The sequence below is a fragment of the Nicotiana sylvestris genome, chromosome 5, assembly GCF_000393655.2.
Source record: "Nicotiana sylvestris chromosome 5, ASM39365v2, whole genome shotgun sequence".
Lineage (NCBI taxonomy): Eukaryota > Viridiplantae > Streptophyta > Magnoliopsida > Solanales > Solanaceae > Nicotiana > Nicotiana sylvestris.
Genome location: NC_091061.1, coordinates 117474090 through 117546178, shown reverse-complemented (window position 1 = coordinate 117546178; position 72089 = coordinate 117474090). Strand labels below are relative to the sequence as shown.

General features: G+C 39.0%; 1 protein-coding gene across 3 annotated transcripts; it reads left to right on the top strand.

Annotated features, from left to right (window-relative positions):
- Window positions 1-50558: 50558 nt before the first annotated feature.
- On the top strand, window positions 50559-62144 carry LOC104229912 (PHD finger-containing protein 1-like). 3 transcript variants are annotated; one of them, XR_711765.2, is made up of 7 exons: window positions 50559-50885; window positions 54890-54975; window positions 59538-60299; window positions 60397-60615; window positions 60698-60822; window positions 61562-61933; window positions 62074-62144. XR_711765.2 is itself a non-coding variant. In XM_009782640.2 (6 exons), exons 1-6 carry the CDS (start codon window positions 50883-50885, stop codon window positions 61783-61785), a joined length of 1419 nt encoding a protein of 472 aa, XP_009780942.1. In that variant the 5' UTR covers window positions 50559-50882; the 3' UTR covers window positions 61786-62144. The 3 variants fall into 3 exon arrangements, 2 of the variants coding, with proteins under 2 accessions (XP_009780942.1, XP_070030709.1); XM_009782640.2 differs by having other exon boundaries at window positions 61562-62144; XM_070174608.1 differs by lacking the exon at window positions 50559-50885 and adding an exon at window positions 53216-53308 and having other exon boundaries at window positions 61562-62144.
- The last annotated feature ends 9945 nt before the right edge of the window (window positions 62145-72089 follow it).

The window sequence follows — 72089 nt, the reverse complement described above, 5'->3', positions numbered from 1 at the left end:
CACGGCTCATAGACAACCCCTAGGACAGACTTGCTCTGATACCAAGTTTGTCACGACCCAAACTGAAGGGCCATGACTAGCACCCGACCACACTTGCCGAGCACCAACGTACATTTCATCTAACCTTCATTATTATCTTTTAAGGCTGACGAGATCAATATAAATGGTAGACCTAGATCATGGACAACCAGCAATAAAATATGACGGCATGAACATACATAGCAGGGGATGACCAGACAATCAAGAAACTACGTATAAGGTATGAGCTACCACGCTACTATGAAAGACTATACAACAAAAACTAGCCGACAAGGCATACCAAACTATACATGAGCCGACACCTGTCTATGAGCCTCTAAAAGAACATAAGTGTTGCAACATAGCCGGAACAGGGCCCCGACATACCCATAATGTCTATAACAAAAATTGCATACCAAGACCAAGGCAAGTCCGGAGAAGGGATCTCGCCAATCACCGCTGAACTGGACAGTCTACTGTGGTGGGGGAGCTGCACCTGCCTGTCTATCAGGACCTGCAGCACGACATGCAGCATCCACAAATAAAAGGACGTCAGTACGAATAAAGTACTGAGTATGTAAGGCAAGGAACCATAAATACGATCAGTAATGTAAGCAAGGATAGAGAATATACAACCTGTAACATCTTAGTACCTCTGAGGGCTACTTACATGAAATGCATGATACATATGTATAAATACATAAACCTTTAAAGCATTCGCCTCTGTGGGCATCATCATCATCATATCGTACCCGGCCATAATAGGCTCGGTAGAATCGTACCCGGCCACGTGGAGCTCGGTAAAACCCAACTGATCAGTGGTTGCACAATAGGTGTCGTACCCGGCCAACTATAGCGTGGCTCGGTAGAGTAAAATAGATACATATATATAATGCATGCTCGACTCATGGAATCACATTCTAAACCTTTCGGAGTGACGTAAGGTCGGTATCCTCTGTACACGTTATTAGGACTAACTCTTCACTATGAACCTTATAAGAATCAGGAAGTACCAATAACATTGATAACATAAGAATAAGAGAAGCAACATTAACATCAATCGTTCCATAAGAGGGAAAACAATGTAAGTACTGCTAGCTTCTAAGAGTAGAGTATCTTGGAAGATCGTTCATTACATTATGTACAATCGGAGTCGTGCAAAAGAAGGAAAGGGATAGCCTCACATACCTTGTATATACTGCCCCAATCTCAAGCTATGCAATTGTCAAAACTCCTTAGTCTACAATAAGAGAAACGATACTATCGTTATCATTTAAGCGTCATAACTATTATGTATCGACCACAACCTATTTTACGATGAAACAGACAGCACCTCCCCTATATATATGACCTCACACCATTCAAAACAGTCACCAAACAGCCCAAACAACATCAATAATAAACGTATTGAGCCTCCCAAAATAGTCCACACACAGCCTAATCACTCCATACATACGACGACCACCGTAGTCGTGTCAAACAACCTGGAAATGTTACGAATAACTATCAGCCCATAACCCTACATATATATGGTGTTTCTCCACACCCTTCCTCATCCAAAACTCCACAAGATAGTAGTAAAATACGCAGCCCAACAACAACGCAAAACAGTCCACAAAACAATAACATTACTACCAAACCTTTCGATATATATCTCACAAGTTCTAGCTTCAATGGCTTAGCCGCAACTTGGATAATCTTAAATACATATAGAGTAAGAGGTTCCTTACCTTTATACAGAAAGAACAACTCCAATTTGACCTTAAATTTCCATGAAATATCCCTCCAATGCTGCCACAACAACAAAAAAGCGAAACTAGCGATCAATTAGTGTTTTTCGGCACTAGAATCACTTTAGAAGGCTTGAAATCACCTAGGATTGATATTAAGAACATGAGGGAGTATTTACAGAACATAAACCCTTTAAAACAACCTCCCACACGAGCTTGAAACGACACAAAAATGAGCAACAACAAGAAGAACAAGAGACTTACTAGCGCCACGGAATTCCCGACACTTGATTTGTGTTGTTTGCCCTTTTTTGGGTCTTGAATCTTGAGAGAACCTTGAGAGGATGTTCCTAGGGTTCTAAGGTCTGAAAATAGTGAAAAGAAATGACTTAAAACGGGTTGGAGGCATCCTATATAGGTCCAAATATCTTAAACCGACTTAGTGGGCCCCATAGAGAGGTGCTTGGCGCAGTCTCGCGAAAACGCGAATATCTCTCTACTCCGAGATCGTATCGATGAACGGTTTAATGCGTTGGAAACTAGACTCATAGATCTTTAATTTGGTGGGTAGATCACCCCGTAATTCCTTGTAAATTATGATAAAAGATTAGAAACATTTGACCTAATGTTTAAGTAAAATTATGAACCTAAGTTGCGACAACTTTTGTCGACTTTTGTTTCATAACTCGTTTGACTTCAAGACTTATGATACGGATATTATATGATTAAAATACCTTCATAAATGACCTCTTGAGTGTATTAAGCACCGCTAGATTACCTGAAAATTCGAGTTACAACATCCTTGATTCGTTTAACTTCTAATACTGGTTAATCACCCTTATACACTCTTGTATCACTTAAGACCAATAGGATAGACTTCTTATCATCTCAAAGATAATTCCTTCTTGGATTTATGTTAACTAATATATGGCATGAACTAACACATGTGGATATGGGTTGTAACAGTTCCGAGGGAACGCCCCTCATTGTTCAAAAGGTTGTTTGCCAAAGGAGTCTTGAGTATATGCAGAGTTTTCCTTAGGTGGCTTGCATATTTTGCCTCGTTAAAAACCTTGCCGATAAAACCCTTCTTTTGGGACAAAAAACTCGGTCGAAGGAAAAGAGTGCAACGGGTGTATTTTTAGAGCCTTGAGGTCTTCAGGCAGTGCCAGCGCTATGACAGCTCCGGTCGGGTGCTTGTGCAAGAGTCAGTTCTGAATTCGAAACAAAAAAGGAGATGGTCATACCTTGAAGTGAGATATGCTGGCAATGCCTCGGGATTGACTTGTTGTAATTTCCTGAGATGAAGACGCGATACGAACTTTCGCTTTGTTTGTCAAGTTCGATCGAGGGTGAGACCTGGTTCACCCTTTGGCTTATTTGGGGGTGGAGGTAGGAACGTTGGTATCACGTCGTGTATTGCGAACATTTCCCTTGCCGCGTGTTGTTCTCCGTAGATGATTTTGATCCCATCCTCTGTCGGGAATTTTATCATCTGGTAAAGGGTGGATGGCATTGCTCTCATGTAGTGTATCCATGTCCACCCGAATAAGGCGTTGTACCTCATGTCTCCTTCGATGACATGGAATTTGGTGTCTTGAGTCGTGCCTGCCACGGTGACCAGGAGGATGATTTCTCCCTTCGTCGTTTTGCTTGCCATGTTGAATCCATTGAGGACTCGCGTGGCGGGCATGATTTGGTCGAGCAGTCCGAGCTGTTCTATTACCCTCGACCTGACAATATTAGCCGAGCTACCTGGATCCACGAGTACACGTTTTATCTGAAAAGAATTTACAAAAAAGGAAATTACCAGGGCATTGTTGTGGGGTTAAGACAGGGTCTCGGTGTCTTCTTTACTGAATGTGAGGGCGTCTTCAGGGATATATCCCCGTGTCCGCTTTTCTCGAGTGATGGATATTTTTGTTCTTCTCATTACAGGTTCTTTCGGGGCATCGGGCCCCCCCATGATCATGTGGATGATGTGTTGCGGCTCGTTTACCTCGTTCTTCTTGGTTGCCTCCCTTTGTCGGAACTGATTTTTGGCTCAATCGCTGAGAAATTCTCGGAGATGTCCTTTTTTAAGTAGCTGGGCTACCTCCTCTCGTAGTTGATGACAATCCTCGGTCATGTGGCCGTGCGTGTTGTGGAACTCGCATACTAAGTTGTAATTCCTTTGCGAAGGATCTGACTGTATCGGTTTGGGCCATTTGGCGTCTCTGATCTTACTAATAGCGAACACGATGTCAGACACATCGGCGTTGAAGTTGTATTCCGACAGGTGAGGTACACCTGTTGGTACTATGTTTTGTTTAATCCGGGATCTATTGATGAGCCCTCGAGTGTCCTGTCCTCGATCCACCCTCTGATCGTTGCGGGGTAGGTTGCACCTCAGGGCATTCCTCCTATCCTCGAGGTATGGTTGATACCTTTCTTTGTTTGGCTTTAGTTCCTTTGCCAGGAGCCTGTTTAGGTACACCAAGCCCGAAGGGGCTCCCAATTGGTCATCCTTGGCTTTGATCTTCGACTGGTATCGGTTGTGGACGTCCGACCAGATCACGGCCGGATACTCGATCAGGTTCTGTTTCAGTTGTTTTAGAGCTATCGAGCTTCATTCGTTCAGGCCTTGAGTGAAGGCCTGTACTGCCCAGTCGTCGGAGACCGGTGGTAGCTCCATTCGTTCCATCTTAAAACGGGACACGAATTCCTGCAGCATCTCGTTCTCTCTTTGCTTGATTTTGAAGATGTCAGATTTCCTTGTTACTACTTTGATGGCTCCGGCATGCGCCTTTACAAAGGAATCTGCTAGCATGGCGATTGAATCTATGGAATTAGGAGCCAAGTTGTGATACCACATCATGGCTCCGAGAGTGTTTCCCTAAATTTTTTCAGCAATACGGACTCGATCTCATCGTTCTTTATATCGTTGCCTTTTACTGCGCAGGTTTAGGCAGTAACGTGTTCATTAGGGTCAATGGTACCGTTGTACTTAAGGGGTTTCGGCATTCTGAACTTCTTTGGGATGGGCTTTCGGGCCGCTTCCTCGGGGAATGGCCTTTGTATGAACTTCTTTGAGTCCAAGCCTTTGAGGACCGGGGGTGCTCCCGGGATCTGATTGACCCTAGAGTTGTAGGTCTCGACTTTTTTATCGTTGGCCTCTATCATTTTCTCACCCGATTCGATCCTTCTTCTGAGGTCCTCAAGCATCTTTTTATGGCAGGGTTGGCTACCGACCCGTTATTGCTTGATCTCTCGGGTACTTGTTCGGCGGGGGGAGATGTTTCCGGCACTGCTGTGCTGGGAGTCTTTGGATGGCTTTGTAACTGAGCGATGTCCAACTATTGTGCCTGTAACATTTCAAAAAGAACAAGAAGACTAACTTCCTGTTCTTCCCGGGCTGGGGTTCTATGGGCTTCCTATCGGTCGTTATGCCGTACGCTTCTGTCGGTGTGCAAGGTTTCGTCAACCTGCTGTGCGTCCTATGAATCCACGTCTGCTGGAATTGGTCCGTGCGCGTCATTTGGATTTTGCGGTTGTGTTCCGACAGCCGAAACAGCCACGCCATTTTCCCCGTGATTTTCAAGGTTGTCATTCTCGATTCCGTTCACCAAGCCAGACATTTTGACCTGAAATCAAGAGATCTTGGGCAATAAAAAGTGTGAAAGATAACTTGCATTTTTGGGGTGGAACTAGCAAGGAAATAATCACTATTATTTTTAGCCTCACGGTGGGCGCCAAACTGTTTACCGTGAAAATGGTAACAATAATAAAATTTGTAAATGAGATTCTAAAAATATGTGATTTATTTTTATGCTAGTTGTATGAGCAGATGGTGCTAAGAATATGAAGTTAAACGATGAAATGCAAGCTAAAACGAGACAGTGATCAGACCGAGGGGCTTACAGCCCTGGTTTCGGACTGGTCGATGGGGGACCTCGGGGTCTATACCTGGGCTTGATCTCGAGCTATCGGGGGCAATCAGGAATGGGATAACAATTAAGATATGATGAAACAAGGCTCTTTGTGGCCAATACCAAGCAATAAATGAAGAACAAACGGGAGAGCAGTAAGTGCTAATGTGGCCTCGAGCTAATAAGAACGAGCAAGTTAGAGAGAAGAAAGAGAGAGAGATATTATTGATATTGTGTAGAATCATTGGAGATTGCCTTACAGGGTGTTAACGACTCCCCTTTTTATAAGAGGGGGAGCACAAACTTAGTACAAGATACGTTGCATGATAAAAGAAATGGGATGTGACAACCAACTAGCTTTATGATGTATGCGGGGGCCGATGTTGAGCAGCTCAAATAAACTTAATTGACCCTGGATGCATTCTTCGGTGGCTTCCCGCGTTCGTCGGGATTTCGGTTGATGTTATCCTTGGCTAAGTGTCGACAGGCTTTGAGGGAAGTGACCGGCTCGAGGTTTCGGGCCTCCGAGGTGACCCTTTGAAGCATTTTGCCACTAAAAAAATTGCCCCCCCCCCCAATTTCACCGTGCACAGTTAGAGAGAAGAAAGAGAGATATTATTGATATTGTGTAGAATTGTTGGAGCTCTGCCTTATAGGGTGTTAACGACTTCCCTTTTTATAAGAGGGGGGAGCCCAAACTTAGTATAAGATACGTTGCGTGATAAAGAAATAGGATGGGACAACCAGCTAGCTTTATGACGTATGCGGGGGCCGATGTTGAGCTGCTCAAATAAACTTAATCGACCCTGGATGCATTCTTTGGGGGCTTCCCGCATTTATCTAGATTTTGGTTGATGTTATCCTTAGCTAAGTGTCGACAGGCTTTGGGGGAAATGACCGGCTCGATGTTCCGGGCATTCGAGGTGACCCTTTAAAGCATTTTGCCACTGAGAAATCGGCCCCCCGATTTCACCGTGCACAGATGACTTAAGTGGTATTCGAAAGGAGAATACGGAGAATGCGGATACTTCAGACGGTCGGAGTACTCCGGCACCAAATGATTTGGTTTTACAGTTGGAACAAAAGATACTGGAGTTACAAGGAGAGCTTGAGCAGGTCCGCAACTTAGCAAACATATCCCTCACCCTGAACGTCCCTGATATTAACCAACAAAACACCAAAAACCTAGCACCTCCCCAAAATACACCAAACCAACATCCACAAAACCTGCCCGCACCGCATCAATATGCAACTCCGGCTCAAAATCTCAATCTTTACCGATACCAACTCCACCACAACACCATCATCAAACAATCCAATACCCGCAAACCGCTACCTATCACACTTCACAGAACACCCCACAACCCATTCCTGATCCTCAAAATTCGACCAACGACCACCACTACACCCAAATCCCTGGCACTCATCAAAACAACCTTATATATGTGGAAACCATACCTCACTCTACTCAACCAATCTCCTATACACCAAAATCTGCTGAGAAGGACCTGCTCATCAAGAACATGGCTGAAGAACTCAAGAAATTGACAAGTCGATTTCAGGGTGTCGAAGGAGGCAAAGGTATAGAAAGTTTGAATTATGAGGACCTATGCATACAACCGGGCGTGGAACTACCGGAGGGTTACAAACCTCCCAAGTTCGAGATGTTTGACGGAACATGCGATCCTAAGGTTCATTTGAGAACTTACTGTGACAAGCTCGTGGGGGTCAGAAAAGATGAAAGGATCCGAATAAAGCTCTTCATGAGAAGTCTTACTGGAGATGTTTTGTCTTGGTATATCAGCCAGGATCCTAAGAAGTGGTCCAATTGGGTGAGTATGACATCAGAATTTATGGACTGGTTCAGGTTCAACACGGAGAATGCACAAGATGTCTTCTACATCCAGAATTTAATGAAGAAGCCAACTGAGACCTTCCGTGAGTATGCTACCCAGTGGAAGTCAGAAGCAGCCAATATCAGACCAGCACTAGAAGAAGAACAAATGAACAAGTTCTTTGTCAGGGCACATGACCCACAATATTATGAAAGGTTAATGGTCATTGAGAATCACAAATTCTCCGATATCATCAAACTTGGATAAAGGATTGAAGAAGGTATCAAAAGAAGAATGGTGACAAATTTCGAGGCATTACAGGCCACGAACAAAGCATTGCAATCAGGTGGCATATCAATGAAGAGAGACGTGGGGGCAGTAATGGTGGCTCAAGGCCCAAAATCTCCACTCACATACCAAACGCCTCCGCTCACATACCAAACACCTCCACCCACATACCAAACACCTTGTTACACCCTGCAATATTATGTCGATATTATGCCCCGCAGTATTATATTACGATGATGTTATGCCTTGCAGTATTACATTACGGTGATGTCACACTTTGCAGTATTAAGTTACAATGATGTTGTACCTTGTAGTATTGTACGTTGAATTTGTCGTAAAGTAATTGACATCAGTCCAAAAAAATATTATCTGGAGATTATAAGGATTATGTTATTTCCCAAATGATGAGTAAATTCGTGAAGATAGAAGGGGAAGCAAGTTAAAGAAAATGATTTTTCACCGAAGTTTGTCGATTTGGGATAAAATACGAGACAAGTAATAATACCCGATAAATATAAACTAGTACCATGCAAGGTACCATATGACCATGGTAATATAATATATAAAGTATATATGAAGTATTTTGAAAATAAATAGAATTTTAAGTAATTTGTGGTAATTTTTAAATTATGCAGGTAATTGATTAATTACCGGGTAACATAACATTACCCAATTAACTAATAAGTGGATAAAAAATTAATAAATTATCCCACCCCCACCCCCACCCCACATGGCAAGAAGCCACAAGATTTGAAATGACTAAAAATTTATTTTGCCAGATGGCTTGTCATAACATAAGTCTTATCCATAGCATTTAGTGGAAATGCCTTGAAAAGGCTTCAAAAACAATAATCTGCCCTTGGCTTTAATGCCAAGAACATTGGAAAGCAGAAACACAATCTCAAACAACTAAAGCTTCATTTCAAGCCATTTTGTCCAAATAAAATTCAACCCCTTAAGAAATTTTGATTAAAATTTCAAAAGCAACAACAATTTACATTTGTATTATGTATTGAAACAAAAATGTGAAAACAAACAATAGCAAGAACATTTTCTTGCTTGGTTCATACACTATAACGCCAAGAGCAGAAGCTTAATTCCGTCCAAATTTTGCAGTTCTAAAAGAGTACGTTGCAATCCTCGCCAAGAATACTATACGGCTTTTTCCCTACTCCAGGTATGTTAAGACCCTCCCTTCTTTCTTTTGGCATGGTCCAAATTATACTGAAGAAACGAGCAAATACACAGTTTTCTATAAATTACTCTATTCATAGAAATAGTAGGGGTGTCTATATTCTTGATTCCCCATGAAGATTATTATTATTTTCTATTCATGGGTCTCAGAATAATACGTAGTTGGAAAAGTTTATCCGGAAGGAATATCGAGATTATTATGTTTTTTTCATGCATTTCACTCATTTATACATGTGCATTGACCCATGACCAGATGACGTTATATACACGTATATATGTAAATATATGTATATGGGATATGAGAAAAGGTTACGATATTATATACGCACCACCACCCGATAAGCTGGTATATGATGATGATGTTGCCCACAGTGGCTGAAATATGGTTCAAACGGCATTATATATGTGTATATATGTATGTATATGTATATGTCATATGAGAAGATGTTATGGCATTATATACGCACCACCACCTGTTCAGCTGGTATACGTTGATGATTTTGCCCATAGTGGCCGAGATGATATGATGGGATGCCCTCAGAGGCTGATGATGTTATGAAACATGTATCTATGCACGACATGACATTTATATGCATATGCATGATACTATAATTGTTTTATGATTTACAAAGTTATTCAGACTTACAGGTGGAGTCATTTACTCTATATTTCCTACATGTCTGTTATGTACTTATTTATGTGCCTTACATACTCAGTACATTATTCGTACTGACGTCCCTTTTTGCCTGGGGATGTTACGTTTCATGCCCGCAGGTCCAGATAGATGGGTCGAGAGCCCTCCAAGTAGGCTATCAGCTCAGCGAAAGATGTGGTGCGCTCCATTTGCTTCAGAGTTGCGTGTTTGGTTAGTATGATTTAGACGTGTATCATTTGGTATGGCGGGACTCTGTCCCGACCTTTATGACATTTATGTACTCTTAGAGGCTTGTAGACATATGTCATGTACGTGAAAGATTGTACGGCCTTGTCGTCCTATGTTTTGTATTTATAAAGGATCATGTTGGCCTATTAGGCCCATATGTCATGTGTATATGATGATGTAATAAGAAATATATGTTACGTTGGTACTCAGTTAAGTGAGATACCGGGTGCCCGTCACAGCCCATCGGTTTGGGTCGTGACAAAAGTGGTATCAGAGCAATTCTGTCCTAGGGAGTCTGCAAGTCGTGTCTAGTAGAGTCTTGTTTATGAGTGTGTTGTGCACCACACTTATAAGCAGGAGGCTACAGGGCATTTAGGACTGCCACTCTTTCTTCCTACTCTAGATCGTGTGGTAGAGCTCACTTATAAGAATTCAAGTCCCAAACTTCTATCCATAATAAGACGATGCCTACATTCAGAAAGACGATCGATAAGAGATATAGATGTAGAATTGTTGATTTAGAGGAACTCGATTTTGCATCTTACTTATGATAAGTAAATGTGAGGTCTTTATATGGGTGTATTGAAAGGTGTAAGATCCCTAATAAGAAGCCTTAAGGAAAGAATGCCTATCCACATTTATGGTGAAAGACAACGAGAGATTAAGAAGATAAATACAAGTTTCACCAAGCAAAAGAAGCAAAATGAAGAAGGGTACTAGGCGCCCAGTTAATAAAGGTTAACACTGTTTGTAATTCAGACAGGGGAACATAAGCTTTTTGATTTATATTCAATAGTAATAGAGATATATACAATTGGTCACACCCATTCCAGATATGCCCTATGGGGGTTAGTAGAAGTAGTATAAGAAGATATGATGGATGAATTGTTTGTGACAGTTGACATTTCCGAAGGATATTGCAAATGTGCTAATAGATCTCCTTGTGAGACACCTAGATGGTACACTTTAAAATAATGCAGCCAGATATGAGTACTACAAAGACATGCACTATAATCCTTGAAGGGATACATATTACCTTAGTGTGGCTCGCGTCCCTAGTAAAGCGAGAACGTTAAGAAACTTGCAGAGCCACGGGAGGGAGCAAAGGGAAGCTAAAAGCAAAAGAATGTCGTGTTGAAGTTTTCACAAGAAAAGGGATATGCAGAAATATTAGCAGAGTAATGAGAAGAAGAAGAAGAAATGACAGTATTACAGAGTCCAGTCAAGTGAATAAAGAGACAAGAGATGACAGACCTTAGGACAACAAAAGAGTATATGCCATAAAGTCATATCCTCATCTCAAGGAATAAGTTTGTGACTCTAACGTGATTACCAGAAGGGAGAATTAAACCCCAGAATAATAGAAATTAGTATGGGATAGTAAACAAGATAAACTAAATATAAATTTGGGACTGAGTGATTTGATAATAGTCAGCATCATGAGAATTTCAGATTGCGTTCCGACAATAATAGGATGGACAACAGAAGAAGATTCATGAGAAATTCAGAGAATGGTCATTTAGGAAGACATTTCCCTAAAGCAAGCAATGTTAGAAAAGTTAAGCTTAAGAGACTATATGTACCAGTTACATTAAGTGTCACCCTCACAAGTAAGGGAATCTGTCATTCTTAGTACAAAAGGATTACCACAAGGCGAGTAAGGATCATTGATGTTGTGAAACAATGCCAAAGATAAAGAGGCAAAATATCTATAGGTAGATCCTCGTGGCTTCAACTCTTAGTACACCCCTAAAGGGGGTAATATGGAGTGATGTGGAATTAAATCAGAATTAAGCGATTCTACTGACTATAGAATGGTAAAGGAAGAATGCGATAAATGAAAGAGGAATGAGATGGCACTTATCCAAATCTTACAGATATGCTACGATTCAAGAATGTTGTGCAAACACGACGTCAAAGAGAGGAAGTAAAGATTCCTGTCCGAGCTATTATTAATAAATAAGGAGCTAGTGTGAGGCGTAAGTTAAGACAAAGGAAATAACCCAAGAAAAATTACGAGGAATATTGATATGAGAATGGGCCAACGAGTAGTTAGTAATTGGTCAAGAAGATCCCAGTTTGGCTAAACAGGAGGTTACAGACGAGTCATCAGATCGTGTGAGATAAACATAGTAGAACCCAACATGGAGAGTTTAGCCTCGAAGAATATCATCATAATACTTGAGATATATTCAAACAAGAGTCGGGGTATCTAAAAATACCGTATGAGTGTTACGGGGATAAAAGAAAGTGTCACTGGGAAGATAGTCAAAATATCAGTTCAGAAGCAACCATACAAGCGCAAGGGCATGGAGGTAAGCAACTACGGATGATTACAGGCAAGTAAGGACATCAAAAAGGTCCGTAATAAGCTCACAGCTTTACAAGAATCAAGGGTTCTCCCTAAGTACTACAACGAAAGACTAGCTAAGGAGATAATAAAGAAGGCTTCAACCTAAGCACAATGACCTAAAGAGGAAATGGTCGTGTAACAATAATCTCGCAACAACATTGTAAGCATTCCAAAGGAAAGTGGCACCTACCGTGGCTAATGAATGGGAAGTAAGAATTAAAAGTAATATTCGAGACCATATGAGTTGTATGAAAACCTTGGCAAGTGTGGGCACTCATATAAGCTAAGTATGGACGCAACAAGGGGCAGAAAGACCAGGAAAAGTAATTGCACATGTTTAAAGAAAGCTGAGATGGAACAAAAGGAATTATTCGATCAATGATCCAAAGTTAGTACGTTATGGATACACTCAAGAATTTGGAGCATTATCCAGGCAACATATTTGTTGATAATCATAAACCATAGAAGACTCTGATATAAGTTAAAAGAAAGAATTAAGCCCAGGGCATAGACAAAGGATTGAATTGTTAGAAGATTGTATCATGGATATTCCATAACGCCCATGAAAGGCTAAGTAATAACTGATACCATGAGCCACAGATCAGAAGATAACTTAAGCATACGTAAAGGCTGATCAGAAGGAAGAGGAAACTAAAGAATTACATCACCCAAGTAAATCAGGAGTCTGATTATTGGACCTAGAAAAATTATAGAAATTGTGCTTGAGAACATGACAGAATCACTCTTAATATTAGATGTTCAAGAGAAATAACACAACAACCATAATCTATAATGGCTTTACAAAAAATCCAGTTAGAAGAAGTACCAGCCTCATAAGAAGTCAGTAAGAAGCTCCTACCGGATTGTGTATGTACCAGAAGTATGAGTATTATAATAGAGATTCAAATTATGGACGTGAATTACACCTAGGTAGAAGGGAGGTTAGGAAAGAGATAGAAGACACGATGCAAGATTTTAAGATAAGTAAGGTAAAGGTGAACAATGTACGAGATACTCAAAGGCAGAAGATCGTGAATAGTCCATACTTTGGATAGAAGGCTATAAGCATGAGGATCTAATAACCGGGAATGATAGCGACATCGTCGACGGCATGTCTTCCAGCCTATGGTTTCTAAGTACTGAGAGATCTAGTTAAGAGAATAGAGAAAAGTTAGAGACGATGTGATGTCTCGCTTGATGTTCCAGAATAACATAAGGAAATCTATGGTGCAAGCAAGTTGAAGGAAAGTTGCGAGTAGTATAAATGGATATGTATAGGTTGCAAGCTAAGGTATGGTAGAGCGACAAAGTTTTATGGAAATATGAGTAAGCATGAGGAAATTCAAGTGAAAAAGGTGACGAGAATAGATAAGTATTTAGGATTTAGCCCATGAAAACAAGAAGAGCAGACAGTTTCTCTATGTTATACAAAGCTCATTATAGCCTTAATGAACTCAAAGGAGTCTAAGATTAATAGCATTTAGAAGGAATGAAATGTTGACCTAGTAATAAAATGAGGGTATAATTGTGATAGATAAAGGATGACGTTTGGGCCTTCGTTTGAATAATGATTTGAAAAAAAAAAGAAGAGAAAGAGAAAAGATTTTGCTGCCGGCACGAAATTAGGATACCCCTATAAGGTGAATCACATTGAGCCACTATGAAATACGATTACGGGAATCACTTCGAATATTCCTTGATGTAACGTAAGCCCTAGCGGTAATGTATTACGTAAGAAGTTTCAAGTCTTCAAGTGGAGGATTGTAGATCAATATTGAGGTGAATCAAAAATGGAAAGATACAAGTTACAAAGTATGACATGAGATTACACCATCCTTCTTAAGATGAACGGTAATGAAGGAGCATTAAAGGACTGAGATTTATACCTAAAGGATAGGCAACAAAGGTAAATGGGAGTTTGGTAAGCATGCTTCAGTAATGATAAATAGAAGTAAAAAGTATGGTATAATATGACCCATGTAGATGTAGTAAAGCCATACGAATGGATAACCAGATCTATGAAATAAGATATGGCCATATCCGCAAGTTCTACAAAGTATCGAGAAAAGAACTTCAGACACCTATAGATACCCAAAGAGGAATCTTATTAAGCCTTGTATATGTTTAAAAAGTAAGGCCTAGAGATTGACTAAATACTAAAAGGTAAAAGGAAAAAGGAATCACATAAGCGCACTTACAAAGCCAGGGTCATACAGGCTGCATGACAGAAGGTAACAGCAGTTGCGAGATTAGAAAGATTTCGACCACAAATCATGATATGAGCAAAAAGACTAAGGGGGAGAATACCCTCGACTTTGGATTTATTCACAAAACAACTGCTTAAATGGTAAGGAGAGTATTAAGGTATTCACAAGAGCTATAAGTTATAAAAATCACAAGAACATCAGTCAACATTCGAGGATGAATGTTCCAAAGAGGGGAATGATGTTACAGCCCGCAATATTACGTCGATATTATGCCCCGCAGTATTATATTACGATGATGTTATGCCTTGCAATATTACATTACGGTGATGTCATGCTTTGCAGTATTAAGTAACGATGATGTTGCACCTTGTAGTATTGTACATTGAATTTGTCGTAAGGTAATTGACATCAGTCCAAGGAAAATATTATTTGGAGATTATAAGGATTGCGTTATTTCCCAAGTGATGAGTAAATTCGTGAAGATGGAAGGGGAAGCAAGTCAAAGAAAATGATTTTTCGTCGAAGTTTTTCGATTTTGGATAAAATACGGGTCAAGTAATCATACATGATAAATATAAACTAGTACCATGCAAGGTACCATATGACCACGGTAGTATAATATATAAAGTATATATGAAGTATTTTGAAAATAAATAGAATTTTAAGTAATTTGTGGTAATTTTTAAATTATGTGGGTAATTGCTTAATTACCGGGTAACATAACATTACCCGATTAATTAATAAGTGGATAAAAAATTAATAAATTATCCCACCCCCACCCCACATGGCAAGAAGCCACAAGATTTGAAATGACTAAGAATTCATTTTGCTAGATGGTTTGTCATAACATAAGTCTTATCCATAGCATTTAGTGGAAATGCCTTGAAAAGGCTTCAAAAACAATAATCTGCCCTTGGCAAATGCCAAGGACGTTGGAAAGCAGAACCACAATCTCAAACAACTAAAGCTTCATTTCAAGCCATTTTGTGAAAATAAAATTCAACCCCTTAGGAAATTTTGATTTAAATTTCAAAAGTAACAACAATTTACATTGTATTATGTATTGAGACAAAAACGTGAAAACAAACAATAGCAAGAACATTTTCTTGCTTGGTTCATACATTGTAATGCCAAGAGCAGAAGCTTAATTCCGTCCAACTTTTGCGATTCTAAAAGAGTACGGTGCAATCCTCGCCAAGAATATTATACGGCTTTTTTCCTACTCCAGGTATGTTAACTCCCTCCCTTCTTTCTTTTGGCATGGTCCAAATTATACTGAAGAAACGAGCAAATACACAGTTTTCTATAAATTACTGTATTCATAGAAATAATAGGGGTGTCTATATTCTTGATTCCCCATGAAAATTATTATTATTTTCTATTCATGGGTCTCAGAATAATACGTAGTTGAAAAAGTTTATCCGGAAGGAATATCGAGATTATTATGTATTTTTCATGCATTTCACTCATTTATACATATGCATTGACCCATGACTAGATGACGTTATATATGCGTATATATGTAAATATATGTATGTGGGATATGGGAAAAGGTTACGACATTATATACGCACCACCACCTGATCAGCTGGTATATGATGATGATGTTACCCACATTGGCTGAAATATGATTCAAATGGCGTTATATACGCGTATATATGTATGTATATGTATATGGGATATGAGAAGAGGTTATGGCATTATATACGCACCACCACCTGATTAGCTGGTATACGTTGATGATTTTGCCCACAGTGGCCGAGATGATATGATGGGATGCCCTCAGAGGCTGATGATGTTATGAAACATGTACCTATGCACGACATGACATTCATACGCATATGCATGATACTATAATTGTTTCATGATTTACAAAGTTATTCAGACTTACAGGTGGGGTCATTTACTCTATATTTCCTCCATGTCTGTTATGTACTTATTTATGTGCCTTACATACTCAGTACATTATTTGTACTGATGTCTCTTTTTGCCTAGGGACGCTGCGTTTCATGCCCGCAGGTCCAGATAGATAGGTCGAGAGCCCTCCAAGTAGGCTATCAGCTCAATAGAAGATGTTGGTGCGCTTCATTTGCTTTGAAGTTGCGTGTTTGGTTAGTATGATTTAGACGTGTATCGTTTGGTATGGCGGGACTCTGTCCCGACCTTTATGACATTTAAGTACTCTTAGAGGCTTGTAGACATATGTCATGTACGTGAAAGATTGTATAGCCTTGTTATCCTATGTTTTGAATTTATAAAGGATCATGTTGGCCTATTAGGACCGTATGTCACGTGTATATGATGATGTAATAAGAAATATATGTTATGTTGGTACTCAGTTGAGTAAGGTACCGGGTGCCCGTTGCGGCCCATCGGTTTGGGTCGTGACACACCTCTACCCACATACTAACCCTCATCTCCCAGATATTCCTAGCCAGCCACTGCCTATCACACATATAACTCCCAACTATCTCATTTTCAGTCACCTCCAAATCGCCAAAACTACCCAAGACCCCGACCTAACTTTGAACACAAACCACCCAGACAATACACCGCTATTGTTAAACCCATCGACCAGCTATATGAAAGGTTGAAGGTCGCTGGTTACGTCACTCATATTCCTGCTGTGGCTGTGGAGAACTCATTTCAATGGGTCAACCCAAACAAAACCTATGCATATCACTCAGATATGAAGGGGCACACCATCGATGAGTGCTGAACATTAAAAGATAAAATCTAGACATTGATTGGCAACAAGGTCATACAGGCAAAAGAAGCTGCACCCAACGTCCGCAACAATCTTGTCCCTGATCATAAGGGCGATGGAGTACATGTGATAGAGATGGATGAAGAATGGGATCCTAAGGGGTGAATCGAGCTTATTCGAGAGGGCGATGAATTTAAACCTGCAGTCACACGCACTCCTATTATAATACAGACGTAGTCGCCAGTCGAGGTTGAGGTAGCTGCATCAGTTCCATTTGAGGTAGAAGTAGCTCCACCTGCAGCCACACCTATTCCATTTGAGGTAGAAATGGCCACACCTTTCACAGTGACAGTATCAACCACACCTCCTTTCGAGTCCAAAGACATATCTTGGGATTACGTTGTTGAAGCTAGGCGAAAAGGAAAGGCAAAGATGGAAGAATCTGATGTCGCACAAGGGATAACCAGAACGGGAAGGATCTATACACCCGAACACTTGGGAGGATCGATCAAGGAGGCTTATACTAAGCAACTCGTCACTGAAACTGGACCAAATGACCTTTGGATGAAAGTACAGGCAAAAGAATACTCTGTCATCGATCATTTGAATAATACCTTTGCCCAGATCTTCATCCTGTCACTATTGCAAAATTCAGAGGTGCACAAGAATGCTTTGATGAGGGTGTTGAATGAAGCTTATGTGCCTAACAACATCACCTGCGGAGAAATGGCTAACATGGTAGGGCAGGTGCTGCAAAGTCATAAGATCACTTTCCATGAGGATGAATTACCGCCTTAAGGGTTGAATCATAACCGAGCATTGCATATCACGGTACAATTTGAAGATAAATTCATTGACAGAGTCCTGATCGATGGAGGTTCAAGCCTAAATATTTGTCCGTTCGATACATTGAAAAGATTGGACATATGTTTCCATGAGATACAGGCAGGAAGTATGAATGTGAAAGCCTTTGATGGGTCTCAAAGGGCCACAATTGGGGAGATTAATCTTTGTCTGCAAATGGGACCAACTTGGTTTGACATTGAATTCCAAGTGCTGGACATATCAGCTTCATACAATCTTCTGTTGGGTCGACCTTGGATACATGCCGTAGGGGCTGTGGCTTACACACTACACCAGGCCGTGAAATTTGAATGGAACCATCAGGAGGTGATCATTCACGGAGATAGAAGCAATCCTATCTACACCAGTCAAACCATCCCGGTTATCAAGAACAGAAGAAGGATAGGAGGAAAAACTTATCACCACATTGAACATATCAACGCATTTGAGAAGGATAAATGGTGGAGTAACAAAATAGAAAGCATACTGACATGGACTGGGTATGAACCTGGTAAAGGGCTTGGGAAGAACCTCCAGGGCATTACTAAACTAATACAACTGAAACGTCATGGTACAACCTTTGGGCTCGGATACCAGCGTATATGGCAAGAGTATGATGATTGGTCGCCTCCATGGCATGGTCCTTATTACCCTCTCGAGCAACTAGTGCCACATCTGAGTCAAAATTTTCACAAGGCTGATACAATATGGGGAACCGCAGAGGAAGAAGCCTTAGCTGGGCTAAGGAATTTGTTTCTAGAAGACGAGGATATGGACTGCAGTGCAATAATTGAGGAGGAGGGGGAAGAAGGCCTCACTATTCGAACTGTGGAGAAGGGAGCCGTTTTCAGTAATTGGACCGTCACACCATCCCGGGCCTGCCGAGTCCCTGGGTAGCTTGGCACTTAGCCTAATTTATAGCCATGCTAGGCATTTCAGATGATTTCAGTAATTTTATTTTAAAGACGCTTTGCTTCAAAATGATTGCTCGATTCATCGAGCCGTATTCATTTTGGATATTTTCAAATTTGATCAATGCATTGCTACCTATTATTCATTATTATCTTTCACATTTTCTTTCTACAGTATTATTATTACTTTTCCTGATGAACCGGTGACTATGACATGTAATGAGACAACGCAACATAAGGATAGTGACTCAGAAGAAGAGGATGAAATACCTGAGGAAGTTGTCAGAGAGGTTGAGAAATTTGAGAATAAGCCTAAGTCCAACCTGGACGAAACCGAAGTAATAAATTTGGGAGACGCCGAAACCGTCAAGGAGACTCACATAAGCATCCAGTTATCACCGATAGAGAAGAAGGAGTACATTAGTTTCTTGAAGGAGTATGAGGACATCTTTGCATGGTCATATGATGACATGACCGGTTTGATCACATCCATAGTGGCTCACAAGCTGCCTACCAATCTAATGTGTCCGCCGGTGAAGCAGAAACTCAAAAAATTCAAACCAGATATGAGCCTGAAAATCAAAGAGGAAGTTACTAAGCAGATCAAAGCCAAAGTCCTCAGGGTAGTTGAGTACCCAACCTGGTTGGCCAACATTGTACTAGTTCCAAAGAAAGATGGAAAAGTCAAGGTATATGTTGACTATCGAGACTTAAACAGAGCAAGTCCCAAGGATGACTTCTCACTACCAAACATACACATCCTGATCGACAACTGCGCCAAGCATGAGATCCAATCCTTTGTAGATTGTTTCGCGGGTTATCAGCAGATCTGGATGGATGAAGAAGACGCAGAGAAAATAGCTTTTATTACACCATGGGGGTGTACTGCTACATGATGATGCTCTTTGGTCTAAAGAATGCTGGAGCCACTTAGATGAGTGCTATGACAACCATCTTCCATGATATGATACACAAAGAAATAGAGGTGTATGTTGACGATGTCATTATCAAATCCAAGAGAGCTGCAGATCACATAGCAGACTTGAGAAAGTTCTTTGACAGGTTAAGGAGGTACAACTTAAAACTGAACCCCACAAAATGTGCATTCAGGGCTCCCGTAAGAAAGTTATTGGGATTCATTGTCAGCCATCGGGGGATTGAGTTGGACCCGTCCAAAGTTAAGGCAATTCAAGAGTTATAGACTGCAAGGAGCGAAAAGGATGTGATGAGCTTCTTAGGATGTCTCAATTATATCAGTTGCCTCACAGCACAGTCCACAGTCATATGTAAACCCATCTTCAAGATGTTGAGGAAAGATGTTGAAACAAGTTGGACCAAAGATTGTTAGAGGGCTTTCGACAAAATCAAGGAGCACCTGTCCACACCACCAGTCCTAGTCCCTCCAGAACCTGGGAGACCTTTGCTACTCTATCTATCTATGTTAGATGGAGCTTTCAGATGTATTTTGGGACAACATGATATGACAGGGAGAGAGGAGCAAGCCATATACTACTTGAGTAAGAAGTTCACACCTTACGAAGCACGATATTCTCTATTGAAACGCACTTGCTGTGCTTTGACTTAGACGGCTCAGAAATTGAGGCATTACTTCTATGCACATACCACATATCTCATATCCAGGATGGACCCTCTAAAGTACATCTTTCAGAAGCCCATGCCAACAGGAAAATTAGCCAAATGGCAGTTACTATTAAGTGAGTACAATATCGTCTATGTAACTTAGAAGGCGGTCAAAGGACAAGCATTGGCAGACCATCTTGTTGAAAATCCTATGGGAGGAGAATACGAAACCTTGAAAATGTATTTTCCTAATGAAGAAGTGTCATTCATAGGAGAGGACATTACTGAAGCATACGACGGTTGGAGGATGTTTTTTGATGGAGATGCAAATTTCAAAGGAGTGGGCATTGGAGCAGTTTTGGTATCAGGAACAGGTTAACACTACCTTGTATCTGCGAAGCTCAGGTTTCCATGCACCAACAATATGGCAGAATATGAGGCTTGCATTATGGGGCTCAATCTGGCCATCGATATGAATATATAAGAGTTACTGGTGATTGGGGATTCGAATCATCTGATACATCAGGTTCACGGAGAATAGGCTGCAAAGACCACAAAAATACTACCATACTTGCACCACATACAGGAATTGATGAAAAGAATTACAAAAATTGAGTTCAAACATGTGCCCAGAATTCAAAATGAGTTCGCATATACACTGGCCACTTTGTCATCAATGATACAACATCTAGACAAGAATTTCATTGACCCCATCCTAGTGAGAATTCATAATCAGCCGGCGTATTGTGCCCATGTTGAAGAAGAAGCAGATGGGAGGCCTTGGTTTCACAATATCAAAGAATATTTGGCAAAAGGAGAATATCCGGAGCATGCGAACCATACTCTAAAACGCACACTTCGGAGGTTGTCCAATCACTTCTTCCATAGTGGAGGAAACCTATATAGAAGAACCCCTGATTTGTGATATCTAAGGTGTGTCGACGCAGAAGAAGATTCTAAGCTACTTGAGGAGATACATGCGAGGACCTGCGGCCTGCATATGAATGATTTTGTCCTGGCCAAGAATATTCTTAGGGCTGGTTATATTTGGATGACAATGGAGACAGATTGTGTTCGGTATGTCCGAAAATGCTACCAATGTCAAGTACATGCTGATATGATAAAGGTGCCGCCAAATGAGCTCAATGTAACAAGCTCACCTTGGCCATTCGGCGCCTGGGGAATGGATGTCATCGGTCCGATTGAGCCCACTGCTTCAAACAGGCACGAGTTTATCTTGGTAGCGATTGATTATGTCACCAAATGGGCCGAAGCATCATCTTACATGGCGGTAACCAAGAAAGTCGTGGCAGATTTTGTACGTGACTGGATTGTTTGCGGGTTTGGAGTTCCAGAATCAATCATCACTGACAATGCCTCCAATCCCAATAGTGATCTAATGAAAACCATGTGTGAGACTTTCAAAATCAAGCACAATAACTCCACAACATACAGACCTCAGATGAATGGAGCCGTAGAAGCCGCTAATAAGAACATCAAGAAGATACTAAGGAAGATGGTAGAAAACCACAAACAATGGCACGAGAAGTTACCCTTTGCCTTGTTAGGGTACCGCACTACAGTCCGCACATTAACTGGGGCAACTCCGTACTTACTGGTTTATGGTACCGAAGTTGTCACCCCAGTCGAGGTAGAGATTCCTTCTTTAAGGATCATACAAGAAGCTGAACTCAGCAATGCAGAATAAATAAGGAGCCGCTATGAGCAATTGACCCTTATAGATGGGAAAAGAATGAACGCAGTATGTCACGGCCAGCTTTATCATAATAGAATTTCTATAGATTTCAACAAAAGGGTCAAACCAAGACAGTTTGCACCAGGATAACTGGAGCTGAAGAAGATCTTCCCACATCAAGATGTGGCCAAAGGGAAATTCTCACCCAATTGGCAAGGTCCCTACATGGTTCACACGGTGATAACAGGAGGAGCACTCATACTTGCAGAAATGGACGGAGAAGTCTAGCCAAAACTAATCAATTCAGACGCAGTCAAAAGATACTATGCTTAGATGTTTCGCATTCACATGATGTAATTGAACTACGCTTGACTTGATTCCTGTTTAAGAGGGGATACATAGGCAGCCCTATGGGTTCGGTCATATCATAATAAAATTTTCATTTCCCCTCATAACCCGAAACTGGGGAAGAATTTTGAGGAGGACCCTCAAAATTCTGGAGCAAGTCCAGCCGAAACCATGACATGTCAGGAAGTCAGAAATTGGTTAAGAAACTGGGGCAGAATTTTGGGAAAGATTCTCAAAATTTTGAGAAGGATTCTCAAAATTCTGAAGAAGGTCCAACAAGTTTCATCACTCGCAAACGGCCGAAAGATCATTTACCAAACTAGGGTAGAATTTTGAGGAGGATCCTCAAAATTCTAATACAAGAAAGTTGTAATGTCTCTTAAATATGTTACAGTCATCAGTTCATCTAAACTACTTGATATTTCACTATGATTCCTAAAAATAACTCTATTTTCATCAATAATTGCATATTTTCGAAAACTTTATTTCTGTAACAGCCAGGTGTTACCCAAGAAAACTCAAACAAGGCCTCCGGAATGGAGCAGAGCAAAGCCAGTAGACGAAGGCACGAACCAACCTCCCCTTACAAAACTTACAAATTTTTCTTTGAGCGCAAGCATATCTGATGTAACAGTAGCATTCACAAATATATACACACAACAAAATCACTATAAATCGGGCCACCAGACACCGAATATATCTCCAACTAAGAAATACTCTACTCCTATTTGCCAATTGTTCACTGCATAAGGCTAAGCATTGCCCTCTATTTGCATGGGACTAAGCCCTATCCTGAACCTTGCATAAGGCTAAGTCCTGCCTCCATATCTACATATGGCTAAGCTCTGCCTCTCATCTGCATGGGACTAAGCCATGTCCCGCATCTTGCATGAGACTAAGCTTTGTCTCCAATCTTGCATGAGGCTAATCCCTGCCTCCATATCTGCATAAGGCTAAGCTCTACCTCCCATCTGCATGGGACTAAGCTCTATCCCGCATCTTGCATGAGACTAAGCTCTGTCTCCAATCTTGCATGAGGCTAAGCCCTGCCTCCATATTTGCATAAGGCTAAGCATTGCCTTCCCTTTTCATGGGACTAAGCCCTGTCCCGAACCTTGCATGAGGCTAAGCCCTGCCTCCATATCTACATAAGGCTAAGCATTGCCTTCTGTTTGCATGGGACTAAGCCATGTCCCGAATTGTGCATGCGGCTTAGCCCTACCTCCATATCTGGGCTAAACACTATCTTTTCTCTGTATGAGACTAAGCTCTGTCTCCTATCTTACATGAGGCTAAGCCCTGCCTCCATATTTGCATAAGGCTAAGCACTCTTTTCCCTCTGCATGGAACTAAGCTCTGTCTCCAATCTTGCATGAGGCTAAGCCTTACCTCCATATCTGCATAAGGCTAAGCACTGCCTTCCCTTTGCATGGGACTAAGCCCTGTCCTGAATCTTGCATGAGGCTAAGCCCTGCCTCCATATTTGTATAAGGCTAAGCATTGTCTTCCCTTTGCATGGGACTAAGCCCTGTCCCGAATCTTGTCGAGGCTAAGCCTTGCCTCCATTTTTCATAAGGCTAAGCACTGCCTTCCGTTTGCATGGGACTAAGCCCTGTCCCGAATTGTGCATGAGGCTAAGTCCTGCCTCTATATCTGCACAAGGCTAAGAACTGCCTTCTCTCTGCATGAGACTAAGCTTTGTCTCCATCTGCATGAGGCTAAGCCCTGCCTCCATATTCGCATAAGGCTAAGCACTACCTTCTCATGGGACTAAGCATTGTCCCTCCTTGCATAAATGTTGCTCTATTCCGGCACTATCTATTTGCTCCTCTTTCGGGCTGAGCTCTGTCCTCAACCTCACAAGACTAAGACTTGTCTTGTTGATTTTAGCATCACATTATTGCATCTCATAGGCTGAAATATCGCCAAGTTGTCCAAAGGCATCATTGTCTAAAGGCATCATCCTCATAGCCGGAAGACACCATGCCATGGCCTGAGGATCTCTCAAATTTGCATATCATTATTCAAAGGCGTCATGGTTCAAAGGCACTATCCTCATGGCCTGAGAACATCATTTCATGGCCTGCGAATCTCCTATCTCACAATTCATGGCTGATGACATCATAGTCTAAGGACGTCATCTGCACCGTCCGAAGACAATTCTCATGGTCTGAAGGGAATCTGTATCATGTTTAAATTCCCGCACAAATATATGTTTGTAGTATTTTTTATCTACAGGTGAGTTATCCCAACATGAGAAATCCCGCTCTGATCCTTTCGACTATCTCAAACTTGACCGCTCATCGTAACCATCCTTTCACCTATCCCGAAATCTCATGTTAGTTCGTGTGATGACTTCATCGGTATATTCCGCCAATGAATTCGAAACTACATACGACCTGATTCCTGTAAAACCAGGGATATGTAGGCAGCTCAGAAATTAGAGTGCAACCTAAATCTCATAAGCCATCCCGCTTAGTTAAAATTGGCCATCATATCTTTATCCGACAACTCTTTCATCCTTCCCGGGTAAAGATGGGCAACTGTTGATACCCAATTTTCCCTATATTATTTTTCAAAATGCATATATATCTTCAAAACAATGCATTAACATTAATTGATATTTTTCCATAATTTCTACATTTTAAAATTAATTCCAGTATTTTATTTATATAAACAATTACAAAATTGCATCACAAACGATCTTACTGCATTTCATGATCCAATTTTGCTATTTATAGTGATATTAAGTTCAAATTATTTAACAAATAGCTAGATTTATACTTTTTGGTTACAATTGTAATAACTTTGCAATTATAGCCCGTGTGTACATTATTGCATTATTTTACTATAAAATGGTTCATTGTATTTTTAAAATATTGAGTAATTATTTTTAAAATATTTCTATGCATGAAAATTATTTTTATAATCAGTTAATTATTTTATAAAATATTTTTTATAAATTGTTTGGGCATTTAATAAATAGCCCCTTTATTTTCAGACATGAACGCTTTAAAAACAACCCAAAACCCTTTTAAAATTAGCCCAAACCCCTTTTGGCCCAATTTGCCTACCCCCGCCATCAATGGTCCATGATTATCCTTACCTTGATTAACCTCCCTAAACTACCCAAACCCTATCATTCTTTCCCTTACCCGCTATCATCATCTCCCTCGTCTCAAACTCCATCTCAACCTAACCCTAACCCTAAAACGCCGTCACCGGCGTGATCCCCTCCTATGGTGCTTCTATGTCTTCTCCGACCAGACCTGGTCTTCTACACGCCATGGCTCTTCGATTTCTTATGTCTTTGAGAAGATTTCAAGGGAACCCCAACTGGTTCCGGTTTGAAACGTTGTTTATCATCCTGTCTCGGACCATTTTTCGTCTGTGAGTAAGAACTTCTTCTTGTTTTATTACGGATCTATGGGTTCTTGACCTATTCTCTCATCTATACTACTTTTCTGAAAACCCTAGCTCGTTACTGTCGATTCTTCTTAGATCTTTACAGATCTCAGATGATTCGAATGTTATTATGTGATTTCCCTTAAAAAATCTTTGTTTGATTATTCCGATTTTTAATCACTCTTCCTAAACTAGGGTTCATCCCAAGTTATTTTTCAAAGGTTTTTCTGACTTCTAAGTGCTTGATTAATTATTCTTTCGTCTTCTTGACTGATTTGTGCAAGAATATGTAAACCCTAGTTGATTCTATGTGGTTCCTTCAATCTTTGCTTCGATTTTGGGTATTTTTGTGATACAGTCGTGCTAGTTTACTCTATCTTTTGGACTTAAATATTTTTCCTTGTTAAATCCAGTATTTTTGTGGTTTTTCCCTAATTAATCTTTGTTAGGGTTCGAACTTGCTTTTCCGGCTAAGTTCTATATTTTTTGTGAGGTCTTACTTAGTTTAATCTCTATTTATGGAATTTGAGTAATTCTTTCCGGAAATCAGTATTATTTTAAAGGTTTTGCTGATTACTTTACTCTGTTAAGATTCGAGTGCATAGGTTTAATTTATTTCCTTGTTTATGACTTTAACTGGTCTTCTGCCTTAATTGATTGCCCGTATAATTTTAGGATTCTTACTGATTCCTTATTTGGTATGATTTGGACTCCTTTCCTTAGTTAAATCCCTGTTGTTACCGTTAATCAATTACCCCTAATTAAGGGGGTCTATTCTGAACCCCTTTATGTGATTTGATTATATAATTCTGTGATTGTCCCTAATTGACGGGCTTCTGATTCTTTTTCCTTATTTGTTCTACTCCTAAAGTGTTATATGTACACTCTTGTTTTACCTCTCAACACACGAACAATTAGTTCAAAACACACACACACACACACAAATTCTCTCTTCTCTCTCTGCTACTTGTGCTAACTGCTTGTCTAGCCGGTTGAAAGCCAAGGCTAGACTGTTGAAACTAAACTCTATGTGCTCCATGTCTGTTAATCTATGTCTCCTTCTGCACTAATTTAATGGCTTATGTATTTAATTGCCCTTCTTGTTTACTGCTTTATTCAGCATGCTTAAGTTTTTCCCTCTCTTGTTCAAGTGTGTAATCAGTATGTCTGGGTATCACTTGTCTTGTATGATACTTGGACAACATATTTACTTGAGTTCATGTTTATTCCCTCAACTAGTATGCTCATGTTAGTATCATAGACTCCTAGTGTACTTGATTAATACTAAGCGGCATGATTAATTATGTGTAATAGACCCATGTCCTCAACATGACTACTCCCATACCATGTCTCTATGTCTTACTGCCTATTACTATTCTAATTTCGAGCATGATTCCCTTGTTAACACTTTGAAGTAGTAGTTTTGTGTTCTGGATGTCAATCAGTTCCTACTTGTTCTTTGTACTTGCTAGTCTATATGCTTCTCCTCTTATCCATGTTTATGTGTTTCTGATTTGAGCTCTCTAAGTCCCCAACCCCCTAATCTTTGTCTGTAAAGCTGTTTGTCTTCACTTAGAATCAAGTAATAAATGGCTCTGAATCTGGGCGCTCTAAGTTGTTTTTTTGTGATTGTGTGTTTTCTCATAATTGCTTCCAAAACTGTTTTCACTCTTAGCATTTTTTCTAAAACTGTGTCTATTCCTGAAAACCTTTTGCACTATTGAAAGTTTTACTTCAACACTGTTTATATCAAGCACTCTCACTTCTACTCTTAGATTATTTAAGTTATGCCCCTCTAGTATGTGTACTGCTTAGGAATCCTTGAGATTCCTCTGAACTCGGGCACACCAGGGCTGGCCCTTCCACACTGCACATAACCAATTCTCTATTTTAAGAAAGGGTCTTGGTGTGAGCACTGCCCGGGATCCCCGAGGTCCTTAGGGAACTTTGAAATACCAGGACATGCCATTGGCTATGAGACTCTTGGCATTTTAGACTGTTCTGAAGGCCTGGCAACACCAGGTTTACTTTTGGCCTAATTCAGGCTCCCTATAGATAGTTTATATTTATTTATGTAATTCATTCACTATTGGTCTATAATAATAATTTCTTGTAAACAGTTATTGGGGAAATTAGTAAAAGGGAGGGACTTTTTTATATCTTTTGCAGGAATCAGGTAGAAAGCATGCTCCTAGGACTGTTATGATTATCTACATGCACTAGAAACCATGCTCATAGGACTGTTATGACTATTTGTATGAGTTAGAAGCCATGCCTACTGAATGTTATGTGCATTAGAAAACATGTTTATAGGATCACTACATTATCTTCTATAAACTTCCATTCGACATTCTCTTACTTGCATTAAAAACCTGGTTCTTAGTTCATTTATCAATTCTGATTTAATAATCACGTTCAACAACTGCTCTATGTGCATTAGAGACCATATTCCTAGGATTTTTACTACATTTACTTAAAACCATGCCTATAGTTTGAACACGTAAAAATCAGTTGTCACCTAGCCTATAAGGAATATGCATAAAAATAATCTCAATACCTAGACATCATACTCTTAGAGATGAAAGTGTGAAATCAATTTTGTAATGCCTGTGATCCTTCTTCAGCACCTAGACAACATATAGGTTTAAATAAAAACAAAAATCTGTCTATCAATTACTGATTCAGAATTATGGTCTTTCATTAATGTTTAGATGACATGTTACTGCTAATCCACGCCTAGGCAAGCCTATAGGTAATCAAGGTTAATAAACTATGAAACTGCTTTACTTATTGTGACTGCCCAGATTTAACATGTTCTAAATTCAGTAGGCAAACTGAATAGGTCTTCAACACTTTTGCCTTAACTCAGCATTGCATATTCTCTGCTTATCATGCTCACCTAGATATCCTGTTCTAGGGCTCTTTCTCAAATATTTGAAATTTGTTGTTTGAGACGTGCCCTTACTTGTTCTATTTGTGGAGGTAAAATGTGAGCCTTTTAATTGTTCTATCTTTGGTCCAGTCTTATATGTTTTGTATGTCGCCTAGAGTGTCTCCTTTTAATTACTGTAGGAGATTCTAGACCACACCTTAACTAGAAGTCCCAAATACCTCCAGACTATATAAGTAAAGGGACGGGTAGTGCACGCATAGGATACATCTTAAGATAGTTAGGACACTTTAGGCTATGACCAAGGGGAGGGTAACTAGGTAGTAGAGGATATGATGACCTGTGCGCTAATGGCACGTGTAACCCTTCTATTTGAGGAAGGCTTACCGGGTATTGTACAGATGTGATCCTATATGCTAACAAACCTAGGACTTCCCTTCCTTTATTTACATATGTGTGCTCAGACTACCTAAACTTCTTTTATTTGCAAATGTGTGCTTAGACTGCTTATGACTAATTCACATAACTGAGTTCGGCCAGGACTCACCAATGTGGACCGCGAGAGGTGCCTAACATCTTCCCCTCAAGGTTATTTCGAGCCCTTACCCTAATCTCTGGTAATGCAAACTAGTTATATGAGTTAGTTGCTCTAGGTGCCCTAACGCACCTTAATCCATTAGGTGGAGACTCTTCAAATTCAAATACCCAATTCCCAAAAGGAAATGAGTTGTTCCCAATGAATGTCGAAACCTGGACTCCGCGATGGAAAAAGGGGGCGCGACAACTACACTTAGTTTTGTCACCATGGTTGTTCATGAAGTGGGGGATAGATATATAGTCATTCCACTGCCACCAGCCCCTGGTAAGGTAAGGTTTCTTTTGATTCTAACTCACTATTTTTCTAAGTGGGTTGAAACAGGTCCATATCAAAAGATCGGCGAACGCGAAGTGGTAGATTTCTTGTGGGAGAATATAATTTGCAGATTTGGGATACCAAAAGAGATATCCAGTGACAACCTTATCATCCGAGCGCAAACGGTCAAGCCGAATCAACCAATAGGGTGATTATACAAAATCTCAAAAAGCAATTGGACGCAGCTAAAGGTAAATGGCCCGAAGAGCTGCCATGAGCACTATGGGCGTACTAGACAACAACCAATTCGAGAACATGGGAGACTCTTTCTCTCTTATGTACGGAGCAGAAGCCTGATCCTGGTGGAAATAGGAGAGCCTACACTGAGATATTTCCGGGGGAATGAAAAAACAAACAATAAAGCAATGTTGGTCAATTTGGAGTTGCTCGATGAATGAAGGGACTTGACGCACATAAGGATGGCAGTCCAAAAGCAAAGAATAGAAAGATATTACAATCGAAGAGCGAACCTCTGTTATTTCAAAGAAGGAGACTTGGTTTTAAGAAAAGTAACTCAGAACACCCAGGAGCTCATTTCGGGGAAGCTAGGTCCAACATGGAAAGGCCCCTACCAGGTTTTAGCTGTCACCGGGAAAGGGTCATACAAGTTAGAAAATCAAGACGGAGAAAATTTGCCAAGCAACTGGAATGTGGCACACCACAAGAGATAATATTGTTGATGAGCCTCGCCTATACTGAAAGTATGTGCTGCACTATTTTTCCCTTCATTGAGTTTTTTTCCCAATTTGGTTTTTCTGGAAAGGTTTTTAATGAGGTAGCAATGGAAATCATACTATGAAGGAAGCTTCAGTAGAAAAAATAAAACCTTCAAATGACAAGGCACACAAGCAAAGAACCGCTACAGAGCGGTTAGATAGTCTTTTGCTTGGTAGCAAAGTTCCTACCGGGAAATAAAGATTATCCGACCATTCACAAGTGCAAGCTATTGGAGGATTGTTAGGTAATCTTTGGCTCGATAGCATAAATTCCTAATGAGAAGTGAAGTTTGTTATCAAACTGAAGTTTTTTGAGCAATTCACTAGTGGAATCCTCAAAGGTGCAAAAAACTTCCAGTGTTCAAATTCGCATTCTTCACATTCGAATACTTGGGGGGAATAATATGAAGATACAACAACAATGACTGCCACATCGACTGGAATATGAAACCCAGAAACATAGTTGCATAAACGGGACCGGGGATTGCGCGGTCAGGCCCATAGAAACAAGTTGTACAAGTTAGCCACAAGAAATGGTAATTTCTTTTTAGCACAACAAATGCTTATGTACTTTTGAAAATGGAAGGAATAAAGTAAAGTCCTTTATTTCTATCTTGTTTCTTGTCTGAACGATGAATTGATTTTATTATTTGAAAGTTAAACAAGTACTTCAAATGTTGGTGTCGTAATGAACATGAGACGTCATTTTCAAGAGCATAGTAAACATAAGAGGGCCCTCTCTTATGAAACCCTTACATTAAAGGCTTGATTTCGGAAGAACTTATGCTCGGAATCCAAATAATACCGGGCAAAAAATACACCCGAAGCCATACATATCCCGGCATGGAAAACTTGTACGAATACTTAAACAAAAAGGACGCAAAAAGAAAACATGCACGATACTTGAACAAAAAGATGCTTTTATTCACAATAAATGTGCCAAACAACACAAGTACAAAAGTTTGAGAAAGAAAAAAAAAAGTAAAAACTAAGCTACTGTATCTCCGGAACTCGAAGGAAAAGAGGCATCTGCGCCCCCAGGAGAAGTGGGTGGATCCGCCGGCTCAATACCTTGACCTTCACCATTTTGGTCTTCAACATCATCACCTTCCGCTTTTTCTTCAGTTTATGAGAACTCAAAACCGGAATCAGAAGAGTCAGGAGCATTGGGCCGGACCGGAAGACCCCTTTTAGAAGTTGACTCCAACTCGCGGGCCTTAGCGATTTTGGCATCAACGTCAATGACATCCGCTTTGGCCTCTTCCAAGGTTTTTCTCCCCATGCTATGCATAGCATATGTTTTTTCGACAACGAGGGAAGTCGCTTGATGTTGGAGTTCTTCTTTAAGTCAGTCAACCTCAGCAGAAAGGTTATCCTGCACAGATCTAGTGGCCCGAAGGCTGACATCAAGGTCGCGGACAGTGGAACTAAAAACTCTATTGTGCTCGATGGTCCTCTTATGCTTCTATTCCAATCGGGCATACTTTGCCTCGATAACAGTAACTTCTTTAGTTTTTGAGTTTAAGGTTGCCTCCAAATTATTCAAACTTTCTGTAGAGGCAACCTCACAATCGGATGCAGCAAAAATGACATTATGGACTTCAACCCACTTGGCCCTAGTTTCTACAAATTGTGCCTTTAACGGGGCAACCTCCTGGATAAGGGTCACTACTTCTTTCTCACTTTGCTGCAACTGAGCCTCCAACTCAACAGCCTCAGCAGCTCGTACTTCCAGTTCTGAAAGGCGACTAACAATCTTATCTCGCTCGGCCAAAAGTTGATCTCGCTTGGAGGTAAGTTCCTCCTTATCATGAATCAGCCTTTGAAGGCCCTCAGAAGCAAGGAGTTGGCCTTGCAAACAAAAATAAAAACTCAAAACCTTTCCATAACAAAGATAGAAGAAACAACAAAGGAAACAAAGGCTATACCGCTGTTGCGTTGTGCATGGTATTGTTCAACAAACATTCTCCCAAGAGAGTTTGTATTTTATCCCTATTTTTTCTAAATCCAAAGGCTTTGGCTTCAGATAATTAGCAAGTTCCACAAGGAAGGATAACAGATGGCATCCGGTGGAGACCGAGAGGGTGACGCTCCTTCTCCTTTGGGGATCTTTGGAAGGGGCATAATTTTCCCCCAAACTCCCATGAACTGGGGATTGGGGAAGAGGGACATTCTCTTCTCGAGGAACTACAACCGGTGGAGATGATGTAGCAGTTGCTGGTGGCAAAGATAGAGTTGGTGAAGAAGGGGATGAAGCTGATGGCATTGTAGGTTAAGAAGCGGTTGTGGCAAATGCAGTGCTCGTTGTTGGTTGCTTGTTAACCGAAGATAAGAGACCCGATACTCATCCACACGGTACCGAAAACGACAATTGGGATTTAGAAGTGGAAGTAAGCATTTTCCACTATATCATATTCTCCCTAGAGCGCCGAGGTATCGTCCTCGGTTGGTGTAACTAACTCAATAGGTTAAGCATTATGTTGAGCTGATAAAGGTTATCGTCTTCTATGTAGAGAAGCCTCCTCATCACTGGCTCCTTCATCATCATCGATCACGATAGTTTTTGTGATCAACTCAGGCGCGGCGCTCATTACCACAATTCCGGGGATGGCTCGAGTGCCACATTCTTTGCTTTTTTATTTTTTTCCCTGTCGCGAAGGAGAGTCGTCTTTTTTGTTGCTTTTTCTCCGGTCGAGAACTCCGAGAAGAAGCACTTGCACCAGAAGCAGGCTTGGAGACCCCTGTTCGGGCAAAAGTCTCCTGCAACAGCCTTGTTGCATCAGCAGCATTAGCCAAAACGTCCTCCTCGAGGACGACAACTGAGCCTTGGGGTAGACCTGAATTCAACAAGAGAAAAAGGTTAATCAACTTTCTTATATGAAAGGGAAAACAAGATGAGTTCAACCTACCATGATTTTTGGCCTTCCACCCATATTTAAGGGCTACTTCTTTCCACATTCGGGTATCGGGCATAGAGACATCTAAAATCTTTTGGAGCCATTGGTCCAAGCCTTAAACCCTCAATGGAGTCCATCGTGTTGCTGAAATACATGAAAGAAGAGGAATCAGTAACAACATGGGGTGATCTTTAACTAGAAGAAGAGACAAACGATGAACTTATGAGTACGGTTTCACAATTCCGGAAAGGATAGAGTCGTGGCCAGAATGATGTCCTTGGTGGCAACTGCAATGAACCTCCATCCACCCATGGTCATTGTCATCATCCATGCTAGTTAGCAGAGCATGGTGGCCACGTTTGCTGAAATTTATCATTCCTCCGTGGAAGATCTTAGGGGAATAAAGGTTCATTAATCGAGCATGGGTTATCTCATCTCCTGTCTCCTGAAATAGACACCAAAGACAAGCAACAATCCTCCACACAGAAGGACTTACTTGTGCTAGGCATACCTGGTAATGGATGCAGAACTCCATGATAATAGAGTCAAGCTCCCCGCTCAAAGAAAATGGCCCCAAAGTGAAAGGATACGCATAAACATACGTGAAACCCTTCTTGGGTAAAGTTATCTACTCCGCCAAGTCATGAGCGATGATGTTTAAGTCTTGGCAATGGCAGTCTTCCTTTACAACAGGAATGTTGGAAGGACGGATAGAATAAGGATACATGCCAACAGCCCACGTGCGGAGATTAGCGGAAGGGTACTTCTCTTCGAAATCCTTAGTTGTGACAAGGCTCCTTGGAATGATCGTGTTACCGTAGAAGGAGCAGAATCATTAGCTTTACCTTTTTTCTTTAGATGGGAATATCAAAAACACCCCGTGAATAGGAGGCCATGGGAGTATGAAGGCAAAAGTATAAGTTTCAACAAGTAACAGAAGCAAGGTGAAGGAGGGTACGAGGTACCCAGTTAGTGGAGATTATCAGTATTTACAATTCAGGCAGCGAAATATAAGCATTCTAAGTTACCTTCAACAGTAACAAAGGTATGTACAATTGGTCATACCTATCTTAGCTATGCCTTATGGGAGCTAACCGATATAGTTTAAGAGAAGGATGGGATATCAGGATGCAGCTGGGGATGGATTGTTAGCATTAGATGACATTTCCGAAGGATATTGTAAATATGATAATAGTTCTCCTTGTGAGACACACAGGTGATGCACTGTAAATAGTACAGTCATATATGAATACTAGAATGTTCATAAATTTTAGAAGATAGGCACCAGAATCCTAGAAGGGATGAATATTTACCTTAGTATGGCTCCCGTTCCTAGTAAAGTGAGGATGTTAGGCGACCCGAAGAGCTAGTGGATGGAGCAAGGGGAGCCAAAAAAAGGGGGAAATAATGTTTTGTTGAAGGTTTCAGAATAAAGTGATAGACATAAATGTTAGCATGAGAATAAGAAGAGAGTAAATGAAGCACTATGGATAAGATGTGATAAATGGGTGATAATGGTAAATTAAAATATGATAGGATGATAGAGTCTATAGTCAAGTGAAGGAAAAGAAAAGAGGTGACAGACCTTGAGACAATAAAACTTTATAAGCCATAAAGTCATATCCTCACTTCGAGAAATGGCTAAGTTAGGCCCCTAGAGTAATAAAGATCAGCATGGGCTAGTAAACAAGATAATACCGAACGTGAATTAGGGACTAGAGGATTTGATAATAGTTGATATCGTGGGAATTTCAGACACCACGTTGCGGCAATAATAGAATGGACGACAGAAGAATTACCTTTAAAGGTCATTCAGGAAGACGGTTCCCTAAAGCAAGCACTGTGAACGGAGTTAAGCTTAAGGCACTAAGTGTGCTAGTTACACTAGGCGTCACCCTCGCGCGTAAGAAATTCAGTTATTACTGGTACAAGAAGGGTTATTGCAAGGCGAGTAAGGGTCATAAAGAAAAATATATGGAAAAAGACACCGAAGATGAAGAGGTAAAACATCTGTGTAAAACTTCAGAGCATTAAATGCTAGTACTCCCCTAAAGGAAGGAAGACTGTGTGATATGGTATTAAGTCGGAGTTATATGGTTCATGTAACTATGGAATGGTAAAGAAAGAATGCGATAAAAATGTGAAAGGCATGAGACTGTGCTTATTCAAATCCTACAGATATGTTAGGGCCCCAAAACATTATGCAAGCACGACGCCAGGAAAATGCAGTAAGGTTTCCCGACCAGGATGTTATTGATAAATAAGTGTGAATGGATACATAACGAGTTAGTGCGAGTGGTAAGTTAAGACAAAGGATATAACTTAAGAGAGAGTATATGGGATATAGATGTGAGAATGGACCTACGAGTAGTTAGTAGTTGATTCAGGAAGAGTCTAGTTATGGATAAACAAGAGGTCATAGATAAATCAGCTGATCGTGCAAGATAAACATAGTGAAGCCCAGCATAAGTAATTCAGTCTCGCATATACGAGATCGTAATCCTTGAAAAATATTCAGATAAGAGTTGGGATAGTTAATGGTATTGTATAAGTGTTACGAATATAAAAAATGGGGAGACAACCAAACTTTGAGTTCGGAAGTAACCCTACGAGCATAAGGGAACTTCGGTAAGTAATTAAGAATAATTATAGGAGAGTAAGAACATCGAAAATTCTGTCGGGTATATGATGCAATAAGCTTGCAGCTTTACAAGAGTCAGAGGGTCTTCCCTAAGTACTAAACCGAAAGATTAGCTGAGGAAATAAGGAAGAAGGTTTCAACCTAAACATAGTAACTAGAAAAAGAAATGATCTTGTAACAATAGTCTTAGTACCACATTATCTACACTTCATAAGAAAGGGTCACCTATCGTGGCTAATGAATGGGAAGTAAAAAAAATCAAAAGTAATTTTCGTGATCATATGAGTTGCTCCAATATGTGTGGGCACTAAGATAAGCCAAGAATTTATGCAGCAAGTGGTAGAATGTCTAGGAAAAGTAATTGCTTATGTTTAAAGAGAACTGAGATGGAACGAAAGGAATTTTTTCGATCTACGACCCAGAGTTAGTTACGTTATGAACGCACTTAATATTTCAGAGTATTATCCATGCAGCACATATATTGACATTTAAACAACTATATGAGACTCTAATATAAGTTAAAAGAAAGAATTGAGTTCACGTCACACACAAAGGCTTGAATTATTAGAAGATTATATCATGGATGTTCCATAGCATCCACGAAAGGCTAAATTAATAACTAATACCCTGAGTCGCAGATCAGAAGATAGCTTAAGCCTACTTAAAAGCTGAGAGAGAAGAGGAAACTAACGAGTTACATCAGCTAATTAAATTAGGAGTTTGATTATTAGATCAAGATAATTATAAAAATCGTGATTCAAAACATTGCCGAATCACTCTTAATATCATAGGTACAAGAGAAATAATGCAATGGCCATATTCTATAATGGCTCTACGATAAAGCTAGTTAGAGAGTACCAGCCTCATAAGAAGTTAGTATGAAGCTCTCGTTGGATTGTGTATGCACCAGAGGTGCAAGTATTATAGTAGAGCTTTAAGGTGTGGATGTAAATTCCACATATGTGGAAGGGAGGTTATGAAAGTAGGGGAGGTATGATGCGAGATTTAAAGGTAAGTAAGGTGAAGACAAATAAAGTACGAGATACTCAAGTACAGAACGTTATGAATAGTTCAAATATCAGATAGAGGGCTCGAAGCGTCGCGATTCTGTATCAAGAAATGATAGTGGTGTCGTCAGTGGCATATCTTCCAGCCTATGGTTTCCAGGTACAGAGAGGTCTAGTTAAGAGAGTAAAGAAGAGTTAGAGACGATGTGATGTCTCGCTTGAGGTTTCAAAATAACATAAGGAAATATATGGTGCTAGCAAGTTAAAGGAAGGTTGCGAGTAGTATAAATAGATATGTGTAGGTCGCAAGCTAAAGTATGGTAGAGCGACAAGGTTTTAGGTAGACATGAGTAAGGATAAGAAAAAGTGAGTGAGAAGGTGATGAGAATAGGTAAGTCCTCAAGATTAAACCCATCAAACAAGAGAGTGGATGGTTTCCATAAGTTATAAAAAGCTTAGTATAGACTGAATGAACTCAGGGGAGTTTAAGACTAGGAGCATTTATAAGAGATGGAATGCTGCCCTAGTGGTAGAATAATGGTGTAATTGTGATAGATAAGAGGATAACATTTAGGACTTTGATTGGGTAATGATTCAAAGAAAAGGGATTTCATGAATTGTATAGGATTAAAATACCCCCACAAGGTGAATCACGTTGAGATGCTATGAAATATGGTTATTGAAGTATAGTATATTCCCTAAGTGGATCAGGCAAATAACTCCAGATGTTCCCTGATAAGACGTGAGCCCTAGTGACAATATATTACATAACAGGTTTCAAATTATCAGTGGCAGATTATAGATAAACATTAAGTAGAACAAAAAATTGATGGATAAAAGTTCCAAAATATGAGATGAGATTAGGCTGTCATTCTTAAGATGAACAGTAATGAGGAAGCATTAAGGGACTTAAATTTATACATATAGGATAAGCAGCGAGAGAGTAACTTGGAGTTGGGTAGCAGACCTTGGCAATAATAAATCGAAGTAAGTGTTATGGTATAGTATAAGCTACCTAGATATAGTAAATCCATAAGCATAGCTAACCGAGGCTATGAAACAAGATATAGCAATAGTCGAGTTCGACAAGTATCAAGCGAAGAACTTTAGTACACCTATAGATTCCTAGAGGGACAACTTGTCATAGTTCTATATATGTTCACAAAATGAGGCCTGGAGATTGGCTAAAAGCAGGAGGACAAAGGAGAGAAGAGTCACATACGTGCAGATACAAGGACAAAGTCGTACAGGTTGCATGACATAAGGTAACAACAGTTACAAGATTGAAAGAATTTCTACCACAAGTCATGGTGTGAGAGAGAGGCCTAAAGGGGAGAATGCCCTGGCCTTTGGATTTATTCACAGAATAGTTACATAGATGGAAAGGACAACAATAAAGTATTTGTAAGAGCTATAATTTATTAGACTAATAAGCGCATCAGTCAACATTCGAGGACAAATGTTCCAAAGAGGGAAATGATATTACACCCTATGTTTTGTACGTAAGAGTACGTTGTAAGTCAATTGATGTAAGCTCAGAAATGAGATCATCTTTGAAAAATTTATAAAGTAAGTTAATCATGTTACCGTGGTGGTTACAAATATTTAAGATCACGAATGCCAAGTACCAAGAGGGTTGGAAGGCTTAGAAGCTAAACAAATTGAAGAAAATAAGTTTCGCTGAAAGTCGACAAGTTGGGAATATTATAACATGTACTTTTGAGGTGAGACTAGGGTGCTTAACACTATAAAGAGGTTATATTATGAGCTATTCATAAATGTGTTGAACATTAGGCCAAATATAGATGAGTTTTTCTCCCAATATACTTGAAAATACGGGGTGATTTACATAACAAATTGAAGATCTACGAGTCTAGTTTCTAACGCATTTAACCATTTGTAGATACAACATCGGAGTATAGAGATATTTGTATTTTTACGAGACTGCACAAGCAACTCCTAATGGGACCCACTTAGGCTATGGTCGACCTACTTCACTTTAAAAATAATTTGGAGGACCTTTATTTCTCATTTTTTGACCCAACCTCGTCCCTACACTCCTACTAACCCTCTTAAATATATACCATAAGGGTTTGAAATGATTCCAAAGTGATTACACAATATTCAACATCAAAAGTTAGTTCTAGTGAAGAACAACACCTTTTTGAGGTTGTGTTGTCATTGAGGATAATTGTGGGCTGTGTTTGGATGAAATTTCAAGTTGTTGCTACTGTCTAAGGAGAGTATAACAATCTACTAATTGTGCTTAAGCTTGCTTGTATGTTGGTTAAGTTGTTAGGATGATAAACTACAGAATAATACTTGGATTAGCTTGAGATGTTATCGTTCTTGATGGATTGATTTCTTATGAACTTTAAGTGGCTGGAAATTATGGAAAATAAGTTGGTTATGATATTTTTAGTATGATTATGTTGATTTACATGTCAATCTTGTTGAGGAAATTGGTAACTAGAAAAGGAAATGACTATAAAACACTTGGAAGTTCTCGACAGTGATATTATCTTGTGTTGGGCTATTTCAGGTAACTTTAAAATTTAGTACAAGGTTGGAAATTCTTTAAAAGGTATTGGTTATTATATTAGATATATTATAAGTTCAAGAATGAATTATAATGGGGTTGAAGGGTGCTAAAGGGATTCAATCCGAGCTTGCCGCTCATCGTGATATGTTGATGACTTGTTAATGAAATATTTTGTACCCTATTGTTGATGTTGTTCTTATTGAATTGCTCTTGTTGTTGTTTTTGGTATATGGTATTGGAGGAGGCCCTTGTTACAGGAAAGATGCTGCCCTAATTTACATAAATGAGCTACTTGTTTAAGTTGCGGATTTAGCACTAATTTTGAATCTCCTTATGCTATAGTAGATTGAGTTGAGTTTTTTGAAGAATTGCTTGTAAGGTATTAAGGACTCAACGGAGTTAAGGTATGTTAAGGCTAAATCTTTCCTTCATTTTGGCATGATCTAATAACTACATGTGTTTGATAACGAGACATAAAGAGAAGTTCATATTCCTAAATTTATGTACATTCTCCTAGTCTCATAAGTTACAGTATTCTCCCTTATTGGGACTTTATATTCAGTTAAGTATTGTCTTCTTCCAGTCAAGAGATTAGAGATTATATATATATATATATATATACACACACACACACAATATTACAGTATTTTCACCACCACTGAGCTATAATTGGTGGGCAGGCCCCTATTGGGCAACCTCTGGTCAGATTGTAAGTTATATATCGAGCCTACTATGGCTGAGTGCCTATGAGCGATCCTAGAATAGCCGCGAAATAGAGCCTAGTATGGCTGAGTGCCATTGAATGAGCCTACTACGGCAGAGCAGTTACACATACCGAGCCTTATAGGGTTGGACATCTATTTTACTTACTATATTGATAGAGTCGAGTCACTATCAGCAGGTAATCATATATTCAGATTATCTTTGACTCCCAGTTACTTTCAGTTATTATATGATCAGTTCAGTTTCAGCTTTCAGTTATTCTGGTGCCTTACATATTTTGTACATTATTTCGTACTGACGTCCGTTTTGTCGGGGACGCTACATTTTATGTCTGTAGGTCCTGATAGACAGCTGGATAGACCTTCCTAGTAGACAGAGTCAAACATCAGCTTGGTTGGTAAATTTCACTTCCTCGAGGTTACCAGGTCTAGACTTTAGAGTCTATTTTATATATACTGGTTTGATAGGTGGGTCGAGGCCCTGTCCCGACCATAATACAGTTCAGCTATCTTTAGAGAGTTGTAGATGAGTCCTGTATATTTTGTATATCAGTATTGTGGCCTTGCCAACCCTGTGTACATGATAGTTTGGTATTGTTGGTTGTAGAGATTCATGATGGCCTTATTTGCCTTGATTTTTAAGGTAGGCCTCATCGTCCTAATTTGAGGGTTACCCCTCTAGAGTTCACAGTTATAGAGAAGTACTCCCGGGCCAAATATGGCACCAGGTGCCAGCCACGCATCCTCAGGTTTGGGGTGTGACAAAAGTATTAATTTAGTTACCTTATATCAAAAATGACAATTATTTATGAATAACTTAAAGTTGTAAACATCTAATTCAACAAATTGCAAAATTTGAATTGGATAAAATGGATTACTATAAGGTAGCAATTATATCGGTATCAACCTAAGCCTATAATTGGTGAAAATAATTTTTATTATATAGTCAATTAATATTATTACAACATAATCATAGCATTGCTTAATATCAACACATGTTGATATTACAAACCAATATTCAATATACAACATTCATACTTAGAGGCATTACTTGTTGACAACCTTCACTAGACATCACTCTTATACTTAGAGGTTTTGCTTTTTGAGTTGTTACATGTTCTAGAATGGCCAACTCTTAATGGTATGAAATACACTGTCATGTATAATAACTTTAAATATTTTATGATGTTTAATAAGATGATTATATGTTATAAAATCAAAAAAAAACAAGTTCGAACGTGGTGCAATCCTTATTTTAATGAATTCTCAACCACTAGTTTACCCTCGGCCGCAATAAGAGTTGAGGACGAAACCTCAAGTTGACACTCGCCCATTAAGGAAGTCTATTGATTTATGTTGAATGTCCAGGGTTGGGGTTAGGGTTCAGGGTTTATAGACTATTAAAGAAGTTTATCGATGACTAGTGGTTGATGGAAGATAGCTCGTGTTGTTCAGTAAATTACAATATGTCCAGGTGACCTATACCTAACCATACATTTTTTGACCAGTTGAAATTACCCATTTGACCCATTTAAAATTATCCATTTGACCGTCCATATGACCAAAATAAAATTAATTATATTTCAACCATTTTTTTGACCCGCTCAATTAATCCATTTGACCCATTTTAAACTACCCATTTCACCTTTCATCTCAAAATAAAACTGATCACATTTCAACCCCAATTTTTACTTCCAAACAATATTACTCAAACAGTTAAAGGAAAATGAGTCAAGGGTCGAGTGCATCCTTTTGGTCAAGAAAGAATTGTCACTGCGACATGGCTGCCAGTCAATTTATAGCTACAACTCCGGTGAATGTTGGTCGGCGTTTCTCAAACTGTTCCAAAACTAAGGTAAGATGAATTCCACATATTTGCCTTTTTTTAATTTTAAAAATAAATTATTTTCCCGATTTGATTTGATAGGGTAAAAGATGTCAATTTGGGGAATGAGACGATGATTTGCTAGATCCAAGGGTTGTGGACCTTATCAGTAGTTTGAAGTGTGAAAGGGACACTCTTAAGCATGAAAACATCGTTCTGTAGATGAATGTGGCTGAACTTGAAAATTTATTAGCAATAGATGTTCAGGAGGAAGATGATGATGATGAAGGGATTAAACTAGAGGGAGGGCATATTTCTGTAAATTGTATAGTTGGAGGGATGGTTAAGATGAATGAAATGCAGCTCAATAAGTGGGCAATGCTCTTGTGCATCGTTGCCGAATTTGTGGCAGCTTGGATGATGAAGTGAGAAGGAGAACATTGGTTTGTTGTTGGTAGGAATAGTTTAATTACTATAAGTTTGTTTTCTTGGAAGTATTTTGGATCATGTAATGTGTTACTGATGTAATGTTAAATTTGTTAAAGTTATTAAACGCGACCTTGAGTCTATTATGCGACCAACTAGCTAGTTTATTGATGGACGCAATGTCTATTAAGCAACCTCTGGGTTATGTCTAATGCAGTGTTATCTTTGATCAAGTTATTAGTACTAGACACATTATCTACTACGCAACCAAGTAGCTAGTTTATTACTAAACACATTATCTACTATACAACCAAGTACCTGCCTGTTGTAATACATAAGGAAGTGCTAAGGGAATAAAAATTACAACATCAACAATTAATAAGGAGCAAGGTAGTTTCATTACATAGAGGTAGATGCAAATATCATAAATTACTACAAGTTCATCCAAAATAAATTTGTCCCATGACCAACACAACTTGAAATTTCAATTATAAAACTAAGAAGGGTCCATCCTTCCCATGAAGATATCAACTGTAAATTTTTCCCTGAACAACTCCATTCGCTTGTCATTAAGCTAATCCAACAGCGTATCAGTTAGCAGGAAGTCAATAACTTTCACTGCATATGCTTCACTGCTTTTACAACAATAATCAAAGATATAATTAATTATTAAAGAAACTAGAAGAATGAGTAAAATATAATGGATGACACATTTAATTTACCTTTACTGAATGACTAACACATCCATAATACACTCCCAGAACCATTTCTTCCTAAGCACATCTTGGCCTAAGTCTGCATACTGGCCAATTTTCATCAAAATCCTAGGCATCATAAGTGCGAGGGGTTGTACCAGTTCTTCTAGTTTACCATCATCATACAGACTGACATTGCTATCATAAATTCGAATGAAACCCTCTACCAAGTGGAAAACAACAGGAACAAAATACTTATTATTACTTTGCCACACACAATACAATAACTTAGCCTTGTACCACTCCACAGCCTCAGGTTTTGGCATACTTCTTTGAGGATATAGCATCAGGGGGTGTAAGACACAAGTCTTGACAAGAATCAACTGTCTCACAAAAGTCCAAATCCTTTCCCTCTTTATTGGAAGCCTCATTGATCTTATCCCATGCAGTGCACATGTTTTTGCATAATGCAACATATATAACAACATGACTGTAGGCATATAGGCATGGACGTTTTATGTTTTGTACACGCATCAGTGCCAAAAGTCCCTCCACATGCTAAATATTATTAAAAAAATTATACGTTAAATATGGAGCTACTAAAAAAATACACGCACTGATTAAGGGGCTTACAAAAATTAAAACGGATGGGTTAGCACCACACAACTGCTCGAAAAACCTCCTACCATAGCTGCCAGTCAAGAAGTTTTTAGGAAACTTCTCCTTCTTGTCAAACCATTCACAGAATAGTTTCTTATCTTACTACGATACTGGTTTGAGTACGTCTACCTTTGGTTTCTTCTTCTTGCTCTATTTCGCTTTCTCATCTTGCTTGCAGAAATTGGAGCATTCCTCAATCTGCTTTGCATTCTTGTAATTCTATACCAAGGTGACTCAACTACTTTAGAAGGTCTCTCATTCTAATTTTGCATCTCCCAAAGGATCTTCAACACTTTATCTAATTTCTCATTCACAACTTCAACTCTTCACGCACGTCTGTAATACTTGGCTGAGCATTGCACATCCTACATGATCCTCCTCTACCAATATCGGAAAAATTACCAACTACTGATGAACCAGGAATACTCCCACCCAAAGGGTCATCATCAACAATGTCAGCTTCATCATTAGTCTCTAAGCTCACTGCACCAGGTGCCTTTTAATGGCAATCACCCATTCAAAATCAACTGCTAGCTGGTCAATTATAGGATCCGTTACCTCATCGTCGTATGGTACCAAATTCTTCATGTGGTCTATATCCATCCCATGTAAGGTAGTAATAAGGTAAGGGTGCACCTGGAGATCTTCCATTTGAGATGCTGATTGATCCAGCTCTTACAGCACCATCAACACCAACAACACCGTCAGCTCTAGTGGCACTAGCTGGCCAGTCTGAGGAGCCAGACCTGGCTGCTGACACTGCCAAGGCACTGCGCCAGATGTTCACCAACCCAGCCACTCCTAGAGTCGAGGATGATGAGATCCAACTAGAAGAGACTGAGGGCGGTAACGCTGTTGTGGACACTGAGATGTCCAAGGAGCCATAAAGAGTTTTCTTCACTCTTTCCCTTCCTTTAATCTTACTTTAAAAGCATTGTCGTGCTTATTTTTATTTAGGCGGGTGGAGTTTATTTGATCTTATTTTGATTCTGAAACATTTGGCCTATACTTAACTTGATACTATTTTCTTCTTTTCTTTCTCATTATATATATATTCTCTCCTTTGTCTCATGATGTATATATTCTCTATCTTTTCTCATTATGTATATATTCTCTCCTTTCTCTAATGATGTAAATATTCTTTATCTTCTCTTAGTATGTATATATCTTCTCTTTCTCTCTCATTATGTACATTCGTTTTACTTTCAATAGTTTTTGTTTTGTAGCTTCTTTATGTTTGTTTTCTTATTAGTTAGTGTTTAATTTAGTAGCTTATTTTTGATTTAATAGCTTCTTTTTATGTTTTAGTAGATAATAAACCTTTGATTTTCTTAATACCTTGGTTCTTTCCAAAGGTAATTTTATGTGTGAACCGGGTGACTAGTCCTAACGATGGATGGCGTGACAACCTTCTTAAGGGAATAAGTTTGTTTTGTGTTTAGGTGATATTAGTAGTAATAGTAAATAAAAAGACCTGATTAAGTCAAACTCGAAGAGTCAAACATGCCTCATTTGCCACCAACACATTTAAGTACGTGTTTATAGTTAGAGACAAGGATTTTAAAAGGAAATAACTCTAGTTAGTGACTTTGTGACTCTTATGTTGACTTTGATACCATCAAGTGGTCTAATTGGACCATAATGATCTTCAATATTGAATGCGGTTGTGGCCCCTCGACTCTATCCTCTTTAACATCTAGTTGCGTGGGGGGTAAGATGTTTTCTTGCTAGTCCAAGTACTTGTGCGGAAAGTCTATAACTTGCCCCGAATGTATTTTAAGGTGAAACTGTAAGTTTTGCTTGGCTTGAGAAGTGATTGTAGGCTTTTCTTAGCCCGTTTGAGTTTTTTATTGCCTACCAATGATGTCATCCCTAGTCAACCCCTTCGAGTCTTTAGCCTTCCTCGTTTGAAAACCGTGTTACAATCCTTTACCCATTCTATAGCGACCCTCTCTTGGCACCCAAACTTTCCTTAATACTCATGTGAAACAATTGGCTAAAAATGTAAGTTTGGGGGAGAGACAAGGAAATTGAAAGAAGGTATCAAGGCACAAAAAGAGAAAAGAAATGACGAGAAGAAAAGGCAACAAAAAGAAAAGAACAAAAAGAGAAATGCAAAAAAGTGAATAAATGAAAGAGTTTAAGGGATTCAAAGAAAGGCAATGATCCCAAACATGGAGAAATATGAATATAATGATCAAGAAAGAGTGATGTTAAGTCTCTGTAGTCCCTCGAGGAAAAGAAAGTGCCTCAAGAAATCGGCAAAGTGTGAGCCGAGAATTGAAAGATGGAGTGCTTAAGGAAGGTATAACCACTTATCCATATTGTATCATCCCTAATCCAAAAGCCTTCATTACATCCCGATAGAAGTCCTGCTTAATTTTGAGCCGACTGAGCTACATTAGTGGTGATTTACATGAGGGGCAAGCTTACAGTATGGGGAGCCGTACTTGTGACATTCTATTGAGAGATATAAGTGAAACTTTTATAATTTTTTGAATTGAGTGCTTTTTAAGTGAGCTTGGCAAATAGAGAGTAGAGGAGGAGGAGTTTGGGATCCAACATGACCTACAAGTTAGAGCGAAAGTCTTTGATGAGCAAAGTCAACCCTTGATGCTCGAATGTCACATTAGAGCTATACGTACATAAATGTTTAACTTGTTGCCTTGTCAATAATGCATGAGTGGTGTGGGTAATTGTTGGTCCCAACCGAGGTGTGAATGATTCACCCATTGCTACCTGTAATGTCCCTTAACTTTGGAGGTGGAAACTATTTTATTTGCTTGAGGACAAGCAAAGACTTAAGTTTGGGGGAGTTGATAAGTGGGAATTTTGACTACTTATTAGCGCCTTTTAGCTTTTGTTTTAGTCAAAAAGCATTGAATTATTTTCCGAAACTGATGAAATGTGCTAAATTGCAGGAATGCTGGAAGTTGGAATCCGGAGATAAAATTCGACTAAAAAAAGGAGTAATCTTAACTCAAGGTAATAAAAGGCACAGAAGCTACAAAGTGCGGACCACAGAATTTCATCTGCGGCCGCAGATGATGAAGAAAAACCCATCAGACTTTCTGGCAAATTGCAGACCGCACAAGAATTGTGTGGCCACAAAAGTTGGGTTAGGAGCAAAGTTCAGAGAGCGTGCAAATTCCTAAGCCCCTCAAGATTGCGAACTTTACAAGAATTGTGCGGTCGCAGAAGTATAGGTGCGAACCACAGAAGACCAAGTTGCGGCCGCAGTGGTAAATCTGCGGACCACAAAAATGATGCCTCGCAGCCGCAGTCAAGAATTGTGCGGCCGCAGAACCCCAGCTCCTGCAAGATGAAGAATTCTGCGGACCGCACATGGAATTGTGCGGCCGTAAGACCTCCCAAAGGGCATTTTTGTCTTAAATTTTTAGCTTTGTATATATAGAAGAGTTTCACGAAATTAGGTCAAGTTTTTGAATATTAAAAGTGCTGTAGCCGTTTCTATTTGCTTCTTTAGGAAACTTTAGCTTATTTTGGTGATTTAACAATGAATTTTCTTTCAATATGAGTTTTATTATCCTTTCTTCGTTGTTTTCTTCTACACCCACTATGAGTAGCTAGATTTTTACTAGAGTTGTGACCCAACCCTAATGTGTAAACCTTATGGGTGATTAATTTTATGCTTGTTTATGAATGAATGTTTGTAATTTAACTAGGTTCATGCTTCAATTGTGTATTTAATGGTTGCAAACATTGATTCATGTCTATTTGACTTAGTCTCTTCTTGAGAAAGAGAGACCTAGTCTAGGTTAACTTAGCTAACAAGGAATTGGGTCAATTGAGAGATTGATTAACCCAATTAAAGGGTTCAACCTAGAAATAGTAACAACCCGACTTGAGCTCTTATCAACCGTTTTGGTAGATACCCATTTGGACTTGAGAAATCCAAATTGGACAAAACCACCCTCTGACCGAGTTGTATTGAAATGGGCAACGTAGTGTTGTGAGCTATAATACACCCCAATCGATAAAATAACATAAAAGTCTTTATCCCATTAGTCAAACACCTAGGTCATGGTCACAACCCTAGACCTTTTTATATCTTTGGAAAACATTCAAAAACAATCAACTCTAGTTTTATACCTTTAGATTTGCAATCCTTAGTTAATTTTAGAAGTAAAAACAAAACCCTGTTTGTGGAAGTGCAATCTTGATACTTCACGTATTCACTCCGAATATATACTACTAACTCCCATCTTAGCTCCCTATGGAACGATACCGACTCCTTGTTGGATTTTATTATTGCAAACGACTGTGTCATACCTCGTTAGAGGCGTGCATTTGGACGTGATCAGTACTACTAGTGGTCACGAGGAAGCGTAGCTCATCTTTTACGGAGACTTAGCGGTGAGCTTCTTTCCTTGTTACGATCTGCAGCACCAGAGTCTCCCTCTACCTTGTTTATTATTTTTGTCTATTACTTTTCAGACAATAGTTGTATTAGTCTTGTATATTCTCTAGATTGCTCATGCACTTGTGGTACCATGTTTTGGGGGGCTTTTAGCATATATATACTGTTGTACTTATTACTACTGTCATTACAGTGGATGTATTTATCATGGTGGTATTTTGTTGAGAAAAGAGTACCCACGGTTGCATAAGATCTTACTTATTTCGTTATTCTAAAGAGGTACTTTTATTTTAAATGTTAAAAAGGGGTAATTAAATTGTAGTTTCACTTGTGGGCTTGCCTAACGACGGCGTTAGGTGCCATCGCAACCTATTATGGGTTTTGGGTCGTGACAGTGAAGTTAAATTTCAAGAGTAATACAAAATTATATTCACTGTATTAGATTAAACTGATAATTTATTAATAATTTATATGACAATTTAATAACATTAAGTAATAGATAATGCAATTAGATAAGCAATGAAACAAAAAAAAATATAAATTTGTGGCAACTATAAAAATATAGCACTTATAATTAGACTTATAATGAGAAAAGTCGTACATATACACATAACTAAAATCATAAAAAGCAAATAGTTATAAGGGAATAATACTATAAAAAAAGAATTTCAAGCGATAGCGTAAAAATATATATACTAATTAAATATCTCATGTAGAAAATTTTAGTTAATAAATAGAACTCATAATTTTAAAATAAAACATACAAAAATATAAAAATAGTATTAGAATATTATACATAAGATAAGCATATTATATATATAACGCAAATTAATAACTATTCAAAGTATTGGTAGGTTTCTTATAAAAATAATAAAGGCTTATCTCTTTATACTTTTGATGAATTCAAAATTATAACTTAGTAAAAAATATATTATATTGTTTCAATTTTTAGTAAACTACAAAATGAGAAAATTAATCAAATATTACAGTAGAAAAGAATGTACGAAAAGAGGGGGATAAAGATAATTTAATGATATTTATATTTTGATAAGTTTTAAAAAAAAAGATAAATAAATAACACTCAAAAAATTTATCAATAAATTTAGACAATTTAAGATTTTTGAACAATATAACATAAGTTTAAAAAGAAAACTATTTTCAGAGTAAGAAAATATATATATCTATATTATATTAAAAGAGAAGTCGTATCAAAATATTAAGCCAATTACAAGTTAATAAAAAATTACATTAGTAAATATTTAGTACTAAGTACTTGCTAATTTAATTTAATAATAAGAATAAATAAGGAACAAACAATTTATTTAATTACTATATGATGTCTATACCTTGATTTTATTATATTTTTGTACACTATATTAAATAATAAAATACAATTACTATTTATTAAAATAATATGATATATTAGATAATAATTTTATAAAATTAATATTGTGTATTTAAAAAATTTAAACCGCGAGCCATCAAAAGAGATCCATAGTTCTGCACTGTCGTTGCGCTTTACAACTTGTTTGGATGGTTGTTACATATCGTTTCATAATGTATCGTATCGTATTGTATTGTATTGTATTGTATCGTTTGATGAATACAATATTTGGATGGATTGTGTCGTTTTGGCGTCGTTTCATGGTATCATGCACCATTAATATGATGAATAAACTTGCAATATTATAAAGAAAAATTATGAGATGATATATAAAAAGGTAGGGTAAATGATAAAATAAAATTATTTAATAATAATGAAGGATGAGATTGAGAGAAAACACAAGGAAACGATGCGACCACATCAAATCGATCGTTACATAAAGTGACACATTTCATCGTTACGTAACGACAGATTTAACGATACGATACAATAAAATTTAAGTAACAATCAAAACAAATATTGTATTTAAAGTAACAATACGACACGATACAACTGGTAACAACAATCCAAACAAGCTGTTAGGGATTTTGGGGATCAATAGCCTGTTTGGCCAAGCTTATTTTTGGCCAAAAGTGCTATTTTTTTGGCCAAAAGCACTTTTAGCCTCAATTTGAGGTGTTTGGCCAAGTTTCTGGAAGGAAAAAAGTATTTTTGAGGAGAAGCAGAAGCAGTTTTGGAGAAGCAGAAAAAAGTAGTTTTTCTCCAAAAGCACTTTTTTAAGAAACAATTTTGAGAAAAATACACTTAGAAACAGCTTTTTAAAGCTTGGCCAAACACTAATGGTTGCTCAGAGGTATTTTTCAAACTAATTAGCCAAACACGTTGTCGCCAAAATTATTTTGAAAATAAAACACTCATTATTGCACCTTGGCCAAACGGCTGTAAAGCTTGAAAAAGGTCGAGGAGGAAGCAAAAAAGCAGTCTTTTCGATCATCCACCCAAAAACTATTTAAAAGAAAGGAAAACGAATCCTTTGATAAACCTCCAAAATCTATTCAGAGTTCAAACATACATCACTTGCCCTGAACCTTTTCTCCATCTAAACAAGCTTTCAGTATTCACACATACAGTTCTTGCTGGGTTTTCTGACTTCAGATTTTTGACAAAGTTGTTATTTGGTCTAAAATCTTTTTACAGTCTGCTATGAGCTTTTCTTGAGCAGAGAGCCGCTGCTCATCTGCATTTATTGCTGGGTCCTTGAAATTTTTTTCCCACCATGGTAAGTTTCTGGTTCTTTCACTGTTTACTTCTTTGCTTCAATTTTACAGTAATGGTTATTCTGTAAAGAATTTTCTAGACAGTTCTGTGTGAGATGGAGGGAAGGAACCTAGCCGACAGGAAGTCCGATGAAATTCATGCCCTTAGGATAAATTAGGAAGTGGGCCCCTTCCCTTAATGGGTTTGTTATACTAAATTAACCCTAAGTGAAAAAAGTTAAAGCGGGGAAGGATGAGTTGGAATTTTAGTGTCTTAGTGCTGAGTTTATCTACTGAAATCTTTAAATTTGTATAGCATTGCATAAAGAGAAATTATGTGTTTATGTTTCCTGACGGGTGGTTGTCTAAACAAGCATCAGTTGATCTTTCATCTCTTGTTTGGGTAGCCGGCTCCTCGATTGATCTTTCATCTCTTGTTTCTCTGTGAGGTGAGGAGCCCTTTACGGAGAATTCAGTTTGTTGGTTGATTTAAGAACCTGTAATCATCACATTTCTAGCAATTATAAATTCATCAAAATAATCAAGCTATTGTTAAGCGCAAGTTAAGCATGTCTGGAAGTCGGATTGACGTGTTGCATACTTAATGCCCAGGATTTATAAAAGATAATCAAGATATTTCTACCTCCACTGATTTTTCGCCTTTTTTTGCTCTATGAGGCGAGGACCTCTCTACGAGGAATTTTTGTTGCTCTCTATTAACATGTTCGGAGCTATTGTTTGGACAGCCTCTGACGTTCTCACTCTTTTGCTGGTATATTTGGAGGATGAGCTTTCAACGACTCTATGTTTCCTTCCTATTTTATCTACACACACAAAATAATTAAAAATTATCAGTGATGCAAATAAATAATTTCTCTTAACTCAAAAAAGATTGAACCGTCATTGACAACAACAATCACAGGTTAAACAACCCACTGTTTATTTATAGAAGCATAGGTGGTTTATACAAGAAACCTGCACACAACCACATGTTCTTTGTATAAACAACGTCGGGTTGTTTAAACAACACAAGATTGTTTATGAAACAAATTCCCTAAACTACCCAGGGTTTTATAAACACCCACAGGTTGTTTAAACTCTTGTGGTTGTTTAAATCAACCTAGGTTTGATTTAAACCAACAATGGACATCCCCAACTTAGGAAATCAAAACCAAACCGTATCCAACTAGAATCAACCAAATCCGGCCCTTCTTCCTCTCACAATTCAAAAAAATTAGAAAACACGGTAATTTACCTTAGATAATTTTCAACAAGAGTTAAGGGGACTGTGATGACGATGTCTTGACGGAAACTGGAGGGTGGCTGTGATCAATCAAGGGACCGACAATTGCACGATTAGCGGTGATCGGAGTGATTGCCGGTGATCGGAGTTGGCTTTTGACAGGAATGACAAGAGCAAAGAGGTGAGAGGGAACAAGAAGCATTTTGAGATTTTAAAGTTGTGGGGTTAGGGTGAGGTAATGGGATCTCTTTTTAATTTTTGGGGATTTTTAGTGTTTATCCAACTCTTTAGTAATTATAATGTGGTCTACTTCTGCCAAACTAGTCTGTGACCATAGATGTAAAGGAAGTCCAAGAGTTGATCCACACTCATCCTCATCTAGATCGCATACCTGACAGTTAGAGATCACCATTTGAGTTTCATTGTTGCTTGCTTCAATTTCCATTTCCTTACCAATATTCATTCAGCTTCTCTTCTAAGGGAAACTCGAGCAGAAACTAGAGACCTGTCATCTCAAAAACTTGTACCCCTACTTTTACTTTCCATTTGTTGCGTAAATAAGAACAAGTTGGTTTGTCTAAGTTGCCTCCGTCAAATCTCTCGACTACATGTCTGCCTAGAAAATCATTGTTAGTTGGTGATGAGTCTCCTTCAGTTTGACTCTTCTCCTCCTGTACTTTTGTCTTAGCATGTTGTGCTCTTTCTGTGATCATCTGCTGTGCTTTATCATCTTTGAGAAGGTGTTTCTGATCACGTTTGGTTGAGCTTCCACTATTTTCTCTATGCCTTTACTTTCAAATTTCTCAATCTTATTCTCGAGGTATTCCTCCCTGGTTTTAGAACACACAGACCTCTGGCAAGATAATCAAAGACTTGCGTTCCCCGCTGTCTTAAAAAGCGTTCGCTTCGTCGCTTTAAGCGAGAAGCGACCAGCCATCGCTTTTTCCTACCTGAGGCGACACGACCAACAGAAGCAATTGCTTCAGTCGAGGAAGCGCGAAGCGACGCAGAAGCGAGAAGAGCAAAATCGATCGCTTCTGTCCAGAGGGGTCCATTTTAAAAAAAAAAAAAGTTTGGGTCTTTTTTTTTTAATTATACAAAATAGACCCAAAGTGAAAGAGACCATTTCTTTCTCTTCTTCCCAAAATCGAACGTTGCTGGCTGCTGCTAGGGTTCCAATCCAGCCACAACAGAGACCTCCAGGTAATTTTTCTTCTTTCTTCTTCTTCTCCTTTTCTCTTCTCCTCTTTTTCTCTCTTCTTTCTTCTTCTTCCCGTCCAGTCGTGTGCACAGCTATGGTAGGCGCTATTTTTTTCCCATTTTATTCTTCTTATTTAGTATTTTAGCATTTATTTGTTAATTTTTATGTGTATTTCAGTTTATAAAATTAATTATCATATATATATATATATATACATATATATATGTGTGTGTGTGTTATATTTTCAGTTTATTTGATTATGTTTTTAAATTGAACTTTTTCATTATCTATATTGTCTCTTGCAAGGTTTACATTATGTTTTTTAAGAATTGCGCTTCACTTCAATGAAGTGTGCGCTTCGCTTCGCGCTTCGCTTTTGAAGCAAGGCGAGCCCCTGTCGCTTTTTTGTGCTTCTTGCTCTCAAAAACACAGGCGTTCCCCCTGTATCCCGACATGCTTATGTATCTTCCATAATTGATTGTACTTTTGAGTACAAAAATAGGCATAGGAATGTTCTGTAAGCTTTCATCTTTTGCGCAGGTACCTTTGCCTTCAATGCTATGTGGAGGATGACATAGCCATAAAAGCACTTCTCACAGTCATCCTTCTAATTAAATGCTTCTTTCTTTCCACTCAGTCTTACCATATATCTCCATCAGAAAAGTTTGCTGTCATATACGAAGATTTGTGTTCCCAACAGCAAAATAAAATTTTCTATTCATAAATATAACTAGGTTTTTAATCAAGCACCTTAAAGAAATGATTGAGGAAAAATATAGAGTGTTCTGGTTGACAAATGGAGAATACTAGCTTTTACTTGGAACTGTACAGAGAAATCAGACCTTCTCTTTTACTTTTTTGTTGCTTTTCCTTGAATTCTGAACCTTTTTGTTTTGAAGATCTTATAGATGAGTGGGATTTTAATTCACCTTGGTGTAGATTATTATCTTATATTACATGGATCCTTCATATGTCTTGATGTACCCATGTTGAATGGTCAGACATGTGTGCGGATATCTCATATGAACTTTTCAAATTACACTAAAATTTAGGAACATGCTGCACTTGCCTATGTTACATTGATACTTCAAGGCCAAAGTTTTTCACTTGCCTATGTTACATTGATACTTCAAGGCCAAAGTTTTTCACTTGCCTTGACGTACCCCTGTCGAATGGGTGTGGGTACTTCTTGTTTGTTCTTCAAAATACTCTCAAAATTAGCAAAAAAACTTGATGCAATCATATGGGATACTTGCACACCCTGGTGCATGGCACGTGTTCTTAAAAAGATGTGTAACCTAAGTGCTAACCCGTATCAGTTAATCACACATGTATCCTTAGCCGTCTATGCAACATACTCCCTCCATTTTATTTTATATGACAGTGTCTGATGGGGCACGATATTTAAGAAGAAAAAGACTTTTGCAAAAAAGGCTACTCAGTACTCTGTAACTAAAGTTTGTATCTCTGCATGCTATAGTTTCTTTCCCCTCTAACAAGAAGACTTGGACTCTGCGTAGTTTTATATTTCTTGCATAATGATATTCTGCATCTTTAATTAGTTATATTGCGATTGGCTGCAGGTCACAATGTGTCTAAATTGTGGTGATGAAGGTTGGACTAACGCATTTGTTTTCTGTGTGAAATGTCTGGAAGTTGCTGTGCATCGGTAAGTTGAATCAACAGTGTTGTTTTTGTTATAGTTCAAACATTGTACTCTCTTTATTGCAATTTTATTCTCGAGTATGATCTTTCAGTCACGGCTTGGGTCGTGACCGGCACTACGTGAAACTTGGTCGTGGCCGGTGTGAACTATAGCTTTGAAATGGAAATAACTTACACATGTACTTGTGGTGGACAGGTCGGTACTTGTACCAGTGGGAGTTGCAGGTACCTAGCGGAATAGTCAATATGCACCAAGTTTGCCTGTATACCACCGTACTTTTTTTAAAAAAAGAAATGGAAATAACTTACACCTAAATTATTTTAATTGTGGATTCGACTGATATACATTGTGATTTCTTAGACACCCATAGTTCCAGTATAAAGTTTACGCTGGGAATTAGTATCAGCTGTCAGCAGTTCCAGTGGGGTTACTCACAAGGACATCTAAACCTACTGATTTTTTTAATCAGCGTTGAAATTGAACAAACTAGTAGCTCTTTGTATTTTATTAATTCGAATTTAACTTGAACTTGATAGTCCCAACTAATTTACTTTTTCTCCTTGCACTGAACATTCCTCAAAATGTTTGTCTGAGAAAAATTGCCCCTGTTTCTCTCAAGCTTTGGTTGTTTAACTTCATGGATGGTTGTCTTAAATCAAGCACTTCAATTTTTGTTAGAGTTCTCAAAACCAGAAAATTCAATTAATCAATTCACAGCAGCAGAAGTTTCATCTGAATAATTCAGGAGATATACAACCTGAGTGTGAAAGGAAAACTGAAAAGTAATAGGAAAGGAACATACAAACTCTCTCAACTATCAAAGTGGTAACAATAACAGAGCTCCTAAACTTTTTTGATGAGGTAATAAATTCTAATGTTTGAAAGGGAAATACCCCAATTTAGTGTTTATACTAAGTGGAGAAATCGCTCATACCAGCAACAATTATATAGGTATTCCAAGAAAGAAAAAGAGCAAGTACCAAAAAACAAGTTCCTTTCAAGAAGCTCTGAGATGACCCATCTCCAAATAGACCATCCGCTAGAACCCCCTTTGATGCATCTCCCTCCAGTAGTCGAGCTCCTTAAAGAGTGGGAAACCAAATGTCGATGAATATATCTTTCAGAAGATCTATATATTATTGGAAGTGGAAATGATATTAACAACTTTTTATAGAAAATTTACTGTAGTACTTCCTCCATTCAAATTTGCTTTGCTCTGTTTGTTTTTTGTCCATTCCTAAAAGATTTGTACCTTTCTATATTTAGAAGTTACTGTAATTTTACATTCCCATTCTGCTATGTCATGACTTGTTGTAGGGTCCAGAGGATACCAAAACAAATTATTTGGTACAAGAATACTTTTGGTATTTTGTTCATATTTATTCTATATCAAAAGTTTTCCTTTATTTCTTTACTTTGTATCTAGTCAAATGTGCCCACAAGTTGGAACAGAGGGAGTATTATTTAGTAAAAGAGACAGTGATTTGGGGAAGATCATTGGTAAAGAACTTTCAAAAAGTTCTCAGTGCAGTTGTTTTGTGATCTTTTTTACAATAGTGGTTGATTCAAAGCCCACGTGAAATCACATTTTGGAGGACAAGGGACCAAACAAAATGATTTTCTTATGCATTATGCAGTTTTGATTGCCATCTTAGCGACAGATGACCTAAGAGAGAGAAGACAAATGCTAGTCAATTGGTGCTGCTGGTGTAGGAAAGACGGGGAGGATGTAGACCATGTATTAATACATTGTAGTTTTGCCACATATCTATGATCCTTGATTATTGTATGTTTAAGTAACATAGTTTGGGAGTTCCTGGTGCGTATCGGAAGTGTCAACAAGTTAGAAAATACAAAAGATGGTCAATATGAAGGGCTTTTGAGAGTTGCTCCTACAGAGTCCATTGTGGAGAGTCAAGAGCTCCTTTTTATTTCATTTATATCTTTTGCTTTGAAATGATATTCTACATTGTATAGGTGAATGAAGTTACTTATCAAAAAAAGCTATATAGATGGATGAAGTTTCGGTTTTGTTGTAAAACCATACTTTTGTATGTTGCAATGCCATTTATTCATTAAATCATTGTCTTATTAAAATGGATCTTTGCAAACTAAAAGTTCTTTGAAATTTGATGGACCTACAAGGCTACAACCCTTTGCCTTCAACACTTAAATTAACCTTGAAAAGGAAGCTTATAATGGGCAATTCAATTTTTTTGAGCTATTCATTGTTTGAATGTTGTACAAAATGTTGGTTCTTTGATCAGAAAGCAACTTCCTGTTCCTCCAGGGTTCTGTTTTCTGTTAGAATGTTTGAGTTATAGTGGTAGAAGAGTTGGGTTCTTATGTTGCTTATTAATTCACATTGGACCAATATCATATGTATAATGCGTCTGATACTATAGTTATTAGAGCCTCTACGATCTTGGTAGAGAATCAAGTAGCTTCTCCCTACCAGCTGATGGCCTTGTGTCATTTGACCGGTTAAAAGTTTTTCCTCCTTCCTTCTTTGCAGTGACCACCTTGGTTACCATGTCTCTTTCCGGTGACCAATCAGGCGGCACCACACTTCTCTGGCAGCATCACAACTTTTTTCATGCGGCTGCTCAAATAGCACTAAGTCATTTTACAGCAGTGCCTTTCCTCTTTCTTATAGCTGTTTTGGTAATGCTGCACTTAATTTTGACGATCATTCCAACTATATCGTGCATATTTCCAGTGATTGTTGTAGAGGTGCGTATCTCTTTTCGATGACCGTTTCAGCGTTCGCTCTTCTTTCCTGTGATTGTTATGATGGCGCCGCTTCTCTTTTGATGATCGTCCAGGTAATGACGTGACCTTTTCTGGTAATCGTTTTCACATCCGCTATCTTGGCGAGATTCCAGCAACCACAACTTTTCTGGTAGCATTTTGTAGATTTCCAACGAAATGTTTCTACATTCTCAAAATAAGCAAATCCAATAATTTGCCTGCTTTGACTTCGAGTTAGGACAATGGGAGGTGACTCAGAGCATTTTCCGGTAGTTATGGGGTTGTACCAAGGATCAACGCTCAGTCCTTTCCTATTTGCCTTGGCGATGGACGCGCTAATGCACCATATTCAGGGAGAGGCGCCATGGTGTATGTTATTTACTGATGATATAGTCCTGATTGATGAGACGCGAGGCGGTGTCGGCGAGAGGCTGGAGGTTTGGAGACAGACCCTGAAGTTTAAAGGTTTCAAGTTGAGCAGGACTAAGACAGAATACTTGGAGTGCAAGTTCAGTGATGTAACTGGGGAAGCGGACAGTGATGTAAGGCTTGATTCACAAGTCATCCCCAGGAAAGGAAGTTTTAAGTATTTTGTGTCTATTATCCGGGGGAACGGGGAGATTGGCGAGGATATCACACACCGTATAGGGGCGGGATGGATGAAATGGAGGTTAGCATCTGGAGTCTTGTGTGACAAAAAGGTGCCACCAGAACTTAAAGACAAGTTTTATAGAGCAGTGATTAGACCGGCTATGTTGTATGGGGCAGAATGTTGGCCAGTCAAGAACTCGCATATCCAGAAGATGGAAGTAATAGAAATGAGGATGTTGAGGTGGATGTGCGGGCATGCTAGATTGGATAAGATTAGGAATGAGGATATTCTAGCAAAGGTGGGGGTGGCGCACAGATGACAAATGCGGGAAGCGAGGCTTAGATGGTTTGGGGAGGAGAAGCCTTGACGCCCCGGTTAGGAGGTGCAAGTGGTTGGCTTTGTCACTTGTGAGAAGAGGTAGAGGGAGGCCTAAGAAATATTGGGGAGAGGTGATTAGGCAGGACATGGCGCGACTCCAGCTCACCTAAGACATGACCTTAGATAGGAAGGCTTGGAGGGCGAGCATTAGGTTTGTAGGTTAGTAGGTAGTTGAGCGTCTTTCTTCCCTGTTGAGGGTGTTAGGCTAGTTTGTAGTGTCTTTAGATTGTTAGTGGTACTTGTTGTGTTTGCATTGTTTTCTGCTCCGATTGCCTAGTACCTTTCCATTATTCTGATTATTGATATTGCTTTTTCCATTTATTTTTCTGATTCTTAGGTTGCTCGCACTGTCTTCTTGACATATGTGGTTGTTATTGTTGCCACCTTTTCATCTCCTTGTGCCGAGGGTCTTTCGGAAACAGCCTCTCTACCCTCCGGGGCAGGGGTAGGGTCTGCGTACACACTACCCTCCCCAGACTCCACACGTGGGATTGTACTAGGTGGTTGTTGTTGTTGTTGACTTCGAGTGTGCTAGAATTTTAACGTTTCGCATACTTAAGTTCTTAATTTGGATATTATTTGACATTACACAAATATCATACAGAAATGTGTGCATTGTACTAATCACATTATTAAGCCTTCATTAATGTCTCTTTCATTCTCTTAGTTTCTCATGATTTTTCTCTTTTCTTTAGGTCTTTGAACTAACAATTTTCTTTTCTTTTAAATAATAATTTCTGTGGCATGACTTATTAGTTGCTGTTAAAGGTTAAATACCAAGATGGGTTACAGGTTATCCTTTTTTGTTTCGTTATATGGTTTGTTGATCTTGCTTATTTTTCAGCTACTGCCTTAAAAAAGTCACCTTCAAGGAATTTGTCAACTGGGTCTGTGATGACTGTGAAGTGAAGGAGCCAGACGGACTAAACATCAAGAAATCTGATGCCATCTCAGTAGAAAATGGGGATTGCACTAGTTCAAGACATTGTAAAGCAACTTCTAAAGCAAAAGTGGATGTTCCTGAGACAAAATTAAAGAGTTGTCAAGGTAGGGATCAGCAACTTCATCAGCCAGGTGCTGGGATTGATTTGGTAGAGAATTGTCGGATAGCGGGTGATAGTCCAGTTGTGAAGACGAGCAAGAAGAGATCTAATCCTGCTTCATTAAGAGATGAGAAATATGAGCAAAGACTAGTACGTTGCTCTTCTGAGCAATCCCACGAGTCACAGATAAGCATTCAGTGCAATGAACGAACTCAATCAGCTAATGTTTCTCCATTGCCAGCTAAGCGATCAAAGGAAGAAGTTACCGGCCCACTGGCAAGGGAAGAATTGCAAGCTCGTCATTTGAAGGAACCTTGTGAGGGAGATGTTCAGCCTGGCACACAGGATGATTCTTCTGGCATGATTGAAAAGACAATGAGTATGTCGTCCCGTAGCAATCATCATGAAGAGGAATCGACGATTGGAAATGATAGAAGATTAACACCTCAATCTAGAACTGTTGTTAATGGAGATCCTTCTCAATTTTCAAAAGGTGAACAGCCAAATGAACCCAAACATGGTGGCCAAGACCGAGCACAACCTCTTATTGATTTCATTTGGAGGTCAGGAGATATGTCATGAATTTTAACTCGGGAGATAATCTAACCGATGGATCTATTATTGTGCAAATGAAAATTTATTCTTATTGTGATCTGACAGGGGTAGTTTTAACATCTGGAACAAAGAGTATGAGACATTTTATGGACAAGCTCACCTTTCAGTTAAAGCATGCCAAAAGGTTTTTGAAGAAGCAAGTTTGCTTCCAGCTTCGCTTCAACTGGAAATGCTTCCAAAATCTGACTTATGGCCTAAGAGTTTCACTATATCAGAGCCGACTGATGATAACATTGCATTGTATTTTTTCCCATCGGACATAAGGTAATTACTTGTATATTTTCACCATTCACCGGTTATTTTGATCAAGTTTTGGTTTATTCTCCTCCTATTTTTCTTGCTATAGATGGGAAAAGGTGTTTGATCAGTTGGTGGAGAAGATGATCAGTAACGAACTTGCTCTTCGAGCAATAGTAACTAATGCCGAGCTTTTGGTTTTCACTTCTACGGAACTACCCCTGCTATACTGGAGTGAGTTATTATACACGTACTTTCTATTTTGGTTTGTCCCGAACTCCCCAATACGATACTCTATAACTTTCTAACAGTGGGACCATCTCTAGTTCTCAATGTTTTCTTTATATTCTAGTAAAAGTTTTAAAAAACAAAAGAAAACTTGGAGACTTGTCTTTGATTGATAGGAGATTGGTAATGGGAAGTTGAGGATTGGTGGTCAGTGGATAGATTGGAGTTCCAGAAGGTATGATTCCCAAAAAATGTTTAGGCAGAGAGACAGTGTCTTCGTGTGGGCTAGAAAAGGGGGAGACTTGAATATTTTTTAAGCCCAAGCACAGGGCAGACTGAGCACAGGGCAGCCCAAGCACATTCAATCCTATTGAATGAAAGTCAGTTTCTTTAGAAAAAAGTTGCTTCTTATTATATATCCTTACATTAAGCCAACAAATTAACCAATCATCATTCCTGCTTATCAAAGGTGAAGGTTGTATGCCTTGTCATATTGCCACTGGGTTAATGCTTTATGGACAATTTCTCTTAAATTTAAAAATTGTTAATTCTCCTAAAAATACTTTTAGCTGGAAGTTTGGACCCACTTTCAGTATAATATAACCGTGCCAAATCAAATGAGATAATATAAACTAGAATTGTGGGAGTAGGAGTATTTGATTAAAGATGAGTATGTATTCTAGGTTTGCATTACCTTCGTTATCCAAGGTTCATTGTTAAGCTGTTTGAGAAAATCAATTGGCAGGATTCCAGGGTAAGCACTACCTCTGGGGTGTTTTCAGAGCAAAGCGAGATTCCAGTAGGAATACTATGATGCCAAATGGGAAGAGAGAATCTGCGACTCATCCAACTCCTGGGAATGAATTGGCGGTCAAAGATGGTGGAGATGTCGCAAATGCCAAAACGTGGGATCAGAGTCCTCTTAGCCCTTTGAGCAACAATGCAAGCCTTGGGTCTGCCACTTCCTGAAGCATCTCTGCTCTTGTTGTTTTGACGCATTTCCCTCACTTATATGATCTAGCATGCTATTTAACTGGTTGTTAATGCATATATGGGCTGAGGGCTGAGAATCTGGTGGTTAGGATGAAACAGCTTTTAACAAAATGTCCTGTGAAAGGTACCTCTGATTTAACAAAAGCCTTCTGTTACCTGTTGATTTGAGGATCAGTGAACCTGCTATATGCAGGAGCATGGTTTTACATGGCCATTTATTTCGTAATTTCTCCTAATATGATGATCAAGTCTAATCTTTTGCAGCTGTACATGATTGACCGACATTATTAGTCCCAAGTCACCCAATGGTATGACAAGGAAGAGAAGCTTTTACACCGCTCTGTTCCCCCCCCCCCCCCCCCTTTTTTTTGCCTTTCTTTTTGGGTGCTTTTCTTTCATCTTTGAGAGGATGTTTTGTAAATGAAGCTCTCTTAAATGTAGGGTTGAAACGAGGGCAGGACGGGGCAGGTGAAGCCTTTCCTACCGCAGATTTAACATGGCCTGCCCCGTTTTACAATATTCCTCTTTTCGACATGCCTCGCCGCATTTAACTTTATTTTCTTTTCTTCTTTTCTCTCCATTTTTCAGTTTGCATGTTCTTATTTGGACGCGTGTGAAACTAGTGCCTGAATGTTGCAGAATGAATCAAGCAAAAATGGATAAAATAGTAAAAATTAGAGAAAAATGCTAAATGGACTAACTAGGTTACGGACTTACGGTTAAGAGATACTTTTGATTCATAAAAATAGTGAAAAGGAGAATAGTTACTTTTTATAACGTTCAAACTCTAGCTGAATCACCCCAAAGAGCAAAATGGATAAGGATTTAGTACAAGATTATAAGGCAAATCTGATCAGGACTAGATGGTGACATCCCCAGAAATTAACATGCGAAATGCGTAACTACATAAACTTATACTAAAAATTATTGAGGACTAAATTGTAACTTTACAGTACTTTTTAACGCACTAACAACTAGGTACTCCTCGAGAAGCTTTGAGTCCAACCACGATCAGCTCTTTTCTATTCTTAGACTTGATTTTGCATCATTTCTCTCCTCTTGAAACCTTGTCCTCAAGGAAGAAAGCTGGAAACCTGGTCTTCAGTACATGATAGTCTTCCCAAGTAGCTTGTTCCTTTGGCATGTTTTTTCGCTGAATTAGAAGTTGAGGAACTGTTGCTCCCAAACGCACACGCAAGTATATGTGGTCGACAAGTAATATAGGATTGTAAGTCCAGATATCGTACTCACAGAGACTTGTGATTAACTATCAACTAAATTAAACTAAGATAATTAATCTATTCAAACGATTTTCTCAAGATTATTAACTACAACTAATCTAGAGTAGCAAACAAAAAGATTAAAAGGAAACAACTTGGCGAATATTAGAGACGAATTCAATGAGAGACGATATTCTAGAGCTATGGGTTGGCTAACAATTTTGCTGAGTTTTCCACTTTAGTTGTCTAATTAATTTATCTAGTTTATTGATTGACAGGGTTAATATTACTTATAGCCTTCTCCCGAAGTACTACTCGTCTATTCAAGCTAACCTAATGCCTATATTCCTATGGAATTAGAATTAACAAGAACGCATTAATAATTCCTGTATAGTAACCAAGCAAGGCAATTAGGTATATTCCTATCCTAACCGCAAATCCGTTCCCGATGCTCAAGTTCAAGATCTCGCTCTACTCAATCTTATATGCAATCTAGAATTCCCTCTCCCGAGTTCAATCCTAGATTCGTAGAGGGTATTCAATTGGGGATTAAACAATCAAATAATTAAGCGCGAGATTGAATAAATAAACCAATATGATAAAATAATAAGAACAATTCAAGCTTCAACTACAACGTTCATGTAGCACCCACAAACTCTAAAACTAATAAACTATGAATTAAATGAAGAGAAGATAAGAGAAAAAAAACTAGTTAGAAGCCTCGTCCAAGCGTGGTATGTGTTCCTCCACGTGAATTCTCCTTCAAAGTATGTTAGATATCCTCCAAATTAGGTTTAGGACCCCTTTTATACGAGTTGGGACCATGTAAGGCCGAAATAACTTGTCCCGATCAAAATAGAAAAACCACCGCAACACAGCGTCCAGGGAAACACGTCACGCTGGCCTTGGCGCTGAAACCAGTAAGCCTGTCGCCTAACTTTTGCATTCCTTGCATAATCAAATGCTACTTTGTCTCTTCAAATAACTTAATTCGGTGCTTCTTTGGAACCCAGCAACCAAACTTCTCTTTCCTCACATACTTTTATCTCAATTCCACGTAATGCACGTATGCCATTTAGCTATTATCTTCCATTATTTTGTCTTTGACCTTTATTCTCTTCGAGTGTTAATGTGTTTTGCTCCAAATTTTATCTCCACCATACCGATTTATTTCTACACAGTTAAAATATTGTATTAAGAACAAAATAATATAATTATACTCAAAAGATGATTAAAAGTATTAGAATATGAGGCAACAATGGGTAAATATATGCATTTTTTGCCGAATATCACAACCCCACACTTAAACTCTTACTCGTCCTCGAGTAAGCATTAAAACCACTCTCAATAAATCAAGCCTAGAAACACCACCACTTCGGTTGATACTAACAATTAGGCTCTATAACAACTCAAACCATCAGATATACACTTCCTGATCATCGTGCAAGATATACAAGTCACAAACAAACAACAAACTTCTAACCTCCTAACCTCAGAAACGAACTCTAACTTACCAAATTTAAGCTCGCTCACCTACTCTGTCAAAGAAGCTAATAGCATCACCTATCTATCATGAAACAAGTGCCCTCACAAGAATAAAAAGTTTATACACTCAAATCAAAGAATGGACATAATTTAAAGACTTAACAGCAAATAACAACTCTCCCCCTGGCAAATGAATTCACATGTATGCACAAAGAACCATAGGTTTGCCCATTATGTACATCTCTATTAATTAAGTATACTTGAATAGAATCAAATATGACTTTAAAGAAATGTAATGTAGGCTAAGGGACGGGTAAGAGAACTATATAATAGTGACTTATACTTCCCTAAGCACTCCGCATTTTTAGACTTCATCATCCATTATTTTCATCTCTTCAGTTTATTTTTCAGCCCTCTCTTCATCTATTGTTTCACAAGTATTTCCTCATATAAAGACCGTTTCATTTATTTTAAGCAATTTTTCTTTTATCTTTTTTTTCCATGTAACATTCTTTTCAAGAGGGTCTTTTCATCACTTTTCAGCTATCGTTGGTCACCAGTTTTCACTTACTCATCCCTTTCTTCAAATTTATCAATTAATAACACAGTTTAAGCAACAGTGCTCTAGGAAGCAGGGTGCAAAAACTAGGAATTCAACAAAAGGATTAAGACAAAATACGACTTCCAAACAAAAGGCTACAGGTTCAAAGGACTAACTAGTGGTACAATATCTGAAAAAGCTAAAATTCACAAAACATATCAAAGAAAGCCTATCATCATCTTCTAAACAGAGCAATACTTTTATTTCACTTCAATAACATGCATGACAAGTTCTAGACTAAGTTGCAAAACATGGAATATATGTAAGAAATCCTCACCCCACATGGCACATGTATCAACCAAGATGGATCAATTCTACTCTAAGACATACGAATGATAAAATAAGAATACGTTATATACAGAGTCACAACCCTGGACTTAGGTGTCAAAACATCTGCCATTTTGTTCATTACTCAAGCACTCAGAGGAAGTACTACTCAAGCTCAAGCCTAAATATGTTAGTATCAAACAAGTCAAAAAAGTTTTTTTTCTCCCTTTTTTTCTTCTCCTAAAAAAAATCTAATCCTAAAAATAAAAAAGTTTACCCGATTCAAGTTACATCCCCTGGAAAAGAACCGATGAAAAAAGAAATTGATGCCCGATAGGTCATCTGGAGTTTTAGAACCTAATTCTGTGTTTTGAAGTCTCAAATATCTCATTTTAGCCTTCCTCGATATGTGTACGCAGTCTAGGTATTTTTTTCGGAACTTTTATGTTAAAAACTGATAGAATATGACATTTTGCCTTAAAATCCATTTGAGTTGATTCGGCCAACAGTTTGAGAAAATGGACCTGGATCCATATTTTTTACGGTCTCGGTGGATCCGTATCATGATTTGGGACTTGATCAAATGCCGAAATCGAATTCGGAGGTCCCTAACCCGAGTTATTGTGTTTTGTTGAAAACTTAAGGTTTAAAGGCTTAAATAATCTAAAAGATTGACCAATATCTGACTTTATTGATATCGGGTTTGTATTTTGGTTCCAGAACCCAGTATAGGTCCATTATTATATTTTTGACTCATCTATCAAATTTGGTGAGAAACAGAGTTGGTTTGACGTGATTCGGATGTCCGGTTGTTAAAATAGAAGTTCATGAGTTTTCTTGAAAATTTCATTTGATTTGGTGTTCAATTCGTAGTTCTAGGTTTTATTTTAATGATTTGATCATGCGAGCAAGTTTGTATGATGTTTTTGGATTTGTGTGCATGATTGGTTTGGAGCTCCGGTGGCTCGGCCGAGTTTCAGATAGACTACAGAATGAATTTGGACTTAGAAAACATAGCTGGTGCATCTGGTTCTGGTACTAGTCTCTAATCTCGTAAATACAAAGTCAGTGTTCGCAATTGAGAATGACCCAAGGTCCTGTCAGGTTCGCATTTGCGAACCACTTCTTCGCATTTGCGATGAAGGTCTGAGTCGGCAAGGATAGCAATTGCGATCAGGAGGTCGCATTTGCGGGGAGACCACAGTTCGCATTTCCGAACATTTCATCGCAAATGCGATGAAAGGAGAGGTGCGAAGACTTCGCAATTGCGAGGTATTTTTCGCATTTGCAGGGGTTCGCAATTGTGACATCTGCAACTGAACATATATGAGTTAGACGGGATTTTTGTTCATTTTTCAAAATTTCAAAACTAGAAAATCCTAGAGGCGATTTTCCCATGAGCCCTTCTTCCCCAATCCATTGGTAAGTGATTCTAACTTATTTTCTTTCAATCTTTCATTACATTTCATGAAATTTCAACCTAAAATCTAATATTTTTATGGTGGAAATTGGGGGGTTTGGGTAGAATTAGGGATTTTTGTAAAAATTAGGATTTAGACCTCAAATTGAGGGTTAGATTTCAAAATAAATTACATAACAGTTCTCGGGAGTAAATGGGTAATCAGGTTTTGGTCCGAATTTCGAGTTTGGACCAAGCGAGCTTGGGAGTTGACTTTTCAATAATAACCTAAATTGAATCTTTTACAATCGTGGGTGGTTCCTAAGTCTTATTTTGAATCGTTTGGTTGGTAATTTGCTAGATTTTGTTGGTTCAGAGACTTGTTTGAAAGGCAAAGCTGTGGTTTAGCTTTGAGTTGATCTTTGGAACGAGGTAAGTGTTGAGTTTAACCTTGACTTGAGAGAATTAGGGACCCTCAGATTATGTGCTATGTGAATTTCATGTGTTGCGGTGTATATGCTAGGTGACAAGTGCTTATACACCACCGAATTACTTATTTTTCTTGATTTTCCGTTTTTGCTTAATTATCTCCTTCCCTGTCTTAACTGTTATATGCTCTAAATGCCTTCCATGCTTAGTTGCTACCTGTTAATCAGTGTTTCCTCCTGTTAATAATGTCAGATCTTTTCATATTTTTGTGATTCCCTGCTATTTGCTTTAATTGATTTACTCGCACCTTCTAATTGTTGTTTACTGGACTTGTCTTGCTAGGTGGTATTACTTATGTGAATTCCCATGTTGTATAAGGTTCCCTTTCTGGTTTAGCATTGTATTCATTGATTGTAGAGGTTCTTGTGATTTGAATTATTGATGTGACTGTGCTCGTTGTGTATTTGGTACTGATATAGTAGGATCGGATTATGCGCCGCAACAATTAAAATAAGGGTGGATTGATATGGTAAAATAAGGGTGAAATGTGATATTGATATAGTTATCGGTGGGATCAGGTTGTGCGCTGCAAATTTATCTATTGATTTTGATTGTTGATATTGTTACAGTGGAATAATAGAGGATTGTATTGTACGGTGGGATCGGGTTGCACGCCGCAATAAGCTATGTGTTTTTATTTCTTGAGCTGTGTTGGTTTTCAGTATTTTCACTTGAAACTCTAAGGATTGGTAACTCTGAGCGTCACTGGCTTATTTCTTGAGGCTGTAACTATTATCTTCAGTTTACTGTCCTATTTTGTTCCGTATTTCCTTTTATGTCTTTATTATATATACTGTGTACAATAATACATAGGGTCAGTTGTACTCATACTACACTCTCCACTTTTTGTGCAGATTTTGGAGTCGGTCCCAGCGATGGTTATTAGCATGCTCGGATTGGACAACTTGTGGAGATTTGAAGTACAGCTGCTCAGCGCCCCCAACTCCTGGAGTCCCCTTCCCCTTTATTTGGTCGTGTATTTTCTTTTCAGACATCGTTATGTTATTTCAGACCCTTATTTGTACTATACTAGTAGCTCGTGCATTTGTGACACCGGGTCCAGGGATGCATCAAACGTTTGGCTATTTAAACTTCCACATTATTACTTTGGATTAATGTAGTAGTTTCAATTCTTTCTCATTAAGTAATATTAAATTGTTAAAAATGGATAAAATGTTCTAACGTTGACTTGCCTAGCAAGTGAAATATTAGGCGCCATCACGGTCCTGATGGTGGAAATTTCGGGTCGTGACAAGTTGGTATCAGAGAACTAGGTTGAATAGGTTTCACGAGTCACAAGCAAACTTAGTAGAGTCTGGAGGATCAGTACGGAGACATCTGTACTTATCTTCTAGAGGCTTTGGAGTTAGGAACAATTTCACTTCTATTTTTCTCTATCATGCGCTTTTATTCTATCATTCATTATTGAACCCTTCTATTCTTGTTCTCTCACAGATGGTGAGAACATACACTGCATCTTCAACTAGACAGCAATTAGAGCCCCTAGCAGCAGCTCCTACAAGGGGCAGAGGTCGAGGCCGAGGTCGTGCCAGAGGCTGAGGCAGGGGCAGAACTCTGCCTAGAGCTCGAGCAGCAACATCAATAGTGGAACCTCAAGTAGATTTTGATGAGGAGGTTCTAGCTCAGACTGTACCTATTGGACCAGCTTAGGTCCCGGAGGGGTTCATTGCCACCCTAGTGCTTAAGGACGCTTTGGTCCGTTTGGTGGGCCTTATGGAGAGTGTGGCTCAGGATGGTACATTTCCTATGGCACCGGCAATCTCTCAAGCCAGGGGAGGAGCACAGGCCCCCGCTACTCATACTCCGAAGAAGATGACTCCTTAGTATCAGACTCCAGCAGCCCTGCCAGTTGGGGTAGTTCCGCCAGTTGTTGCGGCACATGCCGGTGGTGGACATGCCATATCTTATGAGGGCTTATTGAGATTGGACAAGTTTACCAAGATCTTCCCAAATCACTTCAGTGGAGAAACTTCTGAGGGCCCACTGGATTATCTTGACCGTTGCCATGAGGTGCTGCGCAACATGGGTATAGTTGAGACAAATAGGGTCAATTTTGCTGTGTTTCAGATGACGGGTTTTGCCAAGAGATGGTGGAAGGATTATGTATCTACCAGACAAGCGGGGTCTCCTGCTCTTACTTGGGACTAGTTCTCTCAGCTATTTCTTGAGAAGTTCCTTTCTATCACATTGAGAGAGAGTTACCGCAGGCAATTTGAGCGTCTCCAATAGGGCAGTATGTCAGTCACTCAGTATGATACCCATTTGGTGGATCTAGCCCGTCATGATATTCTTCTGCTTCCTACCGAGAGAGAGAGAGAGGGAGAGAGAGAGAGAGGGTGAGGAGGTTTATTGAGGGACTCGCTCACCCTATCAAGCTTCAAATGGCCAAGGAGACTGGGGGCGAGATTTCTTTTTAGACGGTTGCTAATGTCGCCGGGTGGATCGAGGATGTTCTTTCACAAGAGAGAGGGCATGGTTCTAATAAGAGGCCTCGTTATTCCGGTGGTTTTAGTGGTGCCTCATCTGGAGGCAGGGGTACTTTTGGTAGGGGCCATCCCCCCAGGCCATTTTAGTCAGCGCTTCAGGCACCCTGCAGTGCTTTAGGGAGTTGTGGTCCTTATGTGCCTCATTTTGGGCAGCTAGCCTATAGTGTACCGCCAGCTCTTATCAGTTCACCTCCTATTTAGAGTTATCACCGTGATTATCCGGCCCATTTGGGTCAGTCTCAATTTTAGCAGCCACAACACCAGGATGGTTGTTTTGAGAGTGGTGGTTTTGGGCATATCAGGAGGACTTGTCCGAGATTATTGGGTGGCACACCATAGCAGAGTTCTTGTGCCATGATTCTAGCATCGGTTGCACCGTGACCGCTCAGTCAACTAGAGGCAAGGGTCAGAAATCCAGAGGTAGAGGTCAAGACGTTAGAGGTGGAGGTCAGGCCGCTAGAGGTGGAGGCCAGGCTGCTAGAGGTGGAGGCTAGCTAGCTAGAGGTCATCCTAGGGATGTAGTTTAGAGTGGTAGGGCCCAGACCTGATGTTATGCTTTCCCAGCTAGGCCTGAAGCTGAGTCATCATGCACTGTTATCACAGGTACTGTTTCAGTTTGCCATAGAGATGCTTCAGTTTTATTTGATTCGGGCTCTACTTATTTCTACGTGTCCTCCTATTTTGCTTCATATTTGGTTATACCTCGTGATTCTTTGAGTGCTCCTGTGTATGTGTCCACACCTGTGGGAGATTCTATTGTTGTATATCGTGTTTATCGTTCGTGCATGGTTACCATTGGGAGTCTTGAGACTAGCGTAGATCTTCTACTTCTCGATATGGGTGATTTTAATGTCATTTTGGGTATGGATTGGTTGTCACCTTATCATGTTATATTGGATTGTCACACCAAGACGGTGACCTTAGCCTTGCCGGGGTTGCCTCAATTTGAGTGGAGAGGGACTCCTGGCCATTCTACCAGTAGGGTTATCTTTTATGTGAAGGCTCGACATATGGTCGAGAAAAGGTGTCTAGCTTATTTGGCTTATATCCATGATTTTAGTGCGGAGGTTCCTTCCATGTATTCAGTACCAGTTGTTCGTGAGTTTCTAGATGTGTTTCCTGCAGATCTGTCGGGGATGCCACCCGACAGAGACATTGACTTTTGTATTGATTTGGCTCCGCACTCATCCCATTTCTATTTCGCCATGCCGTATGGCCCCGCCAGAGTTGAAAGAATTGAAGGAGCAGTTGCAAGATTTACTAGATAAGGGCTTCATTAGACCTAGTGTCTCGCCCTAGGATGCGCTTGTGTTGTTTGTGAAGAAGAAGGATGGATCGATGAGGATGTGTATAGATTACCGACAGTTGAAAAAAGTCATCATCAAGAACAAGTATCCATTACCGAGGATTGATGACTTATTTGATCAGCTTCAGGGTGCCAAGGTGTTTTTAAAGATTGATTTGAGGTCTGGCTACCATCAGTTAAGGATTAGGGCATCTGATGTCCATAAGACAGCTTTTCGGACTCGGTATGGGCATTATGAGTTTAGTGATGTCATTTGGGCTGAAAAATGCACCAACAACATTTATTGATTTGATGAACCGAGTGTTCAAGTCCTATTTGGATTCCTTTGTAATTGTGTTTATTGATGATATCTTGATCTATTCCGTAGCCGAGAGGAGCATGAGCAGCATCTTCGGATCGTACTTCATACTCTGAGAGACAGCCAGTTATGTGCTACGTTTTCAAAATGCGAGTTTTGGTTGTACTCAATCGCTTTTTTGGGGCACGTAGTATCGACAGAGGGCATTCAAGTGGATCCCTAAAAGATAGAGGCAGTTCAGAACTAGCCTAGATCCGCTTCTGCTATAGAGATCCAGAGTTTCTTGGGTTTGGCGGGTTATTACCGTCGGTTTGTGGAGGGATTTTCATCTATGGCAGCCCTATTGACCAGGTTGACCCAGAAAGGTTCCCCGTTTAGATGGTCAGATGAGTGTGAGGTGAGTTTTTAGAAGCTCAAGACTGCTTTGACTATGGTACCAGTGTTGGTGTTTCCCATAGGTTTAGGATCTTATACGACATATTGTGATGCATCTCATATTGGACTTGGTGCGATATTGATATAGGATGGCAGGGTGATTGAATATGCATCGCAGAAGTTGAAGGTTCATGAGAAGAATTACCCTATTCATGACTTAGAGTTGGCAGCCATTGTTCATGCACTGAAGATTTGTAGGCACTATCTTTATGGCATGTCATATGAGGTATTCATGGATCATCGGAGCTTGCAGTATTTGTTCAAATAAAAGGA

What these genes read in the sequence shown, in the direction of transcription:
- LOC104229912 (XM_009782640.2), top strand. An exon ending in CTGGAAGTTGCTGTGCATCG is followed by an intron (nt 54,976 to 59,537) that starts GTAAGTTGAATC and finishes CTTATTTTTCAG; the next exon opens with CTACTGCCTTAAAAAAGTCA. An exon ending in TTTTTCCCATCGGACATAAG is followed by an intron (nt 60,616 to 60,697) that starts GTAATTACTTGT and finishes TTCTTGCTATAG; the next exon opens with ATGGGAAAAGGTGTTTGATC.